At 38.5% G+C, this 70624-nt stretch overlaps 5 protein-coding genes across 7 annotated transcripts in view; 3 read left to right on the top strand and 2 right to left on the bottom strand.

Moving 5' to 3' along the window:
- LOC137040464 (vitellogenin-like) overlaps nucleotides 1-379 on the top strand; it is a 6782-nt gene extending 6403 nt beyond the window's left edge. For both annotated transcript variants that reach the window (XM_067416119.1, XM_067416118.1), the window contains exons 27-28: nucleotides 36-174; nucleotides 254-379. In XM_067416119.1, the coding sequence (XP_067272220.1) occupies nucleotides 36-174; nucleotides 254-379 (265 nt within the window). The remainder of the gene's footprint in view (nucleotides 1-35; nucleotides 175-253) is intronic.
- Nucleotides 380-8975: 8596 nt separating this feature from the next.
- LOC137040463 (vitellogenin-like) lies at nucleotides 8976-16712 on the top strand. The gene is made up of 29 exons (XM_067416117.1): nucleotides 8976-8982; nucleotides 9615-9677; nucleotides 9895-9915; nucleotides 10027-10178; nucleotides 10300-10551; nucleotides 10646-10807; nucleotides 10895-11043; nucleotides 11150-11300; nucleotides 11396-11553; nucleotides 11646-11811; nucleotides 11894-12019; nucleotides 12104-12322; nucleotides 12434-12651; nucleotides 12767-12864; nucleotides 12999-13123; nucleotides 13210-13311; nucleotides 13389-13508; nucleotides 13631-13817; nucleotides 13906-14008; nucleotides 14095-14280; nucleotides 14515-14623; nucleotides 14731-14920; nucleotides 14998-15278; nucleotides 15371-15415; nucleotides 15502-15579; nucleotides 15675-15881; nucleotides 16004-16146; nucleotides 16238-16376; nucleotides 16460-16712. Exons 2-29 carry the CDS (start codon nucleotides 9638-9640, stop codon nucleotides 16583-16585), a joined length of 4053 nt encoding a protein of 1350 aa, XP_067272218.1. The 5' UTR covers nucleotides 8976-8982; nucleotides 9615-9637; the 3' UTR covers nucleotides 16586-16712.
- Nucleotides 16713-24943: 8231 nt separating this feature from the next.
- LOC137040458 (vitellogenin-like) lies at nucleotides 24944-31893 on the top strand. The gene is made up of 28 exons (XM_067416109.1): nucleotides 24944-24983; nucleotides 25125-25145; nucleotides 25259-25410; nucleotides 25533-25784; nucleotides 25879-26040; nucleotides 26129-26277; nucleotides 26384-26534; nucleotides 26630-26787; nucleotides 26877-27042; nucleotides 27133-27258; nucleotides 27343-27561; nucleotides 27663-27880; nucleotides 27970-28067; nucleotides 28186-28310; nucleotides 28398-28499; nucleotides 28581-28700; nucleotides 28817-29003; nucleotides 29085-29187; nucleotides 29292-29477; nucleotides 29763-29871; nucleotides 29960-30149; nucleotides 30227-30501; nucleotides 30619-30663; nucleotides 30747-30824; nucleotides 30920-31126; nucleotides 31252-31394; nucleotides 31486-31624; nucleotides 31707-31893. The coding sequence occupies exons 1-28, from the start codon at nucleotides 24944-24946 to the stop codon at nucleotides 31830-31832; spliced, it is 4047 nt and encodes a 1348-aa protein (XP_067272210.1). The 3' UTR covers nucleotides 31833-31893.
- A 3941-nt stretch (nucleotides 31894-35834) lies between these two features.
- LOC137040459 (afadin- and alpha-actinin-binding protein-like) lies at nucleotides 35835-49530 on the bottom strand. 2 transcript variants are annotated; one of them, XM_067416110.1, is made up of 12 exons: nucleotides 49356-49530; nucleotides 46880-47017; nucleotides 46554-46757; nucleotides 43361-43471; nucleotides 43100-43235; nucleotides 42338-42413; nucleotides 42049-42229; nucleotides 40492-40639; nucleotides 37944-38059; nucleotides 37313-37486; nucleotides 37115-37226; nucleotides 35835-37043 (listed from the first exon to the last, which is right to left on the bottom strand). In XM_067416110.1, exons 2-12 carry the CDS (start codon nucleotides 47000-47002, stop codon nucleotides 36982-36984), a joined length of 1443 nt encoding a protein of 480 aa, XP_067272211.1. In that variant the 5' UTR covers nucleotides 47003-47017; nucleotides 49356-49530; the 3' UTR covers nucleotides 35835-36981. The 2 variants fall into 2 exon arrangements, with proteins under 2 accessions (XP_067272211.1, XP_067272212.1); XM_067416111.1 differs by having other exon boundaries at nucleotides 40492-40627; nucleotides 49356-49528.
- On the bottom strand, nucleotides 49441-70202 carry LOC137039767 (atrial natriuretic peptide receptor 2-like). Its single transcript, XM_067415041.1, has 23 exons — nucleotides 70160-70202; nucleotides 67205-67301; nucleotides 66586-66718; nucleotides 66294-66417; nucleotides 65102-65206; nucleotides 64922-65024; nucleotides 64560-64705; nucleotides 58567-58639; nucleotides 58247-58391; nucleotides 58045-58131; nucleotides 57776-57919; nucleotides 57572-57693; nucleotides 55660-55804; nucleotides 55281-55329; nucleotides 55079-55189; nucleotides 54794-54913; nucleotides 53302-53395; nucleotides 52941-53028; nucleotides 52441-52580; nucleotides 52195-52347; nucleotides 51989-52087; nucleotides 51549-51640; nucleotides 49441-50184 (listed from the first exon to the last, which is right to left on the bottom strand). Exons 1-23 carry the CDS (start codon nucleotides 70196-70198, stop codon nucleotides 50086-50088), a joined length of 2508 nt encoding a protein of 835 aa, XP_067271142.1. The 5' UTR covers nucleotides 70199-70202; the 3' UTR covers nucleotides 49441-50085.
- Between the last annotated feature and the right edge of the window lie 422 nt (nucleotides 70203-70624).

Here is a 70624-nt window from a genome sequence, read left to right as displayed (position 1 = left end):
ACGTAACTCTTCTTTTTGCATCCTTTCACAATTAGGTTGTCTAAGCACATCTCTATAGCAGCTCTCCGGGCGGGCTTTAGACTTGAAAAAGCAACGAACAGTGAAAAAGAGATTGATCTGACTGCGGCCTTGCCAAATCAGAGATCCTTGAATATCATTGCTAGGATTCCAGAGGTGAAATAATTGTCCTTTTATTTTCAATAACACAGAGATATAAGATAATACAAATAATTATTTTTGTTATCTTCTCTAGATGACACTGTCTAGGATGGATATTCATCTTCCTGTCGCTGTTCCCATCAATCCAGACGGAACTCTTTCCGTCCAAATCGATGAGGACATTCTTTCCTGGATCCAGAAATATATCAAGGAAGAATAAGAAACAAACTACATTTTACATTTTTAGAAGAAAATGTGAGCTGTCATTATATAAAATGTATTTAATTAAATGCATTAACAATGTTGTGATGTACAGTATATAATGTAATAGATTCTAATGCTAATAAATACCCTGCAAGTGTCAGAATTGTGTGAACTGCTTTCATTTTACAATAACATTTTTGTACACTTCTCAATAAGTTTTTTTGTTAAGTTTAGTTTCAGTACTCATAATTAAACTATTTATGAAAGATAAACATACAATCACAGTTTTAAAGGGGGGACAGAGTTCAAATCCCTGCTTGTGTTCTTTTCCAATCCCGTTGATCTTTATCAAAGCATTTACTTCACCCTGCTTTCATGCGATATTCAACAGGTTTGAAATAAAAGTGTATGAACAGGAAATACCAAATTAATGTAATTAAAGTCTGACAAAGAAAGTCAGGATTTGGATCTTAAAGGAACACTCCACCGTTTTTAGAAATAGGGTTTATTCAACTTCTTCCCTACATTTAGATATGAGGGAAAATGCATTTATCTCAGTGTATGCTGTAACGTAGTGATGTTACATTTGACACTGAAGCTTCGATGCGCATATTGCGTATGCGAGACCATTTCAAGTGAAGCTCCGTATCGGGGTGTGTATTGGTTTCCCAGAGTCACGTTATCGATGACAAATGAAGCCTCACTTTCTGTCCAATCACGTGCGCGTTTTGCTTTGCGTCTCAGAAGGTTCGAACTCCAGATCGAGTTGTTGGCTCAGTCAGTCTGGTTGATGTATTTGTGAGGAGAGTGCTGTACTTTAAAAGTTAATAATAAATTACATTTAGATAACCAAAATGTATTTGTCACTATTTATTTATTTGTCTCTTTTTTTTTTTTTTTTGGTAAAACATTTGCTTTTTTTAGGTAATTTGGTGTTAGGGGATATGGTGTTGGTGTTTGTATTTAGAGTAATGAAAAAAAGAGTAATGGCCTTTCCCTATCTAGGAATATTTTGAGTGTATAGCTTCCAATGTGTGTGTGCTTTACAAAATAAATAAATAATTAGGGAACTACTGTCTAAGAGAAGAAATAGACTCAGCCCCAACATTGTAAAACAGCTTTTATGTCTTAATAAAAATATTTCAAAACTTTATCACTTTTCTGTCATTCGCTGTACACAAACGTTAGCATTGCTAAGTGTCATAAGCACATTTAATGATCATATCACACAATGGCCTTATTCACTATGTGTGTGGAGAGTATGCCTACTTTAGATCTTCTTGAATCACATATATAGCTCATTTATATTTTGTCAGACTTTAATTGGTAAATTAATTTATTTAATGGACAAATTAAACACAAAAATGTAAGGCTTTTATGTGTACACATTGAAACGATGTAGTGTGTTGTGATTGCTTTATCGGACAGAGCTTCGATCTTCCACAGGCTTCTGCCCGCTTTATTTTAAATAAGCACCAGATAGCGATGTTCCTGACACTCGCGACGCCTCAACTCTTTTCCCGAAACAGTCAGGGTAACACTTCATTTCCCCATCCCTACTGTAACATATGAGCCACTGGAGAGGCAAGGTTTTGAACCCAGTTGCAGTTTCTTTTATTAAAGCTTAACATAACTTGACTGAAACCTTAACCACTCACCAAACAGGGGTTACAACATCAATAACTGACAAAGATATATGGCAAACATGAGGGCTTAAATACACAAGGGCTAATGACAAGACAAGGGACACCTGTGAACAATGATTTAACCCATAAACCAATGACAACATGACACAAGAACACGAGGCAGGAACACATGAGGGCATAGTCACATGACAAGCGAACACATGACAAAACCAGGAAGTGCATGACATGACAGTGAACATGAAAACCTTAAAACATGAAACCAACACTAAAGGCTCGTTCGACTTCACCCAGCGATGCGCAGACCGATCGGTGGCAGACTTGAAGCAGTGCATGCCGGTTAAAAATTTTGTCCGACTTGAGACAGCGCAGACTGCACATGACTGTGATGTATGTTAACAAAGTACCGCGAGAGCGATTCAAGACTAGCCGGCTGATGCAGCCGGTGCAGATTCTCAAGGGGGACTGCAGGAAGCTGCACAAGCTCTGATGACAACACAGCTGATCCACGATTGGCCGATTCACTGCATGAAAGCGATCACGTGCGCTTCGGGTTTATTCTAAAACCTTATGTTACGCTAATGCTCACAAATAATTTATTTATAACAGCAAAACCTCTTTTCATGTAGTTGCGATGTAAAACAGTACATAAAGTATTGGATGAAAATATCATTTGAAACATCTGTGTATTTGAGAAATATTGCATTTATTTAACTTCAGCTGTGATAAAGTTTGCAAATGCAGTGCAAACACATCACCACGGGAAGCAGAAAGTGTCCAACTTCACGTCTCCATTTGCAGCTCCTCTCTGACTGCACTCGGCTACTCTCGCCGATCGCATGCATCCAGCCGCAGCTGATGTCGAACACACCTTAAAACACCCTGTGACAGATCTTCTCCAAGACATGGAATTGGGCCCTAGCGTGGCTGAAACGGGCCTGGGAGCGTGGGCGGACCTGGACCCTGTGGCGTGGGCGGACCTGCACCTCTGGCATGGGCGGACCTGGAACCTCTGGCGTGGGCGGACCTGAACACTGAGGCGTAGGCGGATCCTCAGGCGTGCACCCTAAGCAGTTATCGTGGCAGATAGCGGCTTTTATTGCACTTTGAGTTGTTGTATTTAATACAAATGAAGCATCTCTAGTTGATTAGTAAGAGTGACATAAGAGGCAATCTGGAACTCAATGTGTTGTAAAAAAAAAAATTAAAAGCAAGTGTAAATAATAAGCTAACACCAGTGCTTTAAGTGGGCCGGTACGCGCCGGTACTAAGTACCGTCACTTCCAAATATAGCTCTCGAGCGTTCTTCCACCTCTCCGTGCGCCCAGAACATGACTTTAGCATACCGGTACGCCCATTTGCACATCTTCCAGCGCGCCATTCACAATGCACGTTTCCTAATTCGTCCCACTGAAAATAACGTTCGCAGAAGGCTTTAAGACCCGGCAGAATCCCCTGCCGGTGTTCTCTATGCGCGCCCTAACGGCGAATCCCTTTAACTGTTCGCATTTAGATTTTCGGCAAATCAGTTTGGGCAGATGAAAACAACGTGATTATTGTTCGTGAGTCCAACATTCAGCCATGCAAAAAAAAGCATGCACTCTCCCTGATGGAAGACGTGATCAAAAAGGAAGTCGTCTTTCAATTGTAAGTTAATGTCACGGAGTGACTTAATGCGGCGGAACCTAAAAAGGTGGAAATAGTTCCACCTGGACCGTTGTCCATAAGACACGCAGCTAGTTCCGGTAACTCCGGGCAACCAAAATAGGGGATTATTAAGAACAGGTGTGCGAATGGACGTGGTGATTGGGCAATTCAGACAAGAGGAGGCGTATAAATAAGGAGTTAAGTGTTTGAAGCATTCCTTTTGAAGTAATTGTGTTGATATGTATTATTATTACCTTGAAGAGATTGTTTACACTGAGAAGTCACCAGAAACGCATTGAGAAGAGGAAGGAGTATGCTGAAAGGTCGTGGTCTTGACGTTCCATATGGTCATCCTCTGCACCGACCCTTTCCACTGTCCAGGACTTATTTCCCGGCCCAACGTGGTGATCTTGACCCTAATTCACCGTGAGTGTGTGGAGTGCAGTGGATGAGCCTTTTTTGACGTGTGTACACCTGATGAATTGTAGTGTGGTTCGGTGCCAATGTTGTCAGTGATCCCTCCCCAGGCTGAAGAGAAAGCCCTGCATTAGAGGAAGCGAATTAGTGACGGTTCTCTCTCTCTCTCTCTCTCTCTCTCTCTCTCTCTCTCTCTCTCTCTCTCTCTCTCTCTATAGATAGATAGATAGATATCTCCGACTGTGACTCCTTAACCCCTTTCCCCCACCTGGTGGTGGTGTGGCAACTGGATGAAGTAAGAGCTTGCTGTGAATATTGTGTGGAGTATCGAAGGAAGGGAAGTCTGAATGGGCTGCTGCGTAGAAGGAGCTTATGTGCTGTCTCGGTGTATTATCATATGTCTGTTGATTGCTTTCAGGACTAAGCCAAGGGCTCTGCATCATCGTGGGACTGTTCTACTACGTGTGGGAAGTCAACGTCAACGTGTTCCTTAGAATTCTGTCCTAGTGAGGAAGGCTGGAAGTCCGCTGTGTGTAAATATGCCCTCTCCAGCCACCCGAGCCTTGAAGCGCTAAAGCCTGTACGCCTAAAGCCAAGAGCCCAGTGTACTGCCCTGTATACTCTCTTGTATGCCTAAAGCTAAGAGCCCAGTGTACCGCCCTGTATACTCACCTGTACGCCCAAAGCTAAGAGCCCAGTGTACCGCCCTGTATACTCTCTTGTATGCCTAAAGCTAAGAGCCCAGTGTACTACCTTACACGCCCAAGGCCACCAGTAAGGTACTTACTCACATTTGATCTTCCGTCCAAGGAGGGAGGTTGGAATGTCCGCCGGAAGTCCATCTGGAAGAAACCAGGGGCGAAAGCTGAGAATACTCACTTGCACTTCACGTGTGGATGAAGAGAGGAAGTTGGGAAGACATACTTGTACATCCCCGTGAGAGGGTCAGAAGTTACTCGGATTTTAAGTTCTCGAGTCCCAGAGAGCTAGGCCCTTTTTTAAAGTATCTCTTCCCCCCCTTCCCATACCCTTTTAAATAAATAAATATTGTTTTAACTTACCTGCTCCCGTCTGTTTGGTCATTGGGGTGTTTTTGGGACCTGAGGGAGGGACCTGCGGAAACTGAGGGAGGAGTGAGAATCACGATAGTGGTGGTCCACACCGACCTGTGACATTAATGCAGTATTTTAAATATTTAAGGAACTTGTCGTATTCATAAACTTATTAGGCTATTCAAACACAAAATAACTAATACAGTCTCAAGCAGCAAAAGCAATCCTCTAAGTTCTCTTTAATACAAAAATATGCATTTTCATTTATTCATATAGGCTATGGTTGCAACAACATTTAGTTCAACAAGTCCCATTGTTTTATTGGCTGAAATTGTATGCCATCTATGTCTCTTCCTGAGAAAGAAAAAAAAACTTTTACATTTTATAATTGTGACTAGAGGTTGATATTTACTATCCCTTTAGTGTAGAAAATAAATATTCAGTAATTTGAGCATGGAGTCACATTATGCCTACTGGACTGAACCATAGGGCCATTAAAATTAAGGTTATGAAAGAAAATTGTATTAAGAACGAGAATATAGAAGTATATTGAGATATATTTAATACTTTAGTATTAAAGGTCCCATTCTTCGCGATTCCATCTTTCAAACTTTAGTTAGTGTGTAATGTTGCTGTTAGAGCATAATACCTGTAAAATTATAAAGCTCAAAGTTCAATGCCAAATGAGATTTTATTTAACAAAAGTTCCCTTTCAAAGCCTACAGTGAATGGCCGGTTTGGACTACAGCAGGAAGTGCAGGGATGTAATAACGCCACTAGAACCGTTTGTTGACTAACCCTCCGCCCACAAGAACACGCAAAATAGGGGGAGTGGTCTTTTTGCTCTCTCAAGTGGAGAAGAGCGCGCATTCAGCGCTTGCATCTCCCCGTTATGGTAAGAGGCTGGACCTTTATGGACAAAGTGCGCTAAGCTGCTGTCCAATCACAACACGGGGAGCGCTGGCCCAATCAGAACTCGTTACGTGTTTCTGAAGGAGGGACTTCATAGAACAAGGAAATCATCAGGCCATTTTTAGGACAGAGGAAACAGCGCTGTGCAGATAAGTAAATTGTGTGAAAAATACTGTGTTTTTTTACACACGAAACATGAACTCATATTATATGAGGAGAGGAGTCAGTAAAAAAATAAAAAATAATAATAGAGTACCGGCACTTCTTTTGGGCCACGTAAAGCACTGGCTAACACATGTCAATGATCAACATATTTGTAGTACAGCACTGTAACTGTAATGCAGAGCTCTTAAACTTATTTTGTTTATAACTGTTTTAACTTTGGTACATTGATTGAAATGTTAACAAAATATATGCGCATTGACTAAAATTGCATTTTCTTGATCTTGAAAGAGCAACAAAATTGGGTTCAACAGACGCGAGTTTGCTTTTGTCACTAATGAGAGCAAAATCTTGCATTTCAGATTCAGAAGCATGCAGGGCCCAGCCTTATCTCAGCCCTCACCTGCACCGTCCAGTGCCTCGTCTTGGGGTTTGGAAGCCCGCCCTGCGGTTTCTTCCTCCCCAGGCGGGGCACCGGTGCTCCAACTATCCAGCTCCGAGGAGGTGGACGTTGAGAGCATCGCGACTGAAGACTCGCCACTTTAGTCACCCACTAGTGAGGAGCTTATTGAGGTTATCACGAGAGCTGTGGCCAGATTAAACATCGACTGGCCGGCAGAAAGATCAGAATTCCATCGAAAACAGAAAAGTAAATTAGATTCCTGCCCTCTCGTGAAGCGGAGCCTCAACGTCGATGCCTGCCGTTCTTCCCCCACCTGCACACCGAGGTGTCTAGGTCGTGGAGGAAGCCGGCTTCATAGAGTTTTTAGCCCTCAAACATCCACATACAGTAACATCGTAGGGCTAAAACAGTATGGATATGGGGCGATGTCGAAGGTCGAAGAGACGCTTGCAAGCCATCTCTCGCCTTCATCGGCCACCCGAGGGTGGTCCGCTCCCTCTTCGGGGGGCTTCCGAGCAGTCAAGTCAGGTGTTCCCTGCCGGTTCGCCGTTTCAAGGCACTGCACTTGTTGCTCAAAGTGCACCAGAGGCCAGCCTCGAGAGGTTCCCTTAGTAGATTTTCTAGACGAGTGAAAACGTCTTACAAATATATCTCGTTGGGTCAAGCAGATAGTAGAAAGGGGGTACGCGATTAAGTTTAGAAGGCATTCACCTCCTTTTAGTGGTGTCCTACCCACAGAGGTGGGCCCGGTGCAGGCTCTGGTTATGGCACAAGAGGTAGAGACACTCCTGTGAAAGGGGGCTATAGAAAGGGTTCCTCCTCCCGGCAGGGAGTCAGGGTTTTACAGCCGTTATTTCATTGTGCAAAAGAAGGATGGGGGGGTTGCGCCCGATATTAAATTTGCGTCTACTAAAGAAAGGTCCTGGGTTTCTGGCCCAGGGACCTGTGTTGGGGGCTCATGTTCGTCGCGTCACGCTAACGACAGATGCTTCCCTCATGGGATGGAGGGCAGGATCATCAGCGGCTATGGCACATAAATCGGCTAGAGATGCTGGCTGTGTTTCTGGCATTGAAACAATTTCTGCCCGACCTCAGGGGCCACCATGTACTGGTCAGATCAGACAACACATCGGTGGTCGCCTATATAAACCATCAGGGGGGTCTGAGGTCCCGGTCATACAAATAAGCTTTTAAAGGTCATACAAATAAGCTTTAAAATAAATAAAAAAGCTATAAAAATTACTACATGTGGGCTTAAGATAAATTCTCTCTGTATCTATATCAACTAATCTAACATAATAACATTTACTTGCTTTGACATTTGCCTATTTCATATACAGCTTTTTTCTTCTTGCTGTTTAAATATGTTTAAAATCTTTTAAATTAGTTTTCAATCTATTCTGCAGAAGAGAGAAATTAATCTCACTGCTTCTCTTGCAAGAAATGGAACTCAGTTCCACTGATCTAGAGCATACGATTGGCTGTTCACTACTGATGTCACAGCTAAAATCTTAAACTCAGGATCAAGGCCTGAGTTGACAGAGAAGGCTGATGATCAGCTTCATGCGACCAACAAAGCCTCAATAGATTGGTTTAGTTTTGTCAACTCAAAACTAATCCTGTAACCCTGAGTTTGTTAAACTACCACGATGGCACAGGCCCCAGGTTCGAAAAACAAACATTCCAAACAAGCCATGTGTGAAAATGCCCTTGGCAAAGTAGGGCCTCAAATAAAAAAGACTGAGAGCAACTGCAAAAGGAGCCATTTAATAACAATAGTTTGTAAATAACATTGGACTTAATTTGGCTGGGTAGTTCTGTTTCATTTTGATAAGCCACTATAAAGTCAGGTGTTTATTGGCTATAATATGTAGGTTAATTAATTTAATCAGAAGCCTGTAATAGCAAAAACAACATGAAACAGATTAAGCCTATGCTAGAGCATTTTTTCTGAAGTGTTTTTACCTGTTTAAATTGTTTAATTGTAATGAGACAAAGCCAAATGCTGTAATTATGGGTGTGCAGTGGAGCCAATATCCGTATCTGTTACAATCTCAAAATTATGTAATCTGTATTTGGAATAAAAAAGGACATAGGTGGGTCTTTTTTAATGAGAAGCTACATGAGAAGCCCATTTTAACTCTTCCCTTCATAGATTTAATTTAACAAATATGCCTCGTATTTTTTTATTAATGAGCCTATACGTTTTTTTATTATAATTATATATTTTATAACTTAAAGAAATCTTTATTTTTTATTTTTCAAAGGAACTTTGAAAATCATCCAAAGCTCAAATCTATTTAACTCTTAACTGATTAGAGAAAACAGAAGTTGAAAGAAAATATTCAGTGGTTCATTTCAAAGTTAGAAGAAAAAAAGCACAGTAAGTGGGAGACCTTTTGGGTGAAATTTCTGTACTACAGTTGGTTTCCCTTTGTTGGTTTTCACTTTTTCTTCATGAGTTTAACTAAAATTACTTGCATTAACAGATCACTTCACGTCTTGTTCCAAAGTTCATCCAATGTTATTTCATCAGTCTTTCGATAAAATGAATAAACTAATATGGACTTTAACAAGTTTAAGACTTAGGGCCAGGGTAACCTAACCCAAAACTGATAGCTAAAATTTGCCTTCAAGTCAAGGCTGTTAACAAAAATTATTATTTGTATAGAAATGTATAATAATATTGAATGTTTACTGAATATATACCTACTTTAGCTATCAATACATCAAAACTCAAATGTTGGTGCTTAAGCATTATTTCTTTTTTTTTTAGATATGATATAATATTAGCTTTTTTTGAATATAAAAGACAAATGATCTGAATGATTTCGCTGTGGACATTGGTCTGAAGAATGACATGATGACAGGCCAGGGTAACCTAACCTCTACTGATATTTTCAAATAAGTTGACAGAAGTCTTGCACATTTTGATACACATTAAAAGTTAATAATTATTTTAAAATTAATACTTGATCAGCAAAAAAACTACTATAAAGGGTCTGTTTCTCTGAGGAGCTCTTCACAAACCATCAGCAATGAGAGCTGTTGTGCTTGCCCTGACAGTAGCCCTTGTGGGTAAGTCAAAATATATTTATCTCTCTCTCTCTCTCTCTCTCTCTCTCTCTCTCTCTCTCTCTCTCTCTCTCTCTCTCTCTCTCTCTCTCTCTCTCTCTATCTATCTATTTACCTATTTCGAAAACCTTCTTTAGAAAATTAGAACCTATTGCAACTGGGAGCAAAAACAAAATAATTCAGAGAATATTTATTCTATTTCTTTCTCTGTTTCTTTCAGCGAGTCAACAGATCAACCTTGGTAAGTAATATGATTTTGAAAATGAATTTTAAATGGTAGTTTAGATTGCATCACTGCTGTAAATTAATCACTCTAACAACTGACTCAAATACAAATACTGTACACTTTCAGTTCCTGAGTTTGCCCTTGATAAGACCTATGTGTACAAGTATGAGGCTCTGCTGTTGGGTGGTCTTCCACAAGAAGGTCTAGCTAGAGCAGGTATAAAAGTCAGCAGCAAGGTTCACCTCAGTGCCGTGACAGAAAACACCTTTCTGATGAAGGTAATGACCATTATGAACTGTAAACATTGTAGATGTTCAACACTGAGAGAGAGAAAATGTGTAAGCAAGCACAGGCTTTTGAAAGCAACAATGTCCTTAAAGTTCAAATGTTCCCTTACAGCTCATGGATCCTCTACTCCACGAGTATGCTGGCATTTGGCCCACGGATCCATTTGTTCCTGCTACTAAACTCACCTCAGCTCTGGCTGCTCAGCTTCAGATTCCCATCAAGTTTGAGTATGCTAATGGTGTGGTTGGAAAGGTATTCGCCCCTGCAGGAGTCTCCCCTACTGTACTGAACCTGCACAGAGGAATCCTCAACATCCTTCAGCTCAACCTCAAGAAGACCCAGAACATCTATGAACTGCAAGAGGTAAAAAATGGATCCTAGTATGTCTGTGACCTATTTTGAATATTGCAATAATTTTGTTTTGAATTTTTTACAAATGAATACCTTTTCCTTCAAGGCTGGAGTTCAGGGAGTGTGCAGGACCCACTATGTCATCAGTGAGGATCCAAAGGAAAATCACATTATTGTCACCAAGTCTAAGGATCTGAGCCACTGCCATGAGAGAATCATAAAGGACATCGGCTTGGCATACACTGAGAAGTGTGCTGAATGCACAGAGGTGATGAAGAAGACTGAGAATTTTTTTATATTTTCAATATAATGCCAATGCCAATAGTCAAATGGTCATATACCTTTATCTCAACAGACGGACAAGAGTCTGATTGAAACTGCAGCTTACAACTACATCATGAAACCAGCTGATGCCGGTGTATTGATCGCTGAAGCAACAGTTGAGGAAGTACATCAGTTTTCACCCTTCAATGAGATCCATGGGGCTGCCCAGATGGAAGCAAAGTATGATTGATACTCAATAAGATATCTCTTAGAATTATGAAATAATATTCTTAAGATTTTTCATTAAAAATTAAGTTGAATCTTCAGAAATAATTATTTATTTCAGACAATCCTTGGCTTTTGTTGAGATTGAGAAGACCCCTATTGTTCCAATCAAAGCTGATTACTTGGCCCGTGGATCCCTGCAGTATGAGTTTGCAACTGAGATTCTGCAGAGCCCCATTCAACTCTTGAAGATCAGTGATGCTCAAGCCCAGGTATAATTCATTACCAAAAATCTTTAAAATCTCCAAGTCAAAACCCTTGTTTTGTAATGAAGATGTTAACGGAGCATTGCCTTTACTCTTTCTAGATTATCGAGGTCCTACAGCACTTGGTTGAAAACAATGTGGCCATGGTCCATGAAGATGCTCCACTTAAGTTTGTTGAGCTCATTCAGCTTCTGCGTGTTGCCACCGTTGAGAATATTGAGGCTATCTGGACTCAGTTTAAGGACAAACCAGTTTACAGGTACAATTCATTTGTGTGCAATAAGCTAATCGGAATATAACAAAAGAGCCATTTTTTTATTATTAATATATTTTAAACAATTAATCTGTCAGGCGCTGGCTTCTGGATGCTCTTCCTGCTGTTGGCAAATCAATCATTGTAAAATTCATCAAGGAGAAGTTCCTGGCTGGTGAACTTACCATTCCAGAGTTCATTCAGGCTCTCGTGGTTGCTCTGCAAATGGTCACTGCTGATTTGGACACCATCCAGCTGACAGCTGTGGGTACATCTTACTATACTTAGAATCTTACGTAAATTAAAATGTATAATTTAATTTGTATTATAAAAAATATCTCAACAGAGTTTGGCTATGCACGAGAAAATTGCCACAATCCCAGCTCTGCGTGAAGTCATCATGCTTGGATATGGTTCCATGATTGCCAAACACTGTGTTGAGGTTCCCAATTGCCCTGCTGAGCTCCTCAGGGTAACAACCTCAATCCCTTCAAAATTTATTTTAGGAACTTAATCTTTAATATTTTTCTAACTGCATTTGCCTCAAACTCCTCAGCCCATCCATGACATTGCTGCAGAAGCCATTTCCAAGAATGACATTCCTGAAATCACTTTGGCTCTGAAAGTTCTGGGCAATGCTGGTCACCCTGCTAGTCTTAAACCCATCATGAAACTCCTGCCAGGACTGAGAACTGCAGCTACTTCTCTGCCTCTTAGAGTCCAGGTTGATGCAATCTTGGCCCTGAGGAATATTGCTAAGAAAGAGCCCAAACTGGTAAATGTCAGACATTGTAGGAATATATACAAAAATAATAATAATGATAATAGTTAAGGGAAAAAAAACATGCACATATTCTTATTTTACAAACCTTATTTCCTACCTCAGGTTCAGCCACTGGCCCTGCAGCTTGTATTGGACAGGGCTCTTCACCCTGAAGTGCGTATGGTTGCTTGTATTGTGCTGTTTGAATCCAAGCCTTCAGTGGCTCTCGTCTCCAGTCTTGCTGGTGCTTTTAAGACAGAGACTAACATGCATGTCGCAAGCTTTGCCTATTCCCACATCAAGTCCTTGACCAGAATCACTGCACCTGATATGGCATCTGTGTAAGAAAAAATATTTTTCTCATATATTTTTTTTTTTTTATATATATATATATTTTTTTTTACTTATCTCATCAAATGAGAACAAGTCAGAAGTAATGATGATTGTCCATTTCAGTGCGGGTGCAGCTAATGTTGCCATCAAGCTCATGAACCGCAAGCTGGACAGGCTTAGCCTCCGTTTCAGCAGAGCCATTCAGCTCGACATCTATCATAGTGAGTCTTGCAATTTTTACAAAAGAGATTTTGAAACAAACAGGTGTCTTGGATGTTTCTTAAAATGTGTATAACAAAAATAAATTCCCAGAGAACATTGCATTAATTGTATTCTTACCTCTGTCCCTGTCCAGCTCCTCTTATGATTGGAGCTGCTGGTAGTGCCTACATGATCAATGATGCCGCCACCATTCTGCCCAGAGCTGTTGTAGCTAAAGCACGTGCTTACCTGGCTGGAGCTGCTGCTGATGTTCTTGAGGTGGGCCAATAAAGACTCTTAATTTTAAACAGATTTATTGTTTTTAAAATATTTTCAGTCTTCACTCAAATTATCTTTTTAAACAGATCGGTGTGAGAACTGACGGAATCCAGGAGGCTCTTCTGCAATCTCCTGCTGCAGATCAAAGTGTTGACCGTATCACAAAGATCAAGCGCACACTGAGAGCAGTAAGTTTTCATGCCCAGTGTATTTTGTAATTTAACACATAGACAAAATGTATATAATTTATCTGTTTTAACTCAAGCTCGCAAACTGGAAGGACTTGCCAACCAATCAGCCATTGGGTTCAGCCTATGTTAAATTACTTGGACAAGAAGTGGCTTATTTCAACATCGACAAGACCATCATTGAAGAAGCAATACCGGTATTGTGTTGTAGTTTATGTCTCCTCTTTCATTACCATATTTCCTTTTTTCTTTTTTTTGATCTGTCTCACAAATATTTTTTTAGAATTAGAATTAAGTTTCTCATAAACACTATTCTCAGATTGTAAATGGACCCAAACCACGTGAACTGTTGAAAGCTGCCCTTAAAGCTTTGCAGGAAGGCATTGCCATTCAGTATGCCAAACCCCTGCTTGCGTCTGAAGTGCGTCGTATCTTGCCAACAGCAATTGGTCTGCCCATGGAGCTCAGTTTGTACACTGCTGCTGTCGCTGCTGCAACTCTCAATGGTATGTTTTTTTCTTAGAATTGTTCATCCTTTTATTGGATATTAGGGTGCCACTTCAAAGTTTAATGTTGTTCTGTTCATCATTCTAGTTCAGGTCACCATTACACCTCCTCTCCCAGAGGCAATTGAGACTATGACTCTTGAGCAGCTCAAGAAAACTGATGTTCAACTCCAAGCTGAAGCTAGACCAAGGTACGCTTTTGCAGCTACATTCATAAAGATGAGATATAAAATACACAACACAGTTTTACAAACAATCTCTTTTATTTTTATTTCAGTGTTGCTCTCCAGACGTTTGCTGTGATGGGAGTGAACACTGCCTTTATCCAAGCTGCTGTTATGGCAAGAGGGAAAATCCGTACTATTGCCCCTGGAAAAGTTGCTGCAAGAGCTGACATTCTCAAGGGCAACTACAAGGTGGAGGCTCTGCCTGTTGAGCTTCCTGAACACATTGCTGCTGTGAGGTAATGTAGTATTATGCTAACTTCACATGCTCTCAGAATTATTGTAAATACTAGTTTCCTAGTTAAAAAAAGAAAATCGGACATGAACACCCTCAGGTGTATGGGAAGTACAGAATTTTCGATAGTATGTGAAGGCAACGTTAGTCATGACAGTGAAGCAAACGATAAATAAATTCATAAATTCAAAAGATTTTTGAAAGTAAAATATGACCTACCTTTTTCTTGTTCCTACAGCTTTGAGACTGTTGCTGTGGTCAGAAACATTGAAGAGCCCACCGCTGAGAGGATTGTGCCCGTAGTACCCGAGATGGCATTGCAAAATGCCCAGAGTGATGATTATTCGGTACATTTTGAACACACATGATGGATATATTTTAGTATGCTAAGAATTCATTTGATTCAAGTTTTAAAATGGCAAGTATTTATATAATACACAATTATTCTTTTCAGTCCTCAGAAATACCTGATGAGACTCCTGCGAGATCTTCTGCTCCATTTAAGAAGACTCTCTGTCTTGCGGTCCCATACATTGAAATCAAGGGGTGCATTGAGGTGCAATCTCACAATGCTGCTTTTATCAGAAATACTCCTCTCTACTACATTATTGGACAGCACTCAGCCCGTGCAGCACTGACAAGAGGTATTATTTCAGAGAAGAATACATTGATTAAACTCAAATATTTTCAGACAAATCAATAATTGTCCTTTTGCCTGTAGCTGAAGGTCCTGCAGTTGAAAGACTGGAGCTTGAAGTCCAAGTTGGTCCTAGAGCTGCTGAGAGGCTCCTTAAGCAAATCAGGCTCATTGATGAGGAGACTACAGAAGGAAAGGCCTTCCTGTTGAAACTGAGGGAAATCCTGGAGACTGAAGATAAAAATAGGCACATCTCACCTAAAAGCAGCAGCAGCAGCAGAAGCAGCAGCAGCAGCAGCAGCAGCAGTCGCATCATCAGCAGCAGTAGTTCAAGCTCTTCCATGTCGGGCTCTCGCATGACTAAGGTGAGGATATGTTGACTGTACCATATTGGAAAGGTAGCCAATATTTGTCATAAATATTAATTTATACGTAATCATTTTATATGTATTTTCAGACTGCCACTGTCATGGAGCCTTTCAGGAAGTTCCACAAAGATCGGGTAACTATTCTAAAGGATATCTATTAAAAATCTTTTTTTTTCTGTAGATCATCAATTAACATGCCTATGCTTCTTTTTGCTTGCAGTATTTGGCACCCCATGGCACCTCAAAGGCAAAAAGCAGTGGAAGCACTGCCTCTAGCTTTGAGGCTATCCAGAAACAGGTGAATCAATTAGTGTCATTTGTTTGTTCATAATAACATAAAATCAAAAGGTGAAATTTGGTGCTAATATTTGTTTGAATTGATTATGGTTTCAGGCCAGGTTCCTCGGAAATGAGAGTCCACCTGTTTTTGCTGTCATTGCCCGTGCTGTGAGAGTTGACCAGAAGCTGCTGGGCTACCAACTTGCTGCTTACTTTGACAAGCCAACCTCAAGAGTGCAGATCATCATTTCCTCCATCGCTGAAAATGACAACATGAAGATCTGTGCTGACGGTGCCCTGCTGAGCAAGCACAAAGTCACTGTAAGACTGAAACTTGTCTGAATTTTTTGTTTGTAAACATTTTCTAAAAATTACCAAAATTAATTTCTCAGTGAAATGACTGACATCAATACCATCCTTTGGACACAAATGTCCTTTTTCAGGCCAAGGTTGCTTGGGGTGAAGAATGCCAAGAGTATGCAATCATTGCTAAAGCCGAAGCCGGTGTCCTGGGCGAATTCCCTGCTGCACGTCTAGAGTTGGAATGGGAGAGGCTGCCAGTTATTGTCACCACATACGCCAAAAAGTAATTTTCAGCAACACTGAATGACAAATGCATAGAGTAGAAAATGTCACTTGTTTAAACTGCTCTTCTTTGTGCATCCCTTCACAATTAGGTTGTCTAAGCACATCTCTATAGCAGCTCTCCGGGCTGGCTTTAGACTTGAAAAAGCAACAAACAGTGAAAAAGAGATTGATCTGACTGCGGCCTTGCCAAATCAGAGATCCTTGAATATCATTGCTAGGATTCCAGAGGTGAAATAATTTTCCTTTTAATTTTCAATCACAGAGATATAATAAGGAAATACAAATAATTATTTTTGTTCCTGCTTCTCTAGATGACACTGTCTAGGATGGATATTCATCTTCCTGTCGCTGTTCCCATCAATCCAGACGGAACTCTTTCTGTTCAAATCGATGAGGACATTCTCTCCTGGATCCAGAAACAGATCATGGAAGAATAGGAAATAAATTACAATTTCAGAATAAAATGTGAGCCATCATTATGTAAAATGTATTTGTCTTTGACAGCTTAATTAAATACATTAACAATGTTGTGATGTACAGTATATAATGTAATGGATTCTAATACTAATAAATACTCTGCAAGTGTCAGAATTGTGTGAACTGCTTTCATTTTACAGTAACACTCAGTAAATGTTTTGTACACTTCACAGTAACTTTATATAATGCAAAAATACTCATAATTAACCATTTATGAAAGGTAAATATTATTCACTTTGAATTGGGGACCAAGTTCAAATTCCGGTCTTTTTTGATCCTGTTCACCTTCATCCTGCTTTCATGTGATATTCAACAAATTGCAAATACAAGTTTATGATTGAGAAACTCCAACTGAATGTAATTAAAGTCTGACAAAGAAAGTCATGATTTAATTGGGATCTTAAGGTCACACTAGGGCAATATTTTTCTAAACCAGCAGGCCCACGGTGGAAAAGATTTACAATTAAAATGTTAAAAACAACAAGAAACCCTCGTAACGGCCTATCCCTGATGGAGGGAACGTTATATCGACTGACAAATGGGGTCTCATTTGAGAACCCCAATCACCACTGAGGTAAAAAAACAAACAGCCAATGCAATTGCTGATCGGAGTTTGCATGCCAAGCTACTCCCCCATACAAACAGGTATATAAGATGGCAGCATGCATCCACTCATTAGGTTTATGCTGAGGAGCTGAGAGTGTGCCAGCCATTCAGAGGGGTAGTTCAGGATTGTGGCAGGAGGGACATAATATCTATAGGCATTGATTAGCTTTTTCAGGTGTGTTTGATTGGGGCTGGAGCTAAACTCTGCAGGACAGTGGCCCTCCAGGACCGAGATTGGGGACCCCTGCTATACAGTCTTGTATGTTGAACCACCTGAAATAGATGACTTCTCTTTTAAATCTCAAACAATGCTGCATCTACCTTTTTATTTCTCTGTCCCTTTATATTTGTGTGCTTGTTATTTGTGTTTGATTTTTATTACTGACTGTAATTCAGAAAAAAATGTTCTACATTCGTAAAAAAATGCATCTTGGGAAATTTCCTGGGAAATTCCTGAATAAAGTTCTAACATCATTTAACAGATTTCTTGAAGTCCAAGAGCCATGAACTTGAACAAGAATGTCACACTGCGCACAAAGCCATTGTCTTCATTTGTTGGTGCTTGCTGTTACATATCTGTGTTTCTGTTGTTATGTTTCTCATGTATTTCCTGGTTTGAGTTTGATCATATGTTCCTTTGTTCTGTTTCCCGCCACTTTTCGGTCCCCTCGTTAGTCTAGTTCTGTTCAGCTGTGTCTTTTTATCTGTGCCACTTGTTCCCCTTATGTTATTTCATTTGTTTGTATTTAGTTCCCTCACGTTCATTCCTTCCTTGTTTGGTCTTACGTTATGTTAAGTTCGATGCTCTGTTTCAAGTCTATTTTGAATAATTCAGTATTGTTTTGGAAGTCTTGGATCTCCATTCCTCTGCTGCATCCAAAACCGTAACAGAAGACTGGACCCAACCACCAAGACTTCCAAAGAGGTATTGAGAGATGGAAATGGCCTCCATCAATGTGGCCCCTGGAGAGAGAGATGGTCTTCGGGATGGAGGTATCGAGTTTAACTTCCAGGGTGGCAGGTGTCTAGAGGACTATGTGGAGGAGGTTTTGGACACCTGCCACCATTTGCCTCATGTGATGATCTGACTCTGATGGAAGTTCCCTGAGATTCACCCTACATGATTCTGAGATTCACCCTAAATCTTCGGCCAAGCTGGCGGCCACCACACCTGGGCCAATGGAGGACCATTGGCTGATCGAATTTTGGGCCGAACCTCTTACAGTCCCAGCCCAGTGTCCTGTTGTGGCACCAGGCTTCCCAGAGCCCTCTCCATGCTCCCACGAGGCCGCTCCAGCCCGCCCAGCAGCCCTTCTCTTCTCTGCTGCATCCAACAACCGTAACTCTTGCAGAGCACATTTCACTTTTAGTAGGAGCGAAGGAGGATGAAGATTAACAATAAAAAATAGAAGCACCTCTTGATAATGCTGACATTTATTATACATTGATTTATATTCCTGAATCACTATCTTCTTCTTCTTTCGGCTTTTCCCTGAAGGGGTCGCCACAGCAACTCATCTGCCTCCATCCAGTTCTATCCTCTTCTCTCAGACTAACTACCTTCATGTCCTCCTTCACTACATCCATAAACCTCCTCTTTGGTCTTCCTCTTGACCTCCTGCCTAGCAGCTCTAACCCCCTTGGAATTATAAGGTTCTCTCTGTGTTCTGAGAAGTTGAGATATTGAGCTTCAAAGTTTTTGTATTACACATAGGAAAATTTATATGGGAAACAAGTTTCTTTCAAACATGAAAATAACAGACCCTGAATGTATTCTAAATACACAATATCAAAATCCTCACAAAATACTTTTTTGTTTTTGTTTTGTTTTTTATCCTTTCTATGACTTTTATTTAATATTTTTAGCACTTTCATGTATTCAGGAAGGTAGGTCTAAAAATCTTGTCCAACGCAGATGTACATTTGTTGGTACCAATTTGGTGGGTAATTAAACGCATTGTTGCAGAAATTGTTAATCTTTTTTTGTTTAGACAGAAAGCAGCACATCTGAGCAGGACTTTATCCCACCTAAAGTGACAGGTATAATGGCTTTCTCTCTAGACATCAGTATGGGTGAAATAACATGCTAACATTTATTTTTCTAAATAAATAAAAAGACCCCATCAATTTTGACTATTTGACCTTTAAGGCATAATATTGAAAATATATTAAAAAAAAATAACATTTTTTACAACACAGAACTATAATAATGTGACCATTTTTTTAAAACACAGACTTAAAAACACTATGACTATTTTTTTTTTTAAACACAGACTTATAATACTCTGTCTGCTAGTGGCATGAATTTAAACATAGACTTAAGCCCTAGTCGGATGGGATTAGATTAACATGGGGACGTGGGGGTAGAGTAATTATAGTAATTACAGGAATACAGAGGTTCTCTGTGATTTTAGTCCCGTCCGAATGTGCCATCAAAAGTATTAAACATTAATATGTGGTTCAGGCAATAAGTGTGCATATATATGATTATCACTATAAATATGACATAAACATAACCCAGTCTCTTATGTTAAATGTCAGTTTATGTGTGATCAATAATAGCCATTATAAAAGTAGGCATATAAGTAAAAAAAATCTCTAACAAAGACAGTTAAAGCATATGTGCGCTCCATGCCTGATCAGTTTTAGCAGCAACACAATTGTAATTTCAAAATGTTTAAAATGTTTCTTTTTTTCATTGAAATTAAACATTTGCAAGATTTTTTTGTTTTGTTGTGAAATTAAATTGATTTGGGGGCGCCACATTATTTCATAGGTTGAAAGGGGGGCGTGACCAAAAAAGTTGCTCTAGCGTGAGGCTGCCTCCCCTAGCAGGGCAGGCACAACCTGTAGTTACCATCTCAAATCCTCTCCATTGTTTGTGGCCCATGGCTCCTGACATGAGGCTGCCTCCGTTAGATTTGTGGGCCTGGACAACTTTCCCCTGTCCTTTCTCTCCAGCTACCGCTAACCTTTTTCCCCAGCTGGGGACTACAGCAGACCCTAGCATGAGGATGCCTCCGCTTGGAGCACAGACCCAGGCTTCTTATGTTCCACCTCAGCTTTTAGTCACTTCCCAAGCTTCAGGGGCTGTGGCTAACACAAGGCCACCTCCGCTTTCTACGTCGGCCCCTGGTTGTCTCCCCCAAAACCAAGATGTTCGAAACCAAGTGTTCCAAGTGTTCCGAGGCCAAATTGATTTGTGTGAAGAAAATCCCCAAAAGAGATCAGTGACGCTAAAATCCATCCGCCAAAGATGAATACATATCAAATATTGCCACCAGAAGAAACGTCAGGTCAGCTTTGACAGCATTGGCTGTCGTGTGTCTCGTGACCAATTGCGTCATTCCGTCAGCTTTAATGAGTCCGGGCAAAGGATAATGGGTAATGTAGTTTATGATAGAATGACAGTCTGGATTGGAGTGTCCTCTGGTGATCAGTGTTGGAAGTGTGTTGCTGGGACTGGCGTTGTTTCAACTGACTGCACCTGCAATAAAAAACTACATTTAAATAATGTTAATAGCAATACAACCTTGAAGCTAGGTCTGCATAATTATGATTAAAATAAATCTTAAACCAAAGGGATAGTTCAACCAAAAATATAATTCTGTCATAATTTATTGTCACTTTTTTTTAATCATTGCAATTTATCTTTAGCCAGGTTAAGATTTGAATGTATTAATTTATTTTTTGTGCCAAAAAAAAACTAACTAACTTTGTTGCGGCCGCAACAAAACTTAACCCGGGTGCACACTTTTAGATTTATTATAGTCCTTCACGATTGTTCCATGCCAGGCTGTACAAACATAATCAGTGCTGTAAGCCATGTCACACTGTAAGATCAAAACTGTCACGATACTGTACGATAGTTGAGGTGCGTTAAAACGGACGCATGCAAGAAAACTAGTCTGGAGTTTTAAATCATCAATCAATGACTCGTTCGGTGACTGTGTGCTGCATTGCACATGGGACTGAAATGGTAAATACACTCAACTGAGGCTAATTCGACAGCCTCCTCAAACAAATACATAATGCTGCACAAAATAACCTTAAAAAGACTTTGAAATGCCAAAACCTTTAAGGATGCATCCTTACATGACATGACAGCGCGCGCCGCGCTCATGTTGACAAGACAGGAAAGTTCATGAGTTCCTTAAAAAAAGTTCCTGGTACAAAATGTTCCGGGTAATTTTGGTGTAAACGGGGCTTATAACAATTGAATTTGTTCTTGTTCTTAGACTTAGAAGACTTGTTCTTAAAGGGGTACTTCAGCGCTGGGAAGATGAATCTGTATTTAAACTCGGTCATTTATGTTCTAGAAATGTGAAATTATTTTTTAATTTAGTGCTTTCTAGACTGAGAAAAGACAGAAAATGTATTTGTCTCATGGGGATGAAAGACTACAATTCCCAGAATGCTTCGCTGCCCTGTGAGGCCATTCCCAAAGCCACCTCTACTGGATTACAGAGACTGAGTTCCTACAATTAAATACTGAACGTGTCTGTTCAATATAACGATCAAGTTGCCGCGTGAGTTTCACAGCAGACTCAGATTAGGAGTCAGATTACATTTAACGTCATAAATGAGGTGATGAGCTCTCGTGATGAGAGCTGAGGTAATCGTGATCACATTGGCGGCATACATTAACAACGCGTTTTCAGTTCATGCCTTTGGAAGCTTAACTTTCATAGAAATTAATTTGAGAAGTTAAAACGCTTACATTGCTTAGCATCCGTTTAAATTAATTCCTGTAGCTGAGCTGTCCTGTAAGTGTGATCTCCATTCCCCATGCACAAGTTGAAAACATACGGAAATGGCTCCCTCTGCTGGCTGTAGTCTTTAGCCTCTGGGCAATCATTCCTCTCGTGAAGCAAATATCGTCAATTTGCGTCACGAGAGGAATTTTTCCAGAAATAAATTGCATAAATCTCTCGTCTCAGGGGGATATAAGAGGGGGGAGCACGATCATTTGAATATACTCCTACTACTTCTTATTGGAGATACTATATCTGGAACCGTCTTTTGTGCTGACTAATCACGCCCAACCTGTGATTTTGTCAATGTCAAAGGAATAAATATATACAGTCCATTAAATTTGCATATTTAATCTGAAGCTACTGCTTGTTGTTATTTTTATTATATTGTTATTTATTTTTTATTGTTGTTTTTCTCTGTATTTATTTTAATTAGCCCCATTTTATTTATGTTTCTGAATCCTGTAGTGCAATGTGGTGGGCATGGGAAGGGAGGATGGTATTGAAAAATAGTGTTGCATAAGTTCTTTCTTTTATTACAAAATTTTGCTGATACAGGGAGATGTGGACAACCCAAATGTGAGGTATTGGTATGTCGACCCACAGAAGCAAACCAAAGAAACTGTCTGTGTAGCTGGGTATTTCACAGTAATTAACTTATGAGAATGCAACATTGAGATATACACTTGTATTACAACATTCTAGCATTCACTTCTTCATGGCATTCACCTCCTGGTACATTAGTGACACCTACTGTTCATACATGGATAGATAGATAGATAGATAGGTAGATAGGTAGGTAGGTAGGTAGGTAGGTAGGTAGGTAGGTAGGTAGGTAGGTAGGTAGGTAGGTAGGTAGGTAGGTTTTGTACCACTGTTGCTGGTAGTTTGGCCCATTCCTCCATGCAGATATCCTCTAGAGAAGTGATGTTTTGGGGCTCACGCTTGACAACCCGGACTTTCAAAGATTTTCTATGGAGTTGAGATCTGGAGACTGGCGAGGCCACTCCAGGACCTTGAAATGCTTCTTATGAAGCCACTCCTTCGTCACAAATCAAGCCTTTGTGGCTCCCTGCGATCGCCACCAGAGGGCCCCCTCACCTGAATATTTATCTCCACTCCAGACTTAATTACTCATAATCATTTGCCCTGACTCATCAGCTATCATTGTTTACACCTGTGTGCCATTAGCCTCATCACCTCAGTCTATATAAACCATGTTCACACTGCCATTTACTGCAAAGTTTTGTTATGCTACTGCTGACGACTCTGAGCATTTGTCCCGGTTCAGGGATCGCTTGTGTATGACTCCGGAATGATCTTCTGGTTGTGACCCCTTGCTGCCTGCCTATTTACCTGTGCTGTTTTACTGGATTCTGTTGACTTTGTTTGCTGCCTGCCTTTACCACCTGCCTGTCCTGTGACTACGCCTCTGCTTTCCCCTGTTTATTCCTGTTATTAGTGATTCACCTCTGCCTGATTGTTGTCTCTATTGTCTGTTAAATAAAGCTGCAAATGGATCCTCAACCTGTGGACTCCTCGTTACAGAAAGCAACTGCAAAAGGAGCCTTTTAATAACAATAGTTTGTAAATAACATTGGACTTAATTTGGCTGGGTAGTTCTGTTTCATTTTGGAGCGCCACTATGAAGTTAGGTGTTTAATGGCTATAATATATAGTGTATCTAAGAGTAGGTTAATTTAATCAGAAGCCTTTAATAGAAAAACATTGCTAAAACAAGGCCTTTAATTGTAATGAGACGAAGCGAAATGCTGTAATTGTGGGTGTGTAGCAGAGCCAATATCTGTTACAATATTAATCTGTATTTGGATAAAAATTAAGGCTTTTTTTCTCATTTTAATTATGTTCCCTTCATAGATTTCATTTTACAAATTTTACATTTGTATTATAATATATTTTCTATACATAACTATAATACTGAATGTTAAATAAAATAATTCTTCTTTTTGTTTTTTATTTTTCAAAGGAACTTATGTCAGCAAAATCATCCACAACCTGAAATAATAGGATTTTATTTAACTAGCTGATTAAAATAGAAAACAGAAGTTGAAAGAAAATATTCAGTGGTTGATTTAAAAGTTGGAAGAAAAAAATCACAGTAAGTTGGAGACCTTTTTTATGTAAAAGTTCTGTACTACAGTTGGTTTATCACTATCTAGATTTCACTAGAAAACAAAAAATGGAATATTGTATTTACGGTAAAAAAAAAATAATTTAACATTTGAATCATACTGAATCTACTTTTCCAGGGTTCTATCACCATTGACCTTTAAATATGAAGTGGCATGCTCAATGCAGTCTACTATTCAATACTTTGAAGTTTTCCTTTGTTGGTTTTCATTTTTTCTTCATGTGTTTTACAAAAATTACTTGCATTAACAAATCTCTTTATGTCTAGTTCCAAAGTTCATCCAATGATATTTAATCAGTCTTTCGATAAAATGAATAAACTAATATGGACTTTAACAAGTTTAAGACTTAGGGCCAGGGTAACCTAACCCAAAACTGATAGCTAAAATTTGCCTCCAAGTCAAGGCTGTTAACAAAAATTATTTTTATAAAATGTATAATAATATTGAATGTTTTCTAAATATACTCCATAGCTATTTATACATAACTCTAATGTTGTTGCTTAAGCATTATTATTATTATTATTATTATTATTATTATTTAGATATGATAGAATAATTGCCTTTTTGAATATAAAAGACAAATGATCTGAATGATTTCACTGTGGACATTGGTCTGAAGAATGGCATGACAGGCCAGGGTAACCTAACCTCTACTGATATTTATGTTCAAATAAGTTGACAGAAGTCTTATACAATTTGATACACATTAAAAGTTAATAATTAATTTAAAAAAATAATACTTGGTCAGCAATAAACTACTATAAAAGGTATGTTTCTCTGAGGAGCTCTTCACAAACCATCAGCAATGAGAGCTGTTGTGCTTGCCTTGACAGTAGCCCTTGTGGGTAAGTCAAAATATATTTATATATTTTTTTCGTCTCTCTATTTATCTATTTAGAAAAACTTGTTTAGAAAATTATAAACTATTGCATCTGGGGGAAAAAATGTCAAAGAATATGTATTCTGTTTCTTTCTATTTCTTTCAGCGAGTCAACAGATCAACCTTGGTAAGTAATATGATTTGGAAAATGAGTTTTAAATTGGTAATTTAGATTGCATCATTTCTTAAAAGTAATGACCCTAACAAGTGACTCAAATACAAATACTGTACACTTTTCAGTTCCTGAGTTTGCCCTTGATAAGACCTATGTGTACAAGTATGAGGCTCTGCTGTTGGGTGGTCTTCCTCAAGAAGGTTTGGCTAGAGCAGGTATAAAAGTCAGCAGCAAGGTTCACCTCAGTGCCGTGACAGAAAACACCTTCCTGATGAAGGTAATGACCATTAAGAACTGTAAACATTGTAGATGTTTAACACAGAGAGAAAAAAAAATATGTAAGCAAGCACAGGCTTTTGAAAGGAACAATTTCCTTAAAGTTCAAATGTTCCCTTACAGCTCATGGATCCTCTACTCCACGAGTATGCTGGCATTTGGCCCACGGATCCATTTGTTCCTGCCACTAAACTCACCTCAGCTCTGGCTGCTCAGCTTCAGATTCCCATCAAGTTTGAGTATGCTAATGGTGTGGTTGGAAAGGTATTCGCCCCTGCAGGAGTCTCCCCTACTGTACTGAACCTGCACAGAGGAATCCTCAACATCCTTCAGCTCAACCTCAAGAAGACCCAGAACATCTATGAACTGCAAGAGGTAATAAATGGATCCTAGTATGTTTGTGACCTATTTTGAATTTTGTAATCACATTATTTTGAATTTTTTACTAATGAATACCTTTTCCTTCAAGGCTGGAGTTCAGGGAGTGTGCAGGACCCACTATGTCATCAGTGAGGATCCAAAGGAAAATCACATTATTGTCACCAAGTCTAAGGATCTGAGCCACTGCCATGAGAGAATCATAAAGGATATCGGCTTGGCATACACTGAGAAGTGTGCTGAATGCACAGAGGTAATGAAGAAGACTGAGAAAAATGTTGATATGTACAATATAATGACAATGAAAAGAGTCAAATGGTCATATACCTTTATCTCAACAGTCGGACAAGAGTCTGATTGAAACTGCAGCTTACAACTACATCATGAAACCAGCTGCTGCCGGTGTATTGATCGCTGAAGCAACAGTTGAGGAAGTACATCAGTTTTCACCCTTCAATGAGATCCATGGGGCTGCCCAGATGGAAGCAAAGTATGATAGATACTCAATGAGATTTCTCTTAGAATTATGAAATAATATTCCAAAGATTTTTCATAAAAATTTAAATTAAAACTAAAAAAATAATTATTTCTTTCAGACAATCCTTGGTTTTTGTTGAGATTGAGAAGACCCCAATTGTTCCAATCAAAGCTGATTACTTGGCCCGTGGATCCCTGCAGTATGAGTTTGCAACTGAGATTCTTCAGACCCCCATTCAACTCTTGAAGATCAGTGATGCTCAAGCCCAGGTATAATTCATTACCAAAAATCTTTAAAATCTCCAAGTCAAAACCCTTGTTTTAAAATGAAGATGTTAATGGAGCATTGCCTTTACTCTTTCTAGATTATCGAGGTCCTACAGCACTTGGTTGAAAACAATGTGGCCATGGTCCATGAAGATGCTCCACTTAAGTTTGTTGAGCTCGTACAGCTTCTGCGTGTTGCTACCATTGAGAATATTGAGGCTATCTGGACTCAGTTTAAGGACAAACCAGTTTACAGGTAAAATTTATAAGCAATAAGTTAATTGGAATATAGTTACAGGGCATTTTGTTTTATTATGAATATATTTTTGACAACGAATCTGTTAGGCGCTGGCTTCTGGATGCTCTTCCTGCTGTTGGCACATCAGCCATTGTAAAATTCATCAAGGAGAAGTTCCTGGCTGGTGAACTTACCATTCCTGAGTTCATTCAGGCTCTTGTGGTTGCTCTACAAATGGTCACTGCTGATTTGGACACCATTCAGTTGATAGCTGTGGGTACATCTTACTATACTCAAAATCGTACCTAAATCAAATTAATAATTTAATCTTTATTATGAAATTATCTGTATTTTGCTAAACAGAGTTTGGCTAGCCATGAGAAAATTGCCACAATCCCAGCTCTGCGTGAAGTCATCATGCTTGGATACGGTTCCATGATTGCCAAACACTGCGTAGCAGTTCCCACGTGCCCTGCTGAGCTCCTCAGGGTAAACACCTCAAGCCCTCCTAAACTTATGTCAGGGACTTCATCTTTAATATTTTTCTAACTCCATGTGCCTCAAACTCCTCAGCCCATCCATGACATTGCTGCAGAAGCCATTTCCAAGAATGACATTCCTGAAATCACTTTGGTTCTGAAAGTTCTGGGCAATGCAGGTCACCCTGCTAGTCTTAAACCCATCATGAAACTCCTACCTGGACTGAGAACTGCAGCTACTTCTCTGCCTCTTAGAGTCCAGGTTGATGCCATATTGGCCCTGAGGAACATTGCCAAGAAAGAGCCCAAACTGGTAAGTGTCAGACATTGTAGGAATACATAAATGTAAATAAATATGTTGGGGGAAAAAACATTCACATATTCTTATTTTACATACCTTATTTCCTACCTCAGGTTCAGCCACTGGCCCTGCAGCTTGTGTTGGACAGGGCTCTTCACCCTGAAGTTCGTATGGTTGCTTGTATTGTGCTGTTTGAAGCCAAGCCCTCAGTGGCTCTCGTCTCCAGTCTTGCTGGTGCTTTGAAGACTGAGACTAACATGCATGTCGCAAGCTTTGCCTATTCCCACATCAAGTCCTTGACCAGAATCACTGCACCTGATATGGCATCTGTGTAAGAAAAAAAATATATATATATTATTGTTTCAATTTTATCTCATCAAATGAGAACAAGCCAGAGGTAAACCTGATTGTCCATTTCAGTGCGGGTGCAGCTAATGTTGCCATTAAGCTCATGAACCGCAAGCTGGACAGGCTTAGCCTCCGTTTCAGCAGAGCCCTTCAGCTCGACATCTATCATAGTGAGTCTTGCAATTTTTAGAAGCTAAAAAATGCTATGTTGGGTGTTTCTTAATATGTGTTAAAATTGTCCTGATATAAAATTGCATTAAATGTATTATTACCTCTGTCCCTGTGCAGCTCCTCTTATGATTGGAGCTGCTGGTAGTGCCTACATGATCAATGATGGTGCCACCATTCTGCCCAGAGCTGTTGTAGCTAAAGCACGTGCTTACCTGGCCGGAGCTGCTGCTGATGTTCTTGAGGTGGGACAATCAAGACTCTTAATTTTTTAAAAGATTCATTGTTTTTAAAATATTTTCAGTCTTCACTCAAATGATCTTTTTAAACAGATCGGTGTGAGAACTGAAGGAATCCAGGAGGCTCTTCTGCAATCTCCTGCTGCAGATGAAAGTGTTGACCGCATCACAAAGATCAAGCGCACACTGAGAGCAGTAAGTTTTCATGGCCAGTGTATTTTGTAATTTAATACATAGACAAATTGCATATAACTACTCAAAATGTTTTAACTCAAGCTCGCAAACTGGAAGGACTTGCCAACCAATCAGCCATTGGCTTCAGCCTATGTTAAATTACTTGGACAAGAAGTGGCTTATTTCAACATAGACAAGACCATCATTGAAGAAGCAATACCGGTATTGTGTTGTAGTTTATGTCTCATCTTTCATTACCATATTTTCTTTTTTTTTAGATCTGTTTCACAACTAATTTTTACAATTAGAATTAAGTTTTGCATAAACACTATTCCCAGATTGCCACTGGACCCAAACCACGTGAACTATTGAAAGCTGCCCTTAAAGCTTTGCAGGAAGGAATTGCAATTCAGTATGCCAAACCCCTGCTTGCGTCTGAAGTGCGTCGTATCTTGCCAACAGCAGTTGGTCTGCCCATGGAGCTCAGTTTGTACACTGCTGCTGTCGCTGCTGCAAGTGTCAATGGTATGTTTTTTTCTTGGAATTGTTTATCCTTTACTTGGATATTATAATGTCACTTCAAAGTTGTTCTGTTGATCATTCTAGTTCAGGCCACCATTACACCTCCTCTCCCAGAGGCAATTGAGACTATGACTCTTGAGCAGCTCAAGAAAACTGATGTTCAACTCCAAGCTGAAGTTAGACCAAGGTACACTTTTGCAGCTACATTCATAAAGATGAGATATAAAATACACAACACAGTTTTACAAAAAATCTCAACAATTAAAATTAAAAACCTTACTCTTATTTCAGTGTTGCTCTCCAGACGTTTGCTGTGATGGGAGTGAACACTGCCTTCATCCAAGCTGCTGTTATGGCAAGAGGAAAAATCCGTACTATTGCCCCTGGAAAAGTTGCTGCAAGAGCTGACATTCTCAAGGGCAACTACAAGGTGGAGGCTCTGCCTGTTGAGCTTCCTGAACACATTGCTGCTGTGAGGTAATGAAATATTAGTCAGACCAGTGTATCAAACATTTTAAATAAATTAATAAATGTTGTGAGGTAATGCACTCTTGTGCTTCCTTCATATGCTTTCAGAATTATCATAAATACTAGTTTCCTAGTTAAAAAAAGAAAATCGGACATGAACATGGGAAGTACGGAATTTCCGATAGCATGTGAAAGTCATGACAGTGTAGCAATAGACAGTGTAGTATAAATCCATTCATAAATTCAAAAGATTTCTAAAAGTAAAATGTGACCCACCTTTATTTGTTCCTACAGCTTTGAAACTGTTGCTGTGGTCAGAAACATTGAAGAGCCCACCGCTGAGAGGATTGTGCCCTTAGTTACCGAGATGGCATTGCGAAATGTCCAGAGTGATGATTATTCGGTAAATGTTGAACACATGATGGATATGTGTTAGTATGCTGAGTTTTAAAATAGCAAGACTTGTTATAATATCTAATTATTCTTTTCAGTCCTCTGAAAAAACCTATGAGACTCCTGTGAGATCTTCTGCTCCATTTAACAAGACTCTCTGTCTTGCGGTCCCATACATTGAAATCAAGGGGTGCATTGAGGTGCAATCTCACAATGCTGCTTTTATCAGAAATACTCCTCTCTACTACATTATTGGACAGCACTCAGCCCGTGCTGCACTGACAAGAGGTATTATTTCAATGAAGAATACATTGATTAAACTCAAATATTTTCAGACAAAACAATAATTGTCCTTTTGGCTGTAGCTGAAGGTCCTGCAGTTGAAAGACTGGAGCTTGAAGTCCAAGTTGGTCCTAGAGCTGCTGAGAGGCTCCTTAAGCAAATCAGGCTCATTGATGAGGAGACTACAGAAGGGAAGGCATTCCTTTTGAAACTGAGGGAAATCCTGGAGACTGAAGATAAAAATAGGCCTGTCTCTTCTGAAAGCAGCAGCAGCAGCAGAAGCAGCAGCAGCAGCAGCAGTCGCATCATCAGCAGCAGTAGTTCAAGCTCTTCCATGTCCCTCTCTCGTGTCACTAAGGTGAGGATATGTTGACTGTACTGTGTTGGTTAGGTAGCCAATATTTGTCATAAATATTCATTTCCATGTAGTTTTACACATATAATTAGTATTTATATACTTTATATGTATTTTCAGACTGCCACCGTCATGGAGCCTTTCAGGAAGTTCCACAAAGATCGGGTAACTATTCTAAAATTTGTCTATTAAAAATCTTGTTTCTCTAGATCATCAAATTTCATGTCTATAATGATTTTTGCTTGCAGTATTTGGCACACCATGGCACCTCAAAGGCAAAAAGCAGTGGAAGCGCTGCCTCTAGCTTTGAGGCTATCCAGAAACAGGTGAATAAATTAGTGTCATTTGTTTGTTCATAATAACATAAAATCCATAGATGAAATTTGGCGCTAATGTCTGTTTGAATTGATTATGGTTCCAGGCTAAGTTCCTCGGAAATGAGAGTCCACCTGTTTTTGCTGTCATTGCCCGTGCTGTGAGAGTTGACCAGAAGCTGCTGGGCTACCAACTTGCTGCTTACTTTGACAAGCCAACCTCAAGAGTGCAGATCATCATTTCCTCCATCGCTGAAAATGACAACATGAAGATCTGTGCTGACGGTGCCCTGCTGAGCAAGCACAAAGTCACTGTAAGACTGGAACTTGTGTGAATCTTTTTTTTTTGTAATAATTTTCTAAAAATTACCTAAATGAATTTCTCAAGTAAAATAATTGACATCAATACCATCCTTTGGACACAAATATAATTTTTCAGGCCAAGGTTGCTTGGGGTGAAGAATGCCAACAGTATGCAATCATTGCTAAAGCCGAAGCCGGTGTCCTGGGCGAATTCCCTGCTGCACGTCTAGAGTTGGAATGGGAGAGGCTGCCAGTTATTGCCACCACATACGCCAAAAAGTAATTTTCAGCAACACTGAATGACAAATGCATAGAGTAGAACATGTCACTTGTTTAACCTGCTCTTCTTTGTGCATCCCTTCACAATTAGGTTGTCTAAGCACATCTCTATAGCAGCACTCCGGGCTGGCTTTAGACTTGAAAAAGCAACGAACAGTGAAAAAGAGATTGATCTGACTGCGGCCTTGCCAAATCAGAGATCCTTGAATATCATTGCTAGGATTCCAGAGGTGAAATAATATTTTTTTAAATTTTCACTCACACAGAGATACATAGAGATACAAATAATTATTTCTGTTCCTGCTTCTCTAGATGACACTGTCTAGGATGGATATTCATCTTCCTGTCGCTGTTCCCATCAATCCAGACGGAACTCTTTCCGTCCAAATCGATGAGGACATTCTCTCCTGGATCCAGAAACAGATCATGGAAGAATAAGACTTTAGAAAATGATTGTTCTAGGACAGTTTAATTTAATTTTACCACTGTTGTAACACTAATAAACACCCTGCAAGTTACTGATGTGTGGATTGCTTTAATTTCACAGTAAAGTATATACTTTTTTGTTATATTGTGCTAGTGAATATTGTACCCTTCGAATAATTAAAACATTCAATAACATCTCCACAAAAAAATATATATTTTTAGTAAAAGACTACAAAAATGTGGTACATGCAGACAGGTTTCCTAATTCATGACACTGTCACTAATAATGTATATTTTTAAATATATTAAAAAAAAATGCTCTTATAAAAGCGTATAGGCTTGCCTTGTAACAAAACTGACCAATCACAATCAAACCATACCATTTTTATTTATTTATTTTATTGAAAAATAAAGCTGAAAACTCATTAGAGAATATTTTTACTTAAATGGATAACCTCAAAGATAGCAAGAACAATATTGTCAAGAATAACCACTTCAAGATGGAGGATAGTTTTCAGATCACCACACATTTGTTTTTTAAATGCATAAAAGTTCGTTCTCAAAATATGACTCCTTTTCTCTAAATTTAAATATATTTTAACAGTTCTAAAAAAATTGTTTTTGCATAGCAATTATACACACAAACCATCAAATGACATACTGTACACGTGAAAAATTAAAACAAATTGCATGTCTTTTTCTTGTTCAGTGTGCAGTGGTGTTGGTTGAGTACCAAACTCCGTACTTCTAAGGGCACCGACCGAATTACTTCAGTACTACCGAGTACAGATTCACATTAAATCAATCAGTACCAAATTTCACAACTCAGTAACTGAGAACACATCTGGTGATATAGACTAGTGTCTGTAAAAAATTAAACCACAAAAAGAATATTTCAATACAAATCACAAACTCTAGACTCCTTTGCGCCATTAACAATAGCTGTCGCCGTGCCCAACCCTAAGAGTGGTGCAGGTATGACATTACTTTGTAGGCTAAAACAAGTTAGCATTTTAGCACTTCTGGTTTCAATGTCCCGAAGTCAATGAGTTTTTTTTAATGGGATTTTGTTTAAATGGCTGAAATAAGGTCTGTAGTGAACACAAGCACAAGACATGTTTGCGTTTTATTCTAACAAAAAAAACACATCAGGATTACCCCACTCATGATTTTTTAAGCTATAAAAAAAGCACTGCTACTTTAGGCACAGATATATAGCCTATATAAATCGCCCAACCGAGCACAACCTGAGCTTGCTGAGAGCGACTCATATGCCAGGCATATGACATGCTGTCTAGGTGCAAAGTCTCTTCACCCACAAACGATTCAGACAGTTTGGGCCATGTTTGGCAAGGCAAAAGTGGATATTTTCGCCAAACAAGACAATGCTCAATACCTAATATATTTATCCAAACACAAGGACACGTTGGCCCACAAATGGCCCAACCTTTCCCTTTATGCCTTTCCCCCAATTTCAATGTTACCTCAGGTCATAGAGAGGATCAGGGAGAGCAAATGCACTGTGCTTTTAATAGCCCCACTCTGGAGAACATAATTGTGAAGTGTCAGAAGTGCTCACTTTTTCACAAGAGCTACTGGACGTGGGTCGTTCCCCCTCCCCGCTCAAAGTCTATGTGACCGAGCAGTGCACCGCACTCAAGTGAATGGACTGTCACTTGGGAAGAACGATCTTATTGTGCGCTTCCTTAAAGGGGCTAGAAGGCTGCACCCACCTCGCCCCCCTTCAGTCCCTATATGGGACCTGTCCACGATCCTGGATGCTATGAAGGGCTCAACATTCGAGCCTCTGCATTCAGTGAGCTTAAAGATCCTATCACTCAAGACCGCTTTTCTGCTAGCGATCGCATCATTTAAGCAAGTGGGTTATCTGCACACGCTCTCAGTGAGCGCCTCTTGTCTGGAATTTGCAATATCATCCAACTGCGGCCACAAATGGGTGTTATCGTGCTGATGGGGGTTTCCGTTTTCGCAGACTGGAACGCCCCTTCTTCTTCTTCACCTTTTCTGCTGAACTGCTAGTTGTCAACATCCGGATTTCAACATTCGCCGCTAGTTAGTTTTTCTCAAACAGAAGCTTGAAAATAAGATCTAGCATCTTGCAACATGACATCATGACTTTGCACGTCGCTTTCTAAAGCCAAGTGGCATGTTATCTGTATGCATTTTGAGTTATTTGCGTGTATGTCTATGCCGAAACGAACCATTGTGTGTGTGTGTGTGATTTCGCGTGAATGTCTACTCCGAAATGAACCATTATGTGTGTATGTGTGGGTCCACAATGTAAATGTACGTAACCTCTTCTCAAGGAACCGAGGTTACGTAAGTAACCGAAGCATTTTATATTAACTTTATATTAAATGTCCCTTAAATCGTCATTGTACATACTGATTTCACCCTGTGCTACAAGATACATCCATCATTCTGCTTTTCAGCTGTCAGAAGTGTCAGAAGTCGGTTCAAAATTGAGCTCACGCGTATATAATGTGGAGAATAGTGTGAGATACCTGAGACGCGGCGCTGAGCTTCGCGTCCGGTGTGCGACCCCCTTAAAGGACAACTCCGGTGATAAGATGGTTACAGAGTAGATCATTCTCTGGGATGAGTTTTCATGGAAATCGAATGTAAAGAGTTTTATCTTTAAAAACAGATTAGCTTATAACACTAGTCTATGGGGCACAGAGTAGTGAAATTAAATCGCTAGTTAATACCACTGACAAGGCTAAAAATAGCCTCACACTAACACAGTAGCATAATGAGGGTCCCTACATGCAAACCGAAGGATTGAGAACTTTGTAAGAGTACAAACAGTTTAATAAGAAGACACGTTATAAACATAGTGCATTACGTGTTCACGGACAGGCGCCATCTTGGAAAACAGTCTCGACTCATCGAGCGACGAGAGCTCTGCTAAGTGATGAACTGTGACTTGGAATCTCATATGGTCCGTTGTTTCCGGAAGAAAACACTGAACACAACAGAGAAAATAAATAAATAAAAATGTCCATGTTATTACATTTCACAAACTTAATTCCTATCGACCAGCTCACGTAGAACAGCGCTCGTAGATCGATTCATCGAGACTGTTTTTCGAGATGGTGCCTGTCCGTGAACGCGTAAGGCACTATGTTTACAACGTATCTTCTTATTAAACTGTTTGTACTCTTACAAAGTTCTCAATGCTTCGGTTTGCATGTAGGGACCCTCATTATGCTACCGTGTTAGTGTGAGGCTATTTTGAGCCTTGTTAGTGGTATTAACTAGCGATTTAATTTTACCACCCTGTGTCTACCCTGTGCCCCATAGACAAGCATTATAAGCTAATCTGTTTTTAGAGATAAAACTCTTTACATTCGATTTTCAAGAAAACGCATCCCAGAGAACGATCTACTCGGTAACCATCTGTTAATTACCCCTAGGTTCATTTCTCACCGGAGTTGTCCTTTTAAAGCATAATCGGCTTAAGAATGTGCATGTAAACGCACTCAAATTGTTCTTTTCCTCTCTAGGCAGATTTTTTTTTTTTTGATTTACTTATTAAAATGTTCTTTTATATATTTGTGTGTTGTTCTGTATTTTGATCGTGGCTTTAAAATGTTATGAGAAAACGTTTTAAGAACTTTTATCCACCACATTACCTTTTATTTAAACCTAAGAAATTGAAATTGTCAGTTCGTCTGTCAGTTGAAAGGAAGTTTTGGTCGCTTTATTAAAAGTTGTTGCTGTGCGCAGTGTGTAAAGGAAATGAAGAATAGTTTTACCCTTCTGCTGACGAGTGTTGTGCCCCTCTCAACCCATTCACACACACACAGATGATTCGACTATCAGTCGACTATAGAAAGATTCAACAATTCTGATTTGAATGTGTAAATCCTTAGTCGGGGACACCCTTAGTAAGATGTATTGTATTTGAACATTTTGCTTTGTGTTGTTGAGACTTCTAAGACAACAGGTGGTGCTGACTTTACTTTTGTATGAAATTGTAACTATCCCACGTTTTTACATAAGTTACTTTCTTTATTTGAACAAATATTAATTAAAGCATTATGAAACACTGTCTATATTATTACTCCAAGTAAGCTTTGCCATTTTATATAAACAAAGCTTATTCCTTAGTAGCCTATGTATTATATCTAAAATACATACATTTTAGGATCAGTCCCTATATTCTAGTATATTATATTAAGCACTTTATCCATATGCAACAGGAAATCAAAACGTGGTTTTGGAGCTGATGTAAACATTAATGGTGGTGCACTGATAAACTACAAAAAGTCTAAAATATAAAATAAAAATGTACAATCAAATGCAAATGCACAATAAACATATCAACTATTTGATCTAGAGTACTCAAATACATTTTCCTTACAACTTAGAAACAAAAAAAAGTTGTTTCTGTAACAACACTGTTTAAAGTGATGCATATGATTATCCTACGATAAAGTACCTAGTTTAGAGTTAGAAAGGCCATTAAAAAAACTGTTACTAATGCAATAAACAAGAGTTAATTTCTACTAGCAAAACATAATATGAATAAAAATCTACATTGATTTTCTAAATGAAAATGCAAAATGTTTCAAAAAGTCACCATGGTCATATTTAAATAAAAACTTATTTTTCAAAACGTACAAATTCAGAGGCTTGTAAGATTTAGCAGGCTTAACTTAAGTCTCTGACAATCTTATCCATCTGTTAAATATTCATATCTGTAAAGGTGCTGATCATATAATTAGAATATCATCAAAAAGTGTATTTATTTCACTAATTCCATTCAAAAAATGAAACTTGTATATGATATTCATTATTTGCATACAGACTGATATATTTCAAATGTTTATTTCTTTTAATTTTAATAATTATAACTGACAACTAAGGAACATCCCAAATTCAGGTATCTCAGAAAATTAGAAAATTATTATTTCAAAAAGTAAATTATTACTTTTTGAAAGGAATTAGTGAAATAAAACAACTTTTTGATGATATTCTAATTATATGAACAGCACCTGCATGTTGTAAATTCTTCATAAAGATACGGGTGAACTTTATTCACATGCTAACACATTCACTTTGGCTCCAAGCATCTCTCTTCTTGTATTGGAACAAAATATAGCTTCATCTGCAAGCCGTTCCATATGGTGACAGACTAAAGATGAGATTTGCTGACTTTTCCAGAAATTGAAATGAGTTTCTCCTCATGAGTTGAGTCTGCAAAATCAGAAAACAAATGTCAAGATTTGTTTTAAAGAGAAATTACACTAGTAAAAAGAATCACTCACGCTTTGAAAATTCTTCCACTGTGCGACTTTGTGGTTTCATCTGGTCTGCAAATGTGGTGTTCAGAAACTGATGTTTGAGCCACGTTGCACGATCGTCCTCAAAAGACTTCCTCTGAAAGAATGGAATAATCTGGTTAAAATTAAGATGAATTAAGAACTGAATTCAGAAGACCATAAAAGCTGATTACAAGTCAGAACCTCGTGGCCCAATCTAATGGCAGCCTCTGTAAAATTTCTCCTTTCCATTTCAAAGTTTTTCCTCTGTTCTTCAAACACTCTCCACTCTTCTTTCAAGCGTTCCTTCTCTTCAAGCATGTACGAATCATTCAGAACAGCTGCAGTCTCCTCATCACAGGGTGTGTTGAGCTGTTGCTGTAAACAAAAAAAACAAAAACAAAATATATATATATGTATGTATGTATAAAGAAGTTTCTGCATACTAACCATTCTCCTATACAGCTTTTTTGCTCTAAAGAGCAGACTTCCTAGGTGATGTGTGAAAGGAACATTTTAGAAAAACAGTAATTTATGGCATTCAACAACAACATCACATTACGCCATCTCTACGGCATTGCATATGTACATTACTTTCCAGTTTCGGTTGTCAATTCGATCAAGTGTTTAAATGTCCTCTCAATCGGATTAGAAAAGGTTTTAACCACCCCTTACAATCCAAATTTAATTTTAAATGGATTTGTCCAATTCATTCTGATTGACATGTGACTTTAATTCAGACTGTGCTACTAGTCTAATTACAATCGGATTGTAAGGATCCAAGTAAACGTAGCTAATGACTGAAAAGACTGAATGAAAATATGCCTCTACTCACTTGCAGAAGTTGTTGTTGTGTCTGAATAAACTCTTTGCACTGCTGAATTTCTTGTTTGAGCCTCTCTATTTCCTCTTCATGGAGTTGTTTTGCGATCATCTCTTCACTGTCTCCAGCTTGCACCATTAATGTTGCAACACAAAATAACAGCATCTGTTTATTTATTTTACTAAGTCGTGTGCTTTGGATGATAAAGCCACAAAAGAAACACATCAGAAAAGGAGGTGATAAACAAAAAGGTGAGACTTAAGGTCCTTTCACACTGGAAGCGATCAGCGTTTTTAATCAGCTGTTTGTGTAATGAGTGCTTCCAGATGAAACGCGAATGTGCTGCGGTGAAAAAACAATATATATATATATATTTTTCACTTGAATGTCAATTTTCTTTTACACTAGCGGTAACAAAAAAGGTTAAAACGTATTGATTTTTTTCTAAATCTTGTGTCTGCTACTATGGAAAGTGGTTGCCATCAGTACGTCTGTGGCACTTAAAGGATCAGTTAATAAGAATCTTTTGAAGCATCGAAAATACATTTTGGTCCCAAAATAACCAAAAATGCGACTTTATTCACCATTATCTTTTCCTTCTTCTTTGTGTTCAATCCTCAAATAAAGATTCAAACGGTTGTGAATCAGTGAATCGATCAATGATTCGGATTGCCAATGTCACGTGATTTCAGCAGTTTGACACGCAATCCGAAATCAAGAGATTCAGATCATGAGATCATAATTCAAGAGATTCTAATTAACTAACTGAGGTCACATATGGACTACTTTGATTATTTTTTTATTCCATTTCTGGACATGTACAGTAAAGTGTGCATACACTTAGATACATTGTCGGACTAAATATAAAATATCTTAAACTGTGTTCCAAAGATGACCAGAGGTCTTACAGGTGTGGAACAACATCAGTCATCAATTCAATTTTTGGTTGAACTAACCCTTTAAATGTTTACATTGTGACTCAACTGGAAACAGCTGCTCCGTATCGATTGGTTCCCTGAAGTGTGTGGTTTGACTCGTCAGATGCGATGCTAACTATACTGTCTCTGGAAGAGCTCCTCAAATTGTCCCACAGACTTTTTCAAAACTGCGGAACCGGCCATGATAAAAGTTTTGGCTCCTGTACAAGATTCACATACACACCTTCAGACTCTGTTCTTTTAGGACTGGGAGCACCCAAACTCTTCTTTTCAGTCTTTTAAAGAAAATGAAAAGCTCGTCTTCACTGGATGATGAAGTGTCCGTGTTTTCTCAGCTTTCGCCGCGAATGTTTTGGAATGTTGGAGCTCTGAAACGGCCCACACATCGCAAATTCGTGTCGCGGCTGATGTGAAGGGTTTTGACGAGAACTTTTTGCATGCAAAATATTAGCTTAGCTTTTACGCTTTGCTTTTTCGTTACACGTTCGGTGTGAAAGGGCCTTTATGCCGAGTTTACACTGCACGATTATAGCCCCGATTTTCACTCGCGGACTGTCGCAAAAAAATACCCGAAATCGGAAGCAAATCAGTGCTCATTCACACGAGTTACAATCATGCAGTGTGAATGATCAAATATGTGATTTGAGAGCATTGACAATGAGATGCCCGTGAAATATTTGCCATGCTAAACATCTTGTCCTTTCGGCGATTCAAAATCCTGCTGTGTGAAATTTGTTCTGACAGAAAATTATATCTGCGATGACCTGCAGCCAATGAGAGAACAAGATACAGGGCAGCGCAAAGTTCGGGGAGGAGTTATAGACCAGAACATCAGTATTTTAACAGATTTACAATTCTATGAAACAGAAACAAAGTACAAACATTTGCACGACCAGCCACAACAGCAGGACATTGCAAATAATATTTTTCTCCTTTTTCAGTGCAAATCAACACACACAATTTGTATTGCAAGCTTCTTGCAGGTTGTCTTTTTTAATGCATGATAATGCGTGATCTTGTGTTATCTCCTTATCACTTCACAAGTGTGTTTGGTTGTGAAACGTAGTTTGTGGACCGGACAGAGGTGTCAGTGATTCTTCCTATTGTAAAGTCATCCAATGATGGATTCCCTGTCGCCGAAAAGAACAGTGATCTGACTACTTTGTGCATTGTGAACTCAGCATTAGGGTGTGTTTTGCACTTGTAGTTCAATTCTCATGGTTCTTCTGGTCCGGACCAAAATATTTTAGGCCCATTCACTAAGGAATATATATATATATATATATATTCCTTGGTGAATGGGCCTAAAATATATATGTACACACCCCTAAGCCCAACATCGTAGGCTGTGTGTTGCACGTGTAACTTACAACATACCCTTACATGAACCTCTCAAAAATGTAACAACACATGGATTTTACGCTGTGATAGGTCTGCCAGAACCTCCCTCAGGAATACACATGCTCTCTATACATGTGTATTGCACGTCAACGTGGACAAAGCATGCAGAAGTATAAATGAAAACTGACGCGTAGCCCACAGCATAGAAGCTACGGAGGAGGTTCGACGCAGAAGTATAAATCAGCCAATAGTTCTAAAAGACTGTGAGCATCATCCTCTACCTTGACTGTCCAGTTTCTCAACATGATGTTTGAGTTTCCTCCACTGCTGACGAATGCTGTTGGTGAGTTTCTCCCGAGCAAGGTCACAGGACATCTCAGAAGGTCCTTTCAAAGGTTCCTCGTCATCTGAATTTGTCTGCAGATTTGACTGAAATGTGATTAACTGAAATATGATCAAAATCATACTTTTTTCATAAAAAATGTCAATATCTTAAAAATATAGTGCAATAAATGGTGTAGAGCCAAATGTATATGCACATAACTTACTGGGTGCATAGATCAAAAAGTAGAAAAAAGGAAAAGGGCAAAAGCTCTCCAATTGTTCATCTATTATATTTTAAAGTATCATGAAACTTCCGTTTAAGTCTGGCCCTTCACACATCAGACTTGCAAAAAGTCTCTAAAAATGGGTGTGTAAAGCTGTGGAAAAGCGGGAGTGTTGAGGAGGAAGAGGGGAGACAACAGCCAATAAAACACAGACCTAGCGGAGGGACAAACATGACCACAGAGGGGCAAAAAACAGGGTTGAGGGCACCTTGATGCATTTTTTAAATATATCCCTATAATATCAACGGCCAAAACGAGGACGACATGATGTAGAACAATTAAATATCTGATAATATTTTCAGTACATTTATGAGCATTACACATTGGCATAGTTACTTTTTTGCCCATTCTTCTTTGAATTTTCGCTCTATGTCATTGTCTTCTGTGTATTAGAACAGGGGTTTTCAAACTTTATGATGCCAAGGACCCCCAAATATGATAAACCTTTTGAGGGACCCTCTTCCTAAAATCAATCTATTTTTATGTACGAAAAAATGTTTCAACTGTTAGATAAATATTAAGTGTGACATTATAAATACAACATATTGTTTTCCATCTTAAACTGGCTATTAATGTTGGATGTATAAACCAGAAGAAGAACATTTTCAATTAAAAAATTATTTGTATACAACTTTCACAATAAATGCATGCAAGCAGTGTACATACTATGTTAAGAAAAAAATGTAAAAGATAAAGGGGACTATAGTGAGAAAAACTCACTAAAGACTCAAAGCAAACATATACAATTCTGAAATGTATATGGCAAGAAACATTTAGAAATGAGCCAGTTTGAATATTTGGTAGACTTTATCCATTTTTGCTTTGTCTTTATTCTCTGAAATTTTCTGGGGACCCCTTAGAACCTTCTGGAGGAGCCCTAGTTTGAAACCCCTGTAGAAAACCCCTGTAGAAAACCCCTGTAGAAAACCCCTGTAGAATAAGCCATCGTAACATTGTGATCATGATCAGACGTACGGCTGTGTTTTCAGTTATGTGCAGCTTGTACATAACTGTTCGCATCTCAAAAAATTTGTTTTAAGGTTTCACAACCCTTTAACAGAGGCCACAGAAATACAAAAAGGTGCTATAAAGTGCAAATTGCAAAACATTTGGATCAACTCTTCATCAGTGCCATATCATGGAAATAAAAAATAACACGAATACAGCAAACACAGAAAAAACAGAAAAGTGTTTAGTGTTTAATGGCTGTTATGGACATGACAGTCTAACCTGATCCACATTATTGCTCTGTCTCGCTTCCTTTTGGCAGGTCTTCTTTGAATTCAAAACCCCCACCATCTCTCGTTTCATTTGTTGAAGCACTTTCTTCAGCTCTATGTTTTCCATCATTAACTCCCTCTGACGGTTATCAAATTCATTGAGAAGAGTTTTGTACATCTCTCCCTCATGTCTGAAACAAAATAAAAATAATAATGTCTAATGTTTTTATAAGATATTATACTGTAGGGGAACGATTAAAACGGCAACAAAAAAAACCCCAAAGGATTGTGTATTTTACCTGGATTCAGTTTTTCCAGTTTTCCAAAGACACCTCCTCCCATCCGACCTCCCAACATAATTCAAAACTTCCATTCCTGACAGAGTCCAGCAGTAAAGTAATTATGATAATATTTCACAATATTACTGTTTTGCTGTATTTTTGATCAAACAGATAGAGCCTTAGGGCGTGTTCACACTTGACGTCTTTTTTGAAGCGGCCAGCATCTGTTTTATAAGCGAGTAGCAAGACCTGACTCACTTCCATAACAACAAGAAAAATGGAGACGGTAGATTGACTAATTGTGCTAGTGTCGGAGCACAAAGAGATATATGATATGATCACAATGATATATAAGAATAATATAACGAGAGCTCCTGGACTAAATTATTGTAAGCACCATACAATTTTCTTCCCCGTATAATGTCAAGCACCCACAAACATTGTTGTGAACCAACATTCTCCTCCCCGTTTACTTTAAAAGCCAACGCAACAGCCAACTTTCACGACATTTTGTATCTTTGCACCACACAGCACTCTTGTTGTAGCTGTTGTTATAGCAACAAAAGATGCCCTCTGCTGCTACTGGAACTAAACTCAGCTTTTTTTTAAGAAAAGAGCTCTCATCAACTTTTTCTAGTCAAAAAAGATGTCAAGTGTGAACACAACTTTGGTGAGCATAAAATATTTATTTCAAAAACATCATGAGACCTCAATCATTTGAACGGTATGTGAGTATGTATTTCTAATTTTATATTGGTTGAAATAAGTGATTAATTTTACCTTGTTTATTTTCCTTTTTGGCAATGAGTAGTTGATTAAGGCGCTCCTTTACTCTGTTGTGCTCCCTCTCTCTTCTTTTAATGTCATGGTTGTATTGAGTGGCACGGCTTGCAATGATACCCTGAAGCCTTTGCACCTATTAAAATAAAGAGCATATCTGATTTGACTAAAGGCTGAGGATCAAAGTAGAAAAAAAAAAGAAAAAAAAAAACAACAGTGCATGAGGTCCAAATTTGCAGATTTCTCATTAATTTTTCATACCTCTTCTTTTGTATCTTTTAGGCAATTTTGCAAAGTCTTCAAATTAGTTTCCAGCTGACGCTCTCTCTCGTGCAAGCGCATGTTTTCCTTTTTCGAAAGTTCAAGCTGGTCCTGCAAAACCATTGAAAAGTTGTTCGTTTTTTACTACTAAGGTACACAACAGCATTTTTACCTTTAGAGTGAGATGGTGAGTTATAACTGTTAATCCTTAGTGCGTGTCAACTGCTACGAAAACGAATGTAAAAATGTACAGTAAGATAAACTTACAAAAAACAGTGAAGCTACAGGCATTGTTCACAGTCAGTTCATGTTAACTAATGTATTTACTAATGTTAATGACATGCACTGTTAATGTGAATAGATGCATTAATAAATGTGTGAGTTAAGATTAACTAATGCTGAACAGAGCTGTTGTTCATGATTAGTTCACGTTAACTAATGCATTAGCCCTCACGTGGTGTTCGGGTCAATTTGACCCGGAGAAGATTTTCTTTTCCCCGAAAATACTAGGTAATGTTATCGCTTTGGACTGAAACTTAGTGACTTTGTTCCCAAAGGGTATAACTAAATCTCATTTTTGGGGGAGAAATTTTCTTACTTTTTTGTAGGAGTTTTGTTACCTTGTTACACTCGTGGTGTTCCCGGTCAAAAATGACCGGCCTATAAAAAATAGCTTATAAATCACTCATTATACCATATTTTCACCCAATCTTGGATTCAATCTTTTTGTCAACATGTTCTCTTTCTATTAGGACTCGTTTTATATTTCTGTTTGCATCTGATTAATCATGGGCCTCATTTATCAGAGAGTAGGCATCTCATTTTTTGAGTAAAAAACAAATAATTTATGAGTAAATTTGGAAATATGAAAAAAATGAAATAAATGGCTACTGTTGATCACACTAGTCTACTCTAATGTTTCAACAGGAATTTTGTTTTGAAACTTTTGTTTTGTAAAAAATATGGCACATAGTCACACCTGTGGTGTTCCCGGTCAAAAATGACCGGCCTATAAAAAATAGCTTATAAATCACTCATTATTACCATATTTTCACCCAATCTTGAATTCAATATTTTTGTCAGCTTGTTCTCTTTCAATTAGGACTGGTTTTATATTTCTGTTCGCATCTGATTAATCGTGGGCCTCATTTATCTGAGAGTAGGCATGGTCAAAAATGGTCACAATGGCCGACCATTGAAAGTGAATGGGAGAGACTCAAAATAACAGAACAATTTAGTTTTCAGGAGCATGTTCATTATTTTCATGTACACATATGAGCATATGTGCTTGCAAACATCAAGCCCTTGGACCTGTGCATGTATCGATACATTTATACACACGCTACCCAGACACACACATGTTTAAACACACAAACTTTTTTGAGTATTACACACATTCTTTTCCACAGAGATACATTTGATCCTACCCTAACCTGCATCTAATATACATTTATCCATCTGACATTACCACACACACACACCACAACACCACAAGTGTGACTATGTACCATTTTATACAAATATACATCATGCTAGCACAGACATATATAAATTGTAAATATAGTCTAGTTCTGTGTGAGAACCTCACAATTCCAAAACAAAATGTCATAATATTTTGTCTGGAAGTTGTGATGAAACAAGAACATGAAAGAAAGATTCTTTTGAAGCCGGGTCACTGCAGTCACGGCCAATTTGTGTTTGTGTGTGTGTGTGTGTGTGTGTGTGTGTGTGGCAATGTCAGATGGATAAATGTATATTAGATGAAGGTTAGAGTAGGATCAAATTTCTCTCTGTGGAAAAGAATGTGTAATACTCAAAGTTTGTGTGTTTTAACGTGTGTGTGTCTGGGTAGCGTGTGTATAAATGTATCGATACATGCACAGGTCCAAGGGCTCGATGTTTGCAAGCACATATGCTCATATGTGTACATGAAAATAATGAACATGCTCCTGAAAACTAAATTGTTCTGTTATTTTCAGTCTCTCCCATTCACTTTCAATGGTCGGCCATTGTGCCCATTTTTGACCATGCCTACTCTCAGATAAATGAGCACCACAAGTGTGACAATGTAACATTTTATACAAAATTAAAGTTTTTAAAAACAAAATTCCTGGTGAAAATTTTACGTTGACTAGTGTGATCAACAATACCAATTTTCTTCAGATTTTATTTGATATTTCCAAAATTATTCCAACTTTTTTTTTTTTACAAAATTACTCAAAAAATGAAATGCCTACTCTCAAATAAATGAGGCCTATGATTATTCGGATGCAAATCAAAATATAAAACCAGTCCTAATTGAAAGAGAACATGTTGACAAAAAGATTGAATCCAAGATTGGTTGAAAATATGGTACAATGAGTGATTTATAAGCTATTTTTTATGGGCCGGTCATTTTTGACCGGAAACACCACAGTGTTTTGAACACCACATGAAGGTTACCTAATGTTAACTAATACAACCTTACTGTAAAGTGCTTGTGGAAAAACTATGGAAGCTTTTTCCACCACTGAATACAAAATAACAATTATAAAATCACAATTGTGGGATATAAACTCACAATTGCAAGAAAAAAGTACAAATTACAACTTTTTTCCCCACACCTTTTTCCTCAGAGTTATAAATTATAAAGTTAGAATTGCGGAATATAAACTCGCAATTGCATTTTCAGAATTGTCTCCCAACTGTCTCCTCGCAATCGCAAGTTATAAATTCCAGAATTGCGAGTTGTTATCTTACAGTTCAGACTTTTGCGCGTGATCGCGTGACATAAAGTCAGTGGGAAAATGTCACACTTTTTTCCAAAGAATTGGACTTTGTAACTTTATAACTGTAAGAATTGTGAAATAAAAACGTGTAATTCATACCTTTTTTCTTGCAATTGCAAGTTTATATCCCACAATTCTTACTTTATAACTTGCAATTGTGAGGGGAAAAGAATTGTGAGATAGTGAAATATTGCAATACTGATTTTATTTCTTGCAATTATTTTATAGAAAGAAAAAAGCCAGAATTGCATGATATAAACTCACAATTGCAAGTTATAAAGTCTGAATTGCATGCATATAATGTACGAATTATGTAAATGTACGAATTGTGAGATAAAAAGTTGCAATTATCTTTTACATTTTTATTCCATGAAACAAACTTCGACAAAAAAAGTATTTGTTTGTATGTAATAAAAAACACAAACCTTAAGTCTGGAGTTGGTGAGGTGTTGGTAGTGGAGGTCACTGCTGGACTTCAGCTGTTCCACCTCCAGCTCCTCCATCATTCCAACAGTTCGACGGTGTAGCTGAATCAAGTCATATATGTCGTTAAGAGCAACCACAGCATCAAGATCGCGAATGCCATCCGAGTTTCGGAAAATTGGCGGAAAGCACAGGGACGACAACTCCTGTGAATGTAGAGTGGCAGAAGTACACATTCCATTGGCATGCGAGTCCAAGTTTGTTCTTGTCTAGATTTTTCTTCTTCGAACCCACAAAACAAGCTACAGACAAATATAAGAGCACCTACCTGATTGATGTACAGAATGCACTCAGAGATATTCTCTTCCGTGCAGAAGTTGCTTGAGACACTAAAAGAACTTAAAGGAAGAGGAGGCATCACAGACGCTGTGTAGAGTCTTGACGGAGACATTCTCGTCAATGTGTTCTGGAAAAGACCAAGAAATGTACACATACATAAAATAATCCACATTAAAAAAATAGTCTTTAGAAGATTTCTCTCAAGATTATTGTGCATGCTGTTACGGTTACAAGTGAATGTGAATACTGCTTTAAATGAGGTTACGAGGGGAACTTGTCCTTAAAATAACTTTCCACAGTATTTTGAGTCTTCTAATCTTTCCCTTTTCCCACGAGACTTTGGTTATCTGGAGCACCGTTGTGAAATCTCTGTTACTTGTATCACCTATGTCCTATTGACTTAATATGACAAATGGAATTGATTCAAAAGGACTACTTAGCTCATTGTCATTATTTACTTAATGACTTTGTAGGCAGAGTTTGCATACCAAGGTACCTCACTAAACTGATTTCGGACAGACTTCTGAGGCAGCGTAACGTTTTATGGATCTACAACAAAATAGAGTGAGCTTTGGTGAAAACTAAGCAAATATTGGATTACTACAATACAAATTTCTTGATAGAAATGTCATCAAAAATGGAAAACGTTGGTCAAAACTTACATTTACACACAAACTGACCACCAACCACAACTTTCAGAAGCCATCTTTTTTTTATAGCTCAACTGTCATACGGATACACATGCTGCCTTCAAAAATCAATCAGATGAAGATCTCTCAGGAGACAGGAAGTGAAGCTAACACTGGCTTTGATGCCTTCCTAGGCAGATGACGGACATGCGTTTATGTCCTCGTATGAGATGGAAACATGCGATTGTGATAGATTGATGTGATAGATAGAATGACCCTCCATAGGCTCGCGACTGGAGGAATACATATGCCTACAAATCAAACGCTTTGGTAAAGTCACACAAATTAAACATTGACGTTCATGTTGCACAAAAATAAACACTAAATGTTGTTGTTGTGGTTTTTAACAGTGGGTCATATAGCATATCTTGTCAGTGCGTTTTGTGGTGTTAGGAATTGTTTTTCTGCGCATTTTCGCACTAACTCAAACGTGCGTACACCACCTCCTGAGCTGGCGTAGGATTTGAGCGAGCCGTACGCCAACGTCCATATTGATAAATCTCAAAGTCACCGTGGGTTTGGGTGTACGCAAGGTGTACGCTGGAAATTTGGTGTACGCACTTTTGATAAATGAGGGCCATTGTGAGGTAATCTGTTGAAAAACATTATATTAAATGCACAGTATGAAATTTTCAACGCTAGAGGTCGTTTTTTCAAAATAAAGACAGCTTGATGACACCTTGATTTCGCAGAATCATAGAATTTGTTGTCTTCACCTCAGCTGGTGGAAAAGAAACTGATGGGAAATCATATTCCTATCAGAAATCATATGGATGAGCTAATGTATTAAAGATTTATTAGCATTACTCTAGTGTGAAGCTAGGTGGGGCTGAAAGCTGCTCGTGTGGAATGAGATAACTGGAGCGATTGGTGCCATGTGTTACCCAGGTAAGCGCACACACACCCAAACATCCACGTGATGTAAAAGAAAACGTGATTCATCAGACCAGGCCACCTTCTTCCACTGCCCCGTGGTCCAGTTCTGGTGCTCTCGTGCCCACTGTTGGTGCTTTCTGCGGTGGACAGGGGTCAGCATGGGCACCCTGACTGGTCAGCAGCTATGGAGCCCCATAACCACCATTAACTTCTTGAACAATTTGAGCTACAGTAGCTTTTCTGTTTGATCGGACCACACAGCCTTCACTCCACGCGTGCATCAATGAGCCTTGGCTCATGACCCGGTCGTCCGTCTGACCACTGCAGACTGGGAACACCCCACAAGAGCTGCAGTTTTGGAGATGCTCTGACCCAGTCGTCGTCTAGCCATCACAACTTGGTCCTTATCAAACTCACTCAATCCTTACGCTTGCCCATTTATATATATATATATATATATATATATATATATATATATATATATATATATATATATATATATATATATATATATATTACATACATTACATGTATAATTTTGTGATTGCTATAACAATGTCCATTATTTTGAAAAAGATAACAGTTTACTTTTCAAAAAATATCCATAAATGTATTATAAATGTGAGTACTGAGTTGTAAAAATGTAAAATAAACAGATTAAGTTATTACACTAACAGACTGAACACAGAAATCCATGAGAAGCTCAGTATAGTAGGCAACACACCAAAATGATCAGGTCTAAAGTAGGTTAAGGTGAGAAGAAGGATGTCTGCATTAGGACGCTGGAGTTACACATGATGATAATGCGACATAAAAACGAAATCTTTACTATTAAGGAATAGCATACAGATTGTTAACAATCGAGGACTGTAACCTGTAAACCATCAGAGGTTCACTTACCGCGTATCTTTTGGCATTCAAGAGCACTCAATATGTTTGTCAGCTTCATTTCCCGACATTTGCACAGACTGAAACATTTTCGCGGTGAAGTTTTCGCAAAATAGCGCTTTATTGTGGCACGTAGTTACATTGATGCAGGCGCGCTTCACACAGCTCAACCTTGAACGAAAACAGTCACAAGCAAACGCGTTGCCATGCAACAAATACGAGGGCGTGTCATTGGCTGTAACCCATGCACCCCCGCGGAACATAGACCAATAGACTTCGTCACAGTCAATGCAGCCTGCAGGTGCTAAAAACTAAAATATGATAGTAACAATCTACCAAAATGCAATACTATATAAGCACATATAAAAAATTTGTATCAACACATTTTATTTCAGCATATACTACAGCATATACAAATCATGCACTGGTGAAGATAAAATAACCACAAATTTGTGGTTATTTTATCTTTAACTCTTTTTTTTCTTCTTTTTTTAATGAAAGGTTGTTTCTACAAACACATTTGCCCTTCCTATGGCACATATGATTTTTACATCTTCCAGACAAAACATACTACGTTTTTGTACACAATGACAGCAGCAACATTTCAGCATAGCAGCAATACAATTAAAAAATTTGCACATACATATACACCAACCGTAATTATACATTTAAATGAAATCATTTAGCTAAACATTTATTTGTTAGTGTCTGTCGTGGCTGTGCCTATATATGACCGCAGCAGTTAGTTGCTAACAGGAATGGGAAGACCCAAAGGTTCATCTTCCCGGGACAAAGGGTCTCTTTTGGCCTCCAGCCACCAAGTTGTCATTTCGCCTTTGCCCTGTTTAACAAAGAGTCACAATCAGTAAATCACAATGGCCTGCAGGACAGCATCATACAAAAGAAAGAAAGAGTGGAGCAAGAGCAGAGGTGTACATTTGCTTGTGCATAATGAACAGATAGCACTTAAGTGAAGACACAAAAGCCAGCTGAGGCCGAGCCCTAATAGAGAGGCACAGCTGAACTGAGGTCTTGAGTTCAGCCTCTGGGGACCATATACCATTATCTCAGGAAGAAAAACATCAATAGAAGATTGATTTGGTACAAGGATCTATAATATACCAGATCAGTTCATTAACAAAAAAAAAAACTATTATAAATAATATAAATATTATAATATAAAAATATCAATTATTAAAAAAATTATTTCAAAATGTATAATACTATTTTTAAATAAATGTTATAATTATTATTAATACAATTAATAACCATATTAGCAATAATATATAATTAAAAAAATATGAAAAAATTATGAGGATGTGTACACAAATCATGAAAATAAAAATAAATATTACTTAATGAAAATTATTACTTGTCAAGCGAGTGCTACAGAGCACCTAAAGGGACATTTTTAATATTAGCTGGGACTTTTTCTTATTTATTTATTTTTAGTTTTTTTGCATTCGATTAAAAAAAAAAAAATTATAACATTTGCGTTTTCTTGCTGAACTTTTCTGTTCTATCACAAAAGTATGGCGTTCCACGGAAAAACGTTAGCATTTTTGTAAAACGTTTGCGTCCTCACACAAAAGTATTGCGTTCCACCTAGAAACGTTAGCGTTCTTTTGCAAAGCGATTGCGTTCCCTCACAAAATTATCACATTCCATCAAGAAACTTTTGTGTTTTCTTGCTAAACGTTTGCGTTTTCTTGCTAAAGTATCGCATTCCACTGTGAAATTTTTGCATTTTCTTGCTTAAGTATTGCGTTCCACCTAGAAACTTTTGCTTTCTTTTGCAAAACGTTTGTATTCTCTCACAAAAGTATCACATTCCACTGAGAAACGTTTGCATTTTTGCAAATAATTTGCGTTCCCTCACAAAAGTATTGTGTTCCACTGAGAAACGTTTGCGTTTTCTTGCTAAAACGTTCCACCAAAAACCTTTTGCGTTTTCTTCCTAGACTTTTGCATTTTCGAGCAAAACTTTTGCATTCTTCCTTCCTCCCATCTAATTTTTTTTTTTATCACAATAAAGCTTTAGGGCTTCAAAGTATGCAACGTTTGCAAGATTCTTTGAGTTAGCCATGGCAACCAGGGAGAGGGAACAAAAAATTTTGCCAGACTAAATTTACAACAGGCAAAATAATAGCTCTGTGGGTGGCTTCTTTCCATACACAAACAAGTGCTCTGAACTGACCATCCTACCTTCACATTGAGAGACCCACGACACATCAGCACATATCCGCCAAGTGTGTGTAGAAGGTCTGCTGTAGAGCCACTGCACTGGATCTTTAAAGCTGTGAGCATCATAAAACAACAAAAGGAAATTTAAAGCAATGTGGGATGGAAATGACATGGCCAAAAATGGTTTTCAAAACGTTTTATAATGATTCATAACACTCTAGAGACTTTTGGTAATAATATCACAGTAGGTTGATACAGTAGCTTTAGCTTATTCGATCTCCACAGAAGTTTAAGAAAGGGAAATATTTGGTTCCAAGCATAACCAACATTCATTTTTATCCCTTTATATCGAATAAAACAGAACTCAAAGACAAATATTTACAAGATTCCATCGCCCGGAAATGTTGGGCAGGATCAGTTACTAATTGACATTGTGTAAACAGCTGTGTTTGCCCAAATACCTTCACTGGTGGACTCCATACGTGACGCAGTGTTTACAGTGTCGCCAAATAAGCAGTATCGGGGCATTTTGGTGCCAACCACCCCAGCTACAACGGGGCCTAAGATAACATAAAATACGGTCTCATCCACAGGACATAGCTGACAATTATTGTTTAAAATGGTAGCTTGAAGCTAAGGAAAGATGATTAACGGAAGCCATGCTGACCTGAATGAATGCCAGCCCGTATCTTCAGCTGTGTGGTGGGCATGTGTGGGATTTTAAACGTGTGACAGACGCTGATCAAGTCCAGCGCCATGCTGGCAATTTCCCCAGCGTGATTGATCCCGTTCTCTTTCGGTACTCCTGAGACCACCATATCTGATGAGGGAGTGGGTTTTATTGATTTTTGTGCAATTTGATGCAAAAAAATGTGACAAACAAAGGAAGCAGGATGTCTGTAACCGCACTCACAAGCATCTCCTATAGTTTCCACTTTGTATACATCATAGTTGTCGATGATGTCATCAAATGTGGTGTAAAGCTTGTTGAGGAAATCCACAACCTGGTGAGGAGTGCTGGAGCCTGAGAGTTGGGTGAAGCCCACTATGTCACTGGACAAATGAAACACAAAATAATGTTTATTCTTTAATATATTATAAAAAATTAATAATATGCTAACTAGTTCAAAAGTTTGGGATCAGTACAATTAAAATAATATATACTTTCATTCAGCATGATGCATTAAATTGTTCAAAAGTAACAGTAAAGAGGTTGAAAAAATGGCTATTTCAAATAAAAGCTGTTCTGACTATATTAAAAAAAATATTAAGATAGAAAAGTTGTTTTCAATTAGAATAATATTTCTGAATATTACTGTTTTTACTACAGCAGCAGTATTGTATATAACCAAATGTCACTAAGTAACAAGACGAGTCTTAAAAGTTTCAGTCATTAATAGCTTTCATTCTTGCCTGAAATATACAGTGGCGTTGGAGTAAGTTTGGGCCTCTGCTGTGCATCCCTGACGAAGATCATCGGCTACTGGTTTTGGTAACATGCCTGACACAAACATAATAATTACAAGTATATATATATATGTATATATGTGTATATATATATATATATATATATATATATATATATATATATATATATATATATATATATATATATATATATATATATATATATACACCAAAAATGTCAAGCTGGAAACAGTCACAGCACAAGTACTTTAAATATCCAGTAGGTGGAACCATTTAGACAACAGTTCATGTCTTAGAGTTTTATCTACACTATACACACATTCTGTACACATATAGACTTCCATACTGTAGAGTAAACGGTCTGTCTTCTGCTTTTCCTGAAGAAGATCCTGTGTTCTTTCAGCTACAATTGTTTCCAAATGTTTACTGTACTTTTCCATCTAGAAAAAACAACAACCAATAAAAGTAATTACATTAAGTAACATAAATTTTTAAAAAGACTATTAAAACATTTCTGTTAATTGAAATGAAGCTCAAATAAAATATAAATATTATTTAATATAAATACACTGATCAGGCATAACATTATGAAGTGATAGTGAAGTGAATAACACTGATTATCTCTTCATCACGGAACCTGTTAGTAGGTGAGATATATTAAAATCCTATATATAAAATATATATAACCCTTATATATAAAAATCCTAAAAGTTGATGTGTTAGAAGCAGGAAAAAATGGGCAAGCGTAAGGATTTAAGCAAGTTTGGCAATGGTCAAATTGTGATGGCTAGACGACTGGGTCAGAGCATCTCCAAAACTGCAGCTCTTGTGGGGTGTTCCCGGTCTGCAGTGGTCAGTATCTATCAAAAGTGGTCCAAGGAAGGAACAGTGGAGAACCGGTGACAGGCTCATGGGCGGCCAAGGCTCATCGATGAACGTGCCAACAGTGGGCACGTAAGCATCAGAACTGGACCACTGAGTAATGGAAGGTGTCCTGGTCTGATGAATCACATTTTCTTTTACATTATGAGGATATCTGGGTGCATGTGTGTCGCTTACCTGAGGAACACATGGCCCCAGGATGCACTATGGGAAGAAGGCAAGCTGGCGGAGGCAGTGTGATGCTTTGGGCAATGTTCTGCTGGGAAACCTTGGGACGTACCATCCATGTGGATACTTTGACATGTACCACCTACCTAAGCATTGTTGTAGACCATGTACACCCTTTCATGGAAACGGTATACCCTGGTGGCTGTGGCCTCTTTCAGCAGGATAATGTGCCTGCCACAAAGCAAAAAGGGTTCAGGAATGGTTTGAGGAGCACAACAACAAGTTTGAGTTGTTGACTTGGCCTCCAAATTCAGTTCCCCAGATCTCAATCCAATCGAGCGTCTCTGGGGTTTGCTTAACAAACAAGCCCGATCCATGCAGGCCCCACCTCACAGCTTACAGGAATTAAAGGATCTGCTGCTAAAATCTTGGTGTCAGATACCACAGCACACCTTGAGGGTTGTAGTGGATTCCATGTCTCAGGTCAGGGCTGTTTTGACAGCAAAAGAGTGACCAAAACAATATTAGGAATGTATGATGTGTGTGTATGTGTATATATATATATATATATATATATATATATATATATATATATATATATATATATATATATATATATATATATATATATATATATATATACACATACACACACACGTGATGGACTAAAAAAAACGTATTATTACTGTATGCTTAATTATTGTGCTTTCAGTGACGGTGTTATTTTGACAACTTTAAAACCAAAACTGGAATAAAACTTTAAAGACTTGACTAGACAAGATACATACCAGGTTCATCATCATATCCACAGGGCTGACCTTGTGCGGGTTCATTTTATCAAGAATCTTTTTCACCTGCTCAAACGTCGGCCTCATCGTGAAATTTTGGGACCAGCATCTCTTTATCAGCTGCAAGAAATTTGACTATGAACACGGAGTGCTTTTCATTTATCCAGTTATCTAATCAAAAGCAAACCTCTGAAGTAAATGTTCTTCAACAAAACATGCCACAAAAGGAAATGTGCTTAAGTAAATAGCGTTCAAGTGCAATGCATCAGTTATGTCAATACGAACCTCACAGTAATCATCTGGATCTGGGCAATCGTTGTCTGATTTCCCAGCTTCCAGTTTGGGAAGCGATGGGCGCCACATGACATCAAGCTTCATTGAATCTGCCTGTTCCTCCTAATGTGACAATAATCGTACTTCTTATCATCACCTCTTATGCAAAAAACTGTGTAATATCCCAAAACCTTCCTGATCTTTGTATACTTACTGGAATGAGGTCACTGCGAGTGGCAATTTCCACCAAAATAATAGAGTAGCTTGAGATACGGGAAGGAAAGACAAATGTTTATTTCATGCTTCTGAGAGTCTGTGTTGTGTGCTGCCCTGGGATGCATCTTTAAAATATATAATATACAAAAAAGCATTTGCATGTGTACAAAGATTTTTTTTAAACAGGGTCATAACTGTTATTACATCCATTAATATATTTTGTTTGTGTTTGTTTGTCACAAATAATTGAACAGAAAATTGTCCTATTAAAAAAAATCCAGATTTTTAAACTCACATAAAGATATTCCAAATATCTATAAGTTTGATAAATCATTAAATATCAAAATTAAAAATGGTTAAAAATACATTTCTCCTACCTGTACACATCGGCTGTGGCTGTGAAACTAGTGCTGGTTCTCAGAAGAACTTCAGGGGCGCAGTAAATGTGATAGACATTTTGACATTGGAAATTGGTACTAATGTCCTCAAAGTCCTCCTTTCGGTAGGCCATCAGCCCGTAATCTGTATCATTAAATATGTCTTATATGTCTTCATAATTTACTTAATTGTTCACATGTGTTGTACAAAACTGATTCCCAAAAAATTTGGGACGCTGTACAAATTGTGAATAAAAACAGAATGCAATAATGTGGAAGTTTCAAATTTCAATATTTTAATCAGAATACAGCATAGATGCCATATCAAATAAGGAGAAGGGGGAAATAAGTTGATTTTAAATTTCATGGCATTAACACATCTTTAAAAAGTTGGGACAAGGCCCTGTTTACCACTGTGTGGCATCCCTTCTTCTTTTTATAACAATCTGCAAACTTCTGGGGACTGAGGAGACAAGTTGCTCAAGTTTAGGAATAGGAATGTTGTCCCATTCTTGTCTAATACAGGCTTCTAGTTGCTCCACTGTCTTAGGTCTTCTTTGTCACATTTTTCTTTATGCGCCAAATGTTTTCTATAGGTGAAAGATCTGGACTGCAGGCTGGCCATTTTAGTACCCGGATCCTTCTTTTACGCAGCCATGACGTTGTAATTGATGCAGTATGTGCATATATTGTTCTAGAGTTGTACCTTTTCAGATGTGTAAGCTGCCCCTGCCCACACACACTCATGTAACCCCATACCATCAGAGATGCAGGCTTCTGAACTGAGCGCTGATAACAACATGGGTTATCCTTGTCTTCTTTAGTCCGGATGCCATGGCGTTTTCTAAAAAGAACTTTGCATTTTGATTCGTCTAACCACAGAAAAGTTTTCCACTTTGCCACAGTCCATTTGAAATGAGACTTGTCCCAGAGAAAGCGCCTGTGCTTCTGGATCATGTTTAGATATGGCTTCTTTTTTTGACCTATAGAGTTTTAGTTGACAATGGCGAATGGCAAGGTGGATTGTGTTCACCGACACAATTTTTGTGTTTTTGACACCGGATATGACACCGGACACCGGATTGTGTTTTTTGGAAGTATTGCCCATGTTGTGATTTCTATTATAGTAGCATTCCTGTATGTGATGCAGTGTAGTTTCAGGGCCCGAAGATCACGGTACACTGTCAGAAAAAAAGGTACATTGCTGTCACTGAGGCGGTACCCTAAGGTACAAAACTGAAAAGGTACTGATATGTACCTTTTTAAGGTACTAATATGTACCATTTAGGGGTAAGTAAGGTACAAAAATGTACCATTTCACTGTTGTACCTTAGGGTACCGCCCCAGTGACAGAACTGTACCTTTTTTTCTGAGAGTGTATCTAGTATGATTTTCCGGCCTTGAACCTTACGCACAGATTGATCCAGATTCTCTGAATCTTTGGATGATATTATGCACTGTAGATAACGATAAAAAAATGTATCTGAAAATCGCCTTTCTGATATTGCTCCACAATTTTTTGCCGCAGCATTGGGGGAATTGGTGATCCTCTGCCCATCTTGACTTCTGAGAGACACTGTCCACTCTGAGAGGCTATTTTTATACCCAATCATGTTGCCAATTGACCTAATAAGTTGCAAGTTGGTTCTCCAGCCATTCCTTATATGTACATTTAAATTTCACGGCCTCTTATTGCTATCTGTCCCAACTTTTTTGGAATGTGTAGCTCTCATGAAATCCAAAATGAGCCAATATTTGATATGTTATCTATATTCTGTTGTGAAGTTTATGAGATTTGTAAATTATTGCATTCCTTTTGTATTGACAATTTGTAGTGTCCCAATTTTTTTGCAATCGGGTTTGTTGTAATATGTGTAAGAAATGCACCTTTAGAAAATCTAGAATTTTGTACCTGATATTTTGCAGACCCACCGGTCGTCGATCACACAGTTACGTGAATGAAGGCGGCCGTGAAAGATTTTATGCTGGTGTAGATAAGCCATCCCTCGGGCAATATCAATAGCAAAAGACAATCTGTAGACAAAAGTGTTCATTTATATAGTTCCATCATTGAACTTCTGAAGAGGGTTCCCACAATGCCACAAGACATATTTACCGAAAACCCCAGTTGATGGGGACGTCCTCATTCAACAGCACATCTGCCAGGCTTCCCTTTGGACAGTACTCTGTGATAATGCTCACGAAAGGAACTTCAATGCAGCCTCCAATGAACTTGGAGAGGTTTGGGTGATCAAGCTCCCTGGGTAAAGAAAAGAAACTGCTGGGGAAAATCTTAATTTAGATGTTAGTTAAAATCTAACACATGCATTTAATGAATGGGTATGGTTAATGTATTTCCCCATATTTATGGCTACAGCTACTCACCTGACCTCTTTCACTTCTTTTCTGATTGTTTTAGTCAGGGTGAAGTGTTTCTTCTGTATGTGTTTTACCGCTACAGTCCTTCCATCACTGGAATAAAAAAAAAAAAAACAAAGACAAAAAAAAAAAAAAAAAAACATTCATTAGTACAGAAAAAAACCTTAGTAGAGATACCCAAGAGGCAGTATCACTGGCAAACACTTACTAGATGCCAGCTTGAATGAAGCGTGGTTTGAAATTGGCGTTCACTAAAGTGCAGACTGTCACATCTGTAACTCTGCTCACACTGGAGTTCCTCTTTCCTGTCTGAAGACTTGTTGTGCTACATAAACCTGTGTAGCACAATTTACCTTTAAGGCCCAAAAAGAGTTTTAAATTTATTTAGGTCAAATGTGATGCATTTTGAAGCAAGAACAGTAATTGTAAATTACTTGAAATTATGTAAATTGCTGCCTCATGTTTAATTAATACATTTTTGGTTTTGTTACATATTTAAAGTCAGTGGATGAGTCTAAAAACTTTTACCAAAAATGATATTATTGTAGTTGATGATCCAGCTCTCATCCCAAAACATTTTCTGTTTTTGGTACTGCAGCCACTAGGAAAAAAATCATAATATAATAGAACAGAACAATACATAAGGTTTGTAACAACTGTACAACATAGGCAGAATAATACATTACTAACGCTCAGTGGCGTAACTTTGATTTAAAAAGTTTGTGGGACAGGTTTGTGTGTGGGGGGCGGGGGGATTTATTTTTACTAACAGTTTAGAAATAAATAGCATTACAATGTTGAGGAATCAATAAGCACACTGAGTTTAATGTATCGACATAAAACACACGTTCCATGCATTCACTATTTGCATTCCCTAATGGTCTGATGGTAGAAGTTTTGTTAAGCATATCAGAGGTTCCAGATTTGAATCCGCCCTCGTACAGTGTATATATTTTATTAATTTATTTTCCGTTAAAATGCAAGATGTTCATCAATAATTGTATACCAAGAGTAGACAAGTAGACACGCAGAGATACGTTTTGTTAGTGATTTCGCCGAAAAGAATGGTCCGCCAACGGCATTAACACTCAGCATGATTTAAAAAACAACACATTTCAGCACCAGATTATCTCTTAATTAAAACAAATGTCAACTGGATATGTTTCATTTGTATTATGTATATCCGTGCAACAAAATATTTTCAAAAAAAGTTGTGGGGACAATATCGATCCTGGCAAAAAGTGACGAGATGTTTCCCACCCATCCAACCCACAAATTATGCCTATGCTAACACTACGTCATGACATTGACACCATGGGAACATTACTGCGTGAGCCAGTGTCTGAAGCATGCGTGGAAACATGCCAGTTCTATTGGCCAACAGCGTGGTAAGGTCACACTGCGTCAGCGCAATGCATGGAATGGATAAATTCAATGTACTCAAGCCTGGGGTCAATTCAATTCAATAACATCAATGATTGTGTGTGGAAAGGGCCAGCCAGCTCCAACACAAACAAAACAAGCAAATACATTCCCAAGAGATGCATACTCCTTTTTGGCAGTTACCCAGTGACGAAGCCCAATGCGGGTCCCTCAGTAAACTTTAAATACTGCAGGGGAAAATTCTTTTTTTATGATACCTTTCCAAAGAGGTAGCACTCCCAGTGCCTTGAGGTGAAACATGCGGTGCACCTCATAGGCCTTAAGAGGAACTGAAGGTGCATCCTTGGAAAAAGCGAGTCATATTTCATTCCATAAAAGCGGCATTTAGTCAGCGCCAAGAAGAACCCACACTCCTGGAGCGGTGAGCTTGATGCCTAGAGGCGAAGCACGCTGTGTGCTTCATAAACAGACAGATCAGTAAGGTTGAGATTTTATAAACCTTACGACCAATAAAGAAGGATTAACCTGTAAGGACCTGAGATCCTAGGGTTGAATCCATATGCAAACTATAAAACCTTACTAATACGTGGGGAGAGGGCCATCCTGTCGCAGCACAGATATCTAGTGATGGTGCACCCTTAGCTAGTGCCTTAGAAGAAGCCATACACATAGCATACTCATGCACATCATGGGCAAAAGAAATTGTGTAATCAATACAATGGGATGGACGCTGCTTGGAGACAGGGGAAACTTTGCCACAGCCTCCAAAGCAGACCAGTAATTGATCAGATTTACGCCACAAGCATGAGCGGTCAGCATAAATCCTTAAGGCTCTGGCTGAAGACAATATATTTTCTTGCTCCGGCAAGTCAAACTGCAGAGGAGATAAGGTTTGATGGACCTGGCCTTGATTGCAATTTAACTTTAACCAGTCCAGGGGAGAAATCTAGGCAGGATGGGGCAACTGATGCAAATCTCCTACCCTTAACCGAAGTAAATCCTACTAATAAAGTCACCTTGAGAGTCAGAAACGTCTCAAACCTCTTTTCCACCAGAATAAACCGGTGCTAGTTCAGAGCCAGAGCTAGTGCCAGTTTGTAGTTGGTTCGACTGGCGAGCCTTCTAAGAACCATTTGGATTTCCACATGCTAAGAGCCACAACAGAGCCAGGTCTTACGTCACTGTATACATCTCATCTTTCTCAGCAATGTTAGGGAGGCAGCAGGAAACACAAGCACACACACAGCAGGTATATTCTAATGCATTGACGCTGCGCAAACCGACCTGAGTATGATAGAAAAAAAACGCATGAGTGAATCAAAAGCATAAGGAGTCATTTGCTCTCGCTGCACTCGTTGTCATATGGCAATGGGTCTGCACAGCGCCGATGCATCTCAAACAAGCCTTTCAAACAAGCCTTTCATCAACAATTGCGAAAGTTGCGTTACTATTGATTCACATGGCTTTACGACATTGTAAATCATCGGCATCAAAATACAGCGAATCCAACGCCTTCATGCAGTTCACCATAAGTATAGACGGTGATTACAAATGAAAAGCAGCAATTAGCTTCATTAGCTGCTAATTAAAAAATGGCAGATCTCAAGTTTGTGTTCATCTTGCTGACCCCACCCCCGCCGCTGATGCAAGCGGTTCTTACTTCTAGCCCAATAATGTTTTGTTGCTACTTAAGGATCACTTTTCCTGGCTCAGAGCTGGTGCTTTGGGTGTAGAAACAAAAAAGAACCGATTTGAAACTAGACTCTGGCTCCGAACTAGAATCAGCACTGCCTTGGTGGAAAAGGGATATCAGAGGCTGACTCCAAGGGCTCAAACAGAGCCTCTGATAAGCCTTCCACAATGGAATGATCAAAGGAAGGAACTCATGGTCTGTAGAAAGGCCTAAGACATCTGGCACTGTGAAGTAAGCAAGATATTAGGTGATGCCTCCCCAGAGGCTTCATCAATGTAGGGTTAATACTGTTGAAAGCCACTCCAGCAAGAACTCCAGCATTGAACCAACCAGGCAGTTGATTGGGTCAACACAGTGTTGAACCACAATGATTCGAAGAGACACCACTTCAGGGCATAAAGTTTTCTTGTCAAAAGAGCTCTAGCCTTTAGAATGGTCTCAACCTCAGTTGAAAGACTGGATTCTATGAGCTGGTAACCTGCAGGAACCAGAACCACAGCTTTCACATCTAGGGCCTATAGGTATATATATTATACTCAGTCACTGGGAGAGAACTAAACAATAAAACCACACTCGGGCCAGGCAGAAAGGCGCAAATAGTAATAGGCAAACTCTACGTGCTGACTCCGGCTAGAACCCCTGGGAGCAGAGAATTGGGGATTGAGAGAAAGACTCTGAGAGATACGATTGCATCCAGCCCTACCAAAAGCTCTGGAAACACTAGAGTTGGCTGGGTAAGTGGTGCAGTCCTCAGAGTGCTTTGAGGAAGAGACGAAGCACAACAGCCGATGAGCAGGCCATCTGCTTTGTGGCATGGACAGCCAGGTCTGACATAGAGTCTACTCCCTCGCCAGAGTCCAGGACTTTCAGTAGGTCAGACTGTTACGCATACTAAAAAAAAATGTCCGAGAAGCTGACAGTTTCTAGCCTGACGTGGTCGTACTCAATTCTAGTCAGAATATAAGTCTGAAACTGCTCCGTTGGGCTGTGATTATGGGGTGTGTTTCAACTGACCCAGGAAAGACCTCAATTGGATAGACCTACAGCCAATCAGAGCAACGAAGCGACGTCAACAGAGCTCAACTGCACTGTGTTGCCAAGTCCGCATTTTTTTCCCGCGGGTTGTTTTCTATGTCCGCGGGTTGAAGCGACTATTATGTGATATATAGACCCATGAGTGTGAATTTTACCAGGCAACCGTGTCAAAATAACACATTTTACTCCCCAAACACACTTTTTTTTCGTAGAACCCCCAAGAAGCTATTGTTTAGGTCTAGTAGTTGGCGGGTTTTGTTGTAAAAACTTGGCAACCCTGTCTGCACGCACGCTGAAATAAACGATCTAAACGATCTCAATCATTTTTGAGAGAAATTGTGATGGTGAATGCATATACAAACAAGCTCTCCGTTCAAGATTTGAACAAATATAATCCCCTTTGATGACGTGCATGATTACGTTACTGTTGATCAGCTGTCCGTCATCGTCTAAAGCCCACCCTGATGATTTCATTGGTTCGAACAGTTTCTGTTCAGCGATAATTACTCCTCTATGGAGCGAGGCCAGACCGAACTGCCTGACCTAAAAATTGAGCAGGCGGGGCTAAGTTCGGCTGGCATCCAGGCTAGACAATTTCTGCTGTCAATCATAAAGTTACCTCCCCATTTTTATAGCATCAAATAACTAATTAAAACCAAAGAACAAAGACTTGAACAAACATCAGCATGATTAAAAACGGCCCAAAATTTGATTGTTTACGTTGCCTATGTTCCATTACATTACTTTACATTACAGTATAGGTTTGTGACCTATAGAGCTCCGGAGGTTGACGTCACGCAGCCTAAGCACCGCCATTTTGGCAGGCAGTCAGGGGAGCGCTAGAGCGGCTGTTGCACTGGTATCTATAACATAATTTAAAACCAGACTGTTTAAACCTTACTATTCAACATGATGGACAGCTTATGTGCACCAGGATGCCAGAACAAGTGGGAGAAAGCAAATGGGAAATAATTTTATCGTAGTAAGTTGTTGAATGCCGTGAATTTCAGTTTATTCTTCATTCTTAACTAACGTTACTTTTGCCTCATGTAAATAATGATAAAAGTATCTCAATACTTAATCGTAAATAACATAAGTGCTTTTATGTATAACATCAAGAAAGGCTATTTGAAACTAAATTAAGGATCAATAAATAAATACTGAAGAAGAAAAAAAAGCGCGCTGTTTTGGTTCGTGTTAACCTAACATAAAGATAACCCTTTATTTGTAGAATAAATCGATCTGGTCACTCAATTCTCCATGAATTTAACAATAGGCTTAATTCATTTTATTCTACTGGACATGAAATCTCTAATTTATTTTCCCAAAACTTGAGAGACGTAAATGGAGTATTTCGTTCTGCATGTTGTTGGAATGTTGTTTCCATGGCTGGGTGGTAACAATTGCGGACCTATTATTTATTTTGTAAATAAAGTGCTGTGCTTCACTCATGTCATAATATTCACGTAAAACAGTATTTACATACAAAAAAACTATTGTTTGGCCGACCCCTGCCGGTGCTACTCAGCCACCGTGGTGGCGCTCTACCACCATGGTGGTGTGGTTGTCATGTTCACCGGACACTGGCACAGCCCTAGACCACCGTCGTGGTAAAAAAAAAAGCTACCACCGTCACAGCCCTAGATGTGTTTTGTATGATCTATTAAGTTTTTCTATGTACAAGTCTATGTCTTTTGAATTAAAGTGCACAGTGAACTCCGTTGCCTTGAAACTCTAGCTGGTGCCTACTGTTCTTGCCTGCCAAAATGGCGTCATAAACAGAATGGGTCACGAGACCTCCGGAGCTCTATACTGCATCCAGTCACAGAGGGGCAATCGAGACACTTTGTCTTCACTTTTCAGGACTCGTGTGGTAGCGGACCGCCCTGACACACTGCCTCATAAACCTTACCCACAAGGCCAGATGTAACTTTAAAGGAATGTGAGGGAATACAATACTTTTTGTAAGAGAATGAAAACGTTTTCTGAGCCAGTTACAAGCATTTTGAGCGAACACATTTGATGATGCAAAATTGCTAAGGGGAATGCAACAATAACGCAAAACCATTGATCATTCTCCAATGGCATATTTTACCATCATTTCCCTTTAGGTGGTCTGTAAGAATGTGAATGGTGCTTCCCTGTGAAATATTTGCATATAATGGGGTATAGTTGGTGCGGTGGTTGCTAGGGCATTGCTATTAGTATTTTGAATGGTTTTAAGCTTGTTACAGGGGTGTTAGTTGGTTACTTATATGGACTGTTGCTTGGTTGGTTGGCTTATTAAGTCAAACAAGCCTCTATTTTATCTATTCCTTCCTTCAGTGTAAATTTCTTTGCTCATATTATCTCGTGACTGGGTTTCTTAAATAAGCAAATATTTTGTCAAGCATTGGACCAGCATTCTCACCACCAATGTTAAGAAGAAACCACTGCAGAACAAAGCAACAGGAAGCCCAATGGCCACTTTGATGGATGTAGGCATAGGACAAACACCGCAGTCAGCGGGACACGTCAGACAGGTCTCCTCCAGCTCACAGGTGCCGTCTCCACACACTGACACACACACATGCACAAATGAAAGTGCACATAAACATCCCTAGACAAATCTTACTTTTGTTTTTCTAGGACACAAATGGATCAAAATATGTCAACAATTAGCCTTGGTTAAACACTTTGCTTTAGGTGTATTGTATTTCAAATCTATATCCTTGATGTACCAGTTGTTTAAAGACATATTTTCCGTAAATGCCTAAAGCAAGTTATACTAACCTTGAGCGCTGATAACTAGCACCTTGGACTCTAATGCTGCATGCATCTGTCCCACTTTGATATGGGCAATGACCGATGTAACTCCTAAATGGACCAGCACCACCTGTGTAAAATAATAAAAATTCCCATAAAATATAAAATAAAATGAAACTCCTATATTTGCATAGCTTTGCTTGTAACCTTTGACGTCCAGAGCAGTTGGCTCATCTTGCCAGCTTTAGATACCGTGTGGGTTACAATTTCACCATCGTCTGGAATCCAGGGACCACAAATCCCTCCAGCTCTCTAAACAGACAAAATACAATCGCTTGACTGTTTAAAGGTTTACTGGGATGTGGAGCAATCAAGGCTAATATTGACTGTCAAACATCATGCACAAATTCTAATAACAGCTAACCACACTGCCCAATTAATGGCACAGGTTTAAGTGGAACTCGAATAAGTGCTCATCAAGGTTGGCCCACTTCCCATTGATGAGCGTCCGCCCCTTCCAGCACTTTCTTACACACATGCACACACACGGATAAATATAAGGACCTACCAAAGACTTATACTGTTCTTAATATATTTTATATAGTTTATATAGATCAACTGTATCAAAATATACATTACAGTTCAAAATTTTTGCAATTTGGCAAATTAATATTTTTACTCAGCAAGGATGCGTTAAACTTGCATTTTACAAAAAGTCCCGGAAAATTGTCCATAATGTTTTGATTTTTCCATAGAAAATCTTTACAGAGCACAACGGTTTTCAACATTGATAATAATAAGAAATATTTTATTAATAGTCATTAGCAAATCAGCATATTTTAGTGATTTCTGAAGGATCATGTTATAATGGTGTAATGATGCTAAAAATTCAGCTTTGATCACAAGCATAAATTACATTTTAAAATATATTAAAATGCAAAAAGGTTATTTAAATTGTATTAATATTTCACGATATTTCTGTTTTTACTGTGTTTTTGATCAAATGCCTTGGCGAACTTCTTTTACAAACATAAATCTCACCAACCCCAAACTTTTGAACTGCTAATTAAAATGTGTACTTTTAATGTAAGTAATAATTATTTTAATTTTGGCTTAAGTCTAATTGATTTATAATGACAATATGATATCTGTAAAAATGTATACAACTTTTCCCTGAAAGGTTTAAAACTCACACATGCGATCATACCGCAAACGCCACAGGGCATTTATGGTAATGGTAATTGGTCTACATATTCCAATACTATAATTTTGTGGCCTCCAATATCATGCCAATATGTGCTATGTGTAGTCAACACTTTATTTCAAAGATTTCAGCGCCAGTGTGACTATATCAAAGAGCGCTTGCTGTAGGATTTGCATCCACCATAATGATAATGACCATGAGTGCAAGAGGACAGGAGTGAATGTTGGCGTGATACACGCAGCAGTTTTCTTCATTGGCGTTGTTCCAGTTCGCAGGACATTCGTGCTCGAGGCAGAATCTTTTGGCCTCTGAGGCATTGCTGTGGGAGAAATGGAAGTGTATAGTGTAAACCTACGTTCATTGTGAACCTTTCATTCAAGAAAACCTCAATGTTCAATGTGACAACAAAAAGTTCAATAGATTAAAAAGGGGTTTCTCAACATAATAGAGCACATTTGAGAAGGCCTTCATTGTGAGTCGCGCTCACCTGAACTGGAAAATCTTGTTTTTAACGGCATATTCATAAAAGGAATCTGTGGCCGTGACAGAATAGGTAACTTTGAACTCCTCCCCATCAGTGACCTTCTCTGGTGGACGTTGAACCCAAGCCATTTCTAAGCCTGGGAAAACAAATGGGTGTGAAGTGTTTAAGGACACTAAAATATCCAAATGATCTAGCAAAGCAAATGTTTATCTTCTTAATTAAGAGACGGTATATACACAAAGTTAAATCCACTTTCAAGTGAAAGGCACTTATTTTGTTGGCTTACTGATTAGAAACTTCCTTTAAGTTGTTGCTTTGTAAATTTAAGGTCTCATCTCCAATTCTTAAAGGGACAGTTCATCAAAAACGTTCATAAATAAATCATTCAGGCTGGTTGATCCATGATTCACTGAAAATATCTGAATCAAAGGAATGATTTGTTCATGAATTGGAGCATATTTTTGAATATAGTACACAAGTCATGCTGGTTTAGTTTGATGTTAGGATGATGAGAAAAATGTAATTTTGGGTTAAACTGTCTCTTTAAGGAATTACCAGCTACAATGAAATCAGTTGAGTCTTTCATCCAATTAGACTGATTATCTTAAAAAGAAGCACTTACCGCCACAGCTAATCATGTTGTAATCATTCGGCTCAACTGTGGGCCAGCAGTCATATTCAGTGTTGTCTAAGTCATGCCATCCTCCAACAGTCAGAATCTGAAACCATTGTATAACCACTGGGGTTTTTATCCATGATAACAATTGCTAACTCTTAAGAATGATGTATTGCCAAGTGCACATTGAGTAGGATTTATTGTTTAGTCCTCAATCTTATATTCAAATAGAATACTATTGAATGTAATATTGCTAAATTTGATAAACAACAGTTAGCAATACTGTTAGCGATGTTAGCATAACATGGTGGGATTAAATTTAAATAAAATAAATATTAAATTAAAATGTAGTTATGGTAACACCATGGTTCCATATATTCAGTGTGTATGGAAAGTATTCAGACCCCCTTAAATTTGTCACTGTTTGTTATATTGCAGCCATTTGCTAAAATCGTTTAAGTTCATTTTTTTTCTCATTAATGTACACACAGCACCCCATATTGACAGAAACAAAGAATTGTTGACATGTTTGCCTATTTATTAAAAAAGAAAAACTGAAATATTACATGGTCCTAAGTATTCAGACCCTTCGCTCCGTATTTAGTAGAAGCACCCTTTTGATCTAATAAAGCCGTGAGTCTTTTTGGGAAAGACTCAACAAGTTTTTCGACCACAAGTATTTGGGGATCCTCTGCCATTCCTCCTTGCAGATCCTCTCCAGTTCTATCACGTTGCATGGTAAACATTGGTGGACAGTCATTTTCATGTCTCTCCAGAGATGCTTAGTTAGGTTTAAGTCAGGGCTCTGGCTGGGCCATTCAAGAATAGTCAGAGAGTTGTTGTGAAGCCACTCCTTCATTATTTTAGCTGTGTGCTTAGGGTCATTGTCGTTTTGGAAGGTGAACCTTCGGCCCAGTCTGAGGTCTTGAGCACTCTGGAGAAGGTTTTCGTCCAGGATATCCCTGTACTTGGCCGCATTCATCTTTCCCTTGATTGCAACCGTCGTCCTGTCCCTGCAGCTGAAAAACACCCCCACAGCATGATGCTGCCACCACCATGCTTTACTGTTGGGACTGTATTGGACAGGTGATATGTTTCACATATCACTTAGAATTAAGGCCAAAAAATTCTATTTTGGTCTCATCAGACCAGAGAATCTTATTTCTCACCATCTTGGAGTCCTTCAGGTGTTTTTATTTAGCAAACATTCACGTTTCTTGCACTGAGGAGAGGCTTCCGTCTGGCCACTCTGCCATAGAGCCCCGACTAGTGGAGGGCTGCAGTGATGGTTTACTTTCTACAACTTTTTTTCCCATCTCCCGACTGCATCTCTGGAGCTCAGCCAGTGATCTTTAGGTTCATCTTTACCTCTCTCACCACGGCTCTTCTCCCCCGATAGCTCAGTTTGTCTGGACAGCCAGCTCTAGGAAGGGTTCTGGTCGTCCCAAACGTCTTCCATTCAAGGATTATGGAGTGCTCTTAGGAACCTTAAATGCAGCAGACATTTTTTTGTAACCTTGGCCAGATCTGTGCCTTGCCACAATTCTGTCTCTGGGCTCTTCAGGCAGTTCCTTTGACCTCATGATTCTCATTTGCTCTGACATGCACTGTGAGCTGTAAGGTCTTATATAGACAGGTGTGTTGCTTTTCTAATCAAGTCCAATCAGTATAATCAAACACAGCTGGACTCAAATGAAGGTGTAGAACCATCTCAAGGATGATCAGAAGAAATGGACAGCACCTGAGTTAAATATATGCATGTCACAGCAAAAGGTCTGAATACTTGATGTGATGTGATCTTTCCATGTGATATTTCAGTTTTTCTTTTTTAATAAATCTGCAAAAATGTCAACAATTCTGTTTTTCTGTCAATATGAGGTACTGTGTGTACATTCATGAGAAGGGGTCTGAATACTTTCCGTATATCCACTGTATATTTTGGAATATAGATATTTGTAAATATTGTTTAATTTACCTGAGCTAACTAACAACAAACAATGTTGTATAAACATTAACAAAGATTAATACATTCTGTAACTAATGTATTGCTTATTGTTAGTTGCTTATTGTTGATGCATTTCTGTTAGCATAGTTATTTAATTGCTTTAAACAAGCGTTAACCTGGCACATATATGCTGTGAAATGAAATAAATACATAAAAAATTAATACATTGATTCATTAATAATAATTTAAAAAATCCCTGTTAAACTTGAATCTATTCTTGAACTTGCTAACTATTTCGGACCATGCTAAATCTTTTAACCCATATTTAATAAAGTAAAATGTTATCTGTGACACATTTTTAGAGCATGTTAAATCTTTTTAACCCATATTTAATAGACTAAAATTACATATATTCCAATGTACGTCAATTTTAATATTAGAGAATCGAAATTAATTTTATTCACCAAATGTGCACAAACAAACAAAGGAATGTGTTGTGGTTTCCAGTAGCTCTAAGGTATCACCTTGTTATATACCCTGTGCCTTTCGGGGTAAAATAGTGCTATTCTAAGGTACTAATATGCACCTTTTAAGGGTGAAATGGTTACGAAGATATCCTTTTAAGGGTACTGCCCCAGTGACAAACTCTAAAGGTACAATTTTTACAGAGAGTGTGTTAAAAAAAACTATAGCACTAGTGTACAAAAACATATAACTCTAACGAATACGTCCCTCATTTCAGTTCTGTGAATTCACAGGTCTGTCCTTCACCGCTTAATTCTGGACACAAGTGTTTCTGACATGCTCACAAAAGCCAAGCGTGATGCTGTCTGATCCAGTCCATTCACTGGCAGTTTCTTGGCAGGAAAGCTGATTACATTTCTATCACTATAAAACATGGTATCTTAAACAACAGAATGGCGTCAGGTTTTCAAAACTGTCAAAATAATCTGATAATTTCCTTATATCTAGAATATTGATTAACTCCAAGTAAAGGCACAAAATCATGCACTTACCATAAGCAAAAGGACAGCGCAGGTTTTCCACAGACCCATATTGTCTTACTTGTCAGTTTGGATGCACTGTGTAGACTGACTTGGTAAGAAGGGGCTGCCTCTTGTCCTCTATTTTTCTTTCTTTCTTTCTTTTCTTGTGGCCTCAATAGCCCCATAATTATTCAATCAGTCGGAGAGCTCACGTAATCATAAACACTCTCCCAAGGAGATCCAACTCACCTTCAGCCTCCATTTGTAGATTAGAGTATATTGTCAACACATATGCAAAAACCATGTGGGATATAAATGGAATATAGACCAATCAAGCATAACATTATGACTTAATAACATTATAACATAATATTGTGTTGGTCCCCCCCCCCCCCCTTTTGCTGCCAGAACTGCTTTGATTCGTCAAGGCATCGACTCCACTAGACCCCTGAATGTGTGCTGGGGTATCTGGCACCAATATGTTAGCAGCAGATC

The sequence above is a fragment of the Pseudorasbora parva genome, chromosome 14, assembly GCF_024679245.1.
Source record: "Pseudorasbora parva isolate DD20220531a chromosome 14, ASM2467924v1, whole genome shotgun sequence".
Classification (NCBI taxonomy): Eukaryota; Metazoa; Chordata; class Actinopteri; order Cypriniformes; family Gobionidae; genus Pseudorasbora; species Pseudorasbora parva.
Note: the sequence above shows the minus strand (reverse complement) of the source record. Positions and strands in the feature narration are given on the sequence as shown.

Excerpts from the sequence above, each read along its gene's own strand:
- LOC137040459 (XM_067416110.1), bottom strand. The coding sequence starts at position 47,002 with ATGTCTCCGTCAAGACTCTACACAGCGTCTGTGATGCCTCCTCTTCCT. Across the intron at positions 43,236-43,360 it reads TAAAAGATACAAAAGAAGAG|GTGCAAAGGCTTCAGGGTAT; the intron begins GTATGAAAAATT and ends TTATTTTAATAG. Across the intron at positions 40,640-42,048 it reads AGAGCAATAATGTGGATCAG|TCAAATCTGCAGACAAATTC; the intron begins GTTAGACTGTCA and ends ATCACATTTCAG.
- LOC137040458 (XM_067416109.1), top strand. The coding sequence starts at position 24,944 with ATGAGAGCTGTTGTGCTTGCCTTGACAGTAGCCCTTGTGG. Across the intron at positions 27,259-27,342 it reads GCCCTGCTGAGCTCCTCAGG|CCCATCCATGACATTGCTGC; the intron begins GTAAACACCTCA and ends CAAACTCCTCAG. Across the intron at positions 29,004-29,084 it reads CGCTGCTGCAAGTGTCAATG|TTCAGGCCACCATTACACCT; the intron begins GTATGTTTTTTT and ends TGATCATTCTAG.
- LOC137040463 (XM_067416117.1), top strand. The coding sequence starts at position 9,638 with ATGAGAGCTGTTGTGCTTGCCCTGACAGTAGCCCTTGTGG. Across the intron at positions 11,812-11,893 it reads ACACCATCCAGCTGACAGCT|AGTTTGGCTATGCACGAGAA; the intron begins GTGGGTACATCT and ends ATATCTCAACAG. Across the intron at positions 14,921-14,997 it reads CCGTGCAGCACTGACAAGAG|CTGAAGGTCCTGCAGTTGAA; the intron begins GTATTATTTCAG and ends TTTTGCCTGTAG.
- LOC137039767 (XM_067415041.1), bottom strand. The coding sequence starts at position 70,198 with ATGGGTCTGTGGAAAACCTGCGCTGTCCTTTTGCTTATG. Across the intron at positions 53,029-53,301 it reads GACAGACCGTTTACTCTACA|GCATGTTACCAAAACCAGTA; the intron begins GTATGGAAGTCT and ends TGTTTGTGTCAG. Across the intron at positions 52,581-52,940 it reads AACGCCACTGTATATTTCAG|TGACATAGTGGGCTTCACCC; the intron begins GCAAGAATGAAA and ends TCATTTGTCCAG.